The 69,062-nt window shown below is 34.4% G+C and overlaps 2 protein-coding genes and 1 long non-coding RNA gene across 8 annotated transcripts; 2 read left to right on the forward strand and 1 right to left on the reverse strand.

Moving 5' to 3' along the window:
• Positions 1 to 16,967: 16,967 nt before the first annotated feature.
• LOC115994664 lies at positions 16,968 to 28,866 on the reverse strand. Its single transcript, XR_004093248.1, has 3 exons — positions 28,558 to 28,866; positions 27,373 to 27,435; positions 16,968 to 17,184 (listed from the first exon to the last, which is right to left on the reverse strand). It is a non-coding gene; the product is annotated as an uncharacterized LOC115994664 (long non-coding RNA).
• Positions 28,867 to 54,797: 25,931 nt separating this feature from the next.
• On the forward strand, positions 54,798 to 56,886 carry LOC115986547 (E3 ubiquitin-protein ligase RDUF2-like). Its single transcript, XM_031109679.1, has 2 exons — positions 54,798 to 55,253; positions 55,344 to 56,886. Exons 1-2 carry the CDS (start codon positions 54,884 to 54,886, stop codon positions 56,132 to 56,134), a joined length of 1,161 nt encoding a protein of 386 aa, XP_030965539.1. The 5' UTR covers positions 54,798 to 54,883; the 3' UTR covers positions 56,135 to 56,886.
• A 4,762-nt stretch (positions 56,887 to 61,648) lies between these two features.
• Positions 61,649 to 67,823, forward strand: LOC115986562 (E3 ubiquitin-protein ligase SDIR1-like). 6 transcript variants are annotated; one of them, XM_031109723.1, is made up of 9 exons: positions 61,649 to 61,972; positions 63,508 to 63,699; positions 63,851 to 63,905; positions 63,994 to 64,049; positions 64,163 to 64,391; positions 64,542 to 64,656; positions 65,216 to 65,258; positions 65,726 to 65,851; positions 67,506 to 67,823. In XM_031109723.1, exons 2-9 carry the CDS (start codon positions 63,622 to 63,624, stop codon positions 67,629 to 67,631), a joined length of 828 nt encoding a protein of 275 aa, XP_030965583.1. In that variant the 5' UTR covers positions 61,649 to 61,972; positions 63,508 to 63,621; the 3' UTR covers positions 67,632 to 67,823. The 6 variants fall into 6 exon arrangements, with proteins under 6 accessions (XP_030965583.1, XP_030965591.1, XP_030965566.1 ...); XM_031109731.1 differs by having other exon boundaries at positions 61,650 to 61,972; positions 63,997 to 64,049; XM_031109706.1 differs by having other exon boundaries at positions 61,651 to 61,972; positions 63,590 to 63,699; positions 65,210 to 65,258.
• Positions 67,824 to 69,062: the final 1,239 nt, after the last annotated feature.

Raw genomic sequence — 69,062 nt, forward strand, 5'->3', positions numbered from 1 at the left:
TTAAGAACAAAGTCTCTGTGCCAACAGACATATCATGTCATCTATGTAACACCTTTGTAACAAGTAACATCACATGAGTGAGTGTAATTTAATGTAATTCAATCCCACATGATATTTATTTATTAGATTTTTACAAGGCATGTTTGTGACAAGAGGTAGGTATTTTTTTAAGGACAAAATTTAAATACAGTACTTAAATGTTGTTTCTTAAATTTTCCTTCTAAAATTCGGCTATGTGGCTTTTTTTCCTCATAGAATGGAAGTGTATTTTAGTTAAGTACAAACACATGACTGAATCTTAAGAGAGGAAACTTAAGGAACAACATATAAATACTGTACCTAAGTTTTGCCATTTTTTATATATACATCATCAATAGATTGGGTGTGAGATTTGATCTTTGAATGTTTCCGTTGAAAATATTAAGAGATGTCAATTAAGATACAAGTCTTGACACAAGAGATAATTTTATAAGTTCCGTTTGTTTTAAAATAAAATACTTTCTTACTTTCAAACGTTTGTTTACATGTATGTTAAAAGCTAGGGAAGTGATCACAACGGACATGCTTTGGTGTGTGGGTGATGGTAAGAGTATCAAGATCTATGCAGATAGGTGGCTACCTAGTACTAGTCCTTCAAAAATTATTTCTCCACAAGTGGACATGGCCGGAGAATGGATAGTTTCTCAGCTGTTGGATTCAAGTACAGGTGGCTGGAATCACCATCTAGTTGAGTCCTTATTTCTTCCCTTTGAGGCACAGTAGATTATGGGCATTCCATTATGCATGTTACGGCAAGAGGATTGTATTATTTGGCCAAGATGTAGCTCACGGATATATTTAGTGAAAACGGGTTATCAAATGCTATGTGAGATGGAAAACAATGAGGGGGCATCGGCTTCTTTGGTGGAAACATCTAGAAATTTTTGGGGGAGTATTTGGAAAATTAAGGGCCTGTTTGGTCATAGTTTTCAAAATTTGTTGTTTAAAAAGATGTGAAAACTGTGGTTTAAAAAGTGTTGTTGAAAAACGTGTTTTTAGTGTGAATAAAACAAACAAAAATGTGTTTGGTATCATGGTTTAAACAACATTTTTCAATTTTCAAAAAATATAAAATATGTGTTTGGTATGTGTGTTTTGAATGATAAAAAAAAGCTGACCAAAGTATGAAATAACATTTTTTTAATCAGGAGAAAGAACATCCATATATTCCCGTTGCTCCTCTCTTTCCTTCTTTATCCCTTCTCTTCCCTGAGAGCAGAAAACCAAACCCATGCATAGTCCTCATCTCCATCAACGCTAAAGAAGATCCACGGCTAGGCTTCACGTTCCTCGGATCTCATCTCCATTGTCAGCACTCCAAGACCCAACAACTAATCGAGCTTCTGTCGTTGTCGAGTCGCCAACCCATCACTCCAAGATCCAGGTTCGAATCTCACTTTCACCTTGCTTATCAATGGGTTTTTTTCTAAAGACCAAACCGTTCCTTCTTCACTCACAGATTTCTCACTTTTTTGGGTTTTTTTTTTTTTTCCTCACCAATCGAGAAAACCCCCAATTTTTCTGTTCTTTGTTTGCTGTTGAAACAATATTTGATTTACCATCCAAACATACATGCCCTACATTCTCGAAATCTTTTAGGTACATTCTCTAAATCTTTGGCTGTTGAAACAATGTTTGATTTACAACCCATTCGATTTTTCATTTTTCTTAACACTCTGTTTGGTTGCTGAGAAAGCTGATTATTAGTTTCATTTTACTGTTAGTTTTAGTTGATTGGGTTTAGTTTAATTATTCATGAATTTAAGCTTGGTGAATTTGATGATTTTGTGGTCGGTTTGACTGAATTTCGTTAGTGAATTTTTACTATTAGTTTTAGTTGATTGGGTTTAGTTAATTATTCATGAATCACACCTGGTGAATTTGATAATTTTGTGGTCGATTTGACTGAATTTCGTTTGTGAATTTTTACTATTAGTTTTAGTTGATTGGGTTTAGTTTAATTATTCATGAATTTAAGCTTGGTGAATTTGATGATTTTGTGGTTGGTTTGACTGAATTTCATTAGTGAATTTTCACTATTAGTTTTAGTTGATTAGGTTTAGTTTAATTATTCATGAATTTAAGCTTGGTGAATTTGATGATTTTTGTGGTCGGTTTCACTGAATTTCGTTGAATTCAATTTGGATATGATGGATATAATGTGGTGCTGTTTAGGCCAATTCCTCAATTATAGTGATGAACAGAAAGGTTTTGTGAGGTTTACTTTTGGTTTTCTCTGTTCTGGTTCTGTGAATGATGGTTTTCTAATTCAAAAATTTGAAAGTTTGGATTAATCTTGCACCGAAAATTGAAAACAGTTATAGGAAATTGCATAGCCATAGGGTCTGCTTGGATATGTTGCTATATTTTTTGTTGCACGAATTAATAGCATGTTCAAATGGCTGTTTAATAGTGTTGATTACGTTCTGTAATGTGTAAGTGAGTAGGTTTATGGTTTCTTCTCGCAAATGTCGAACGCAATGCATGAGGATATTGACGATGGCCTTCGGTTCCGAAATTCCAACTGTTTCTGTGGCTTGAGAGCAAGCGTGAGGATTTCGGATAAACGAAATGAGAACCGATACAGACTATTTCAATGTTGCCTAAAGGATGCATGTGGGTTTTTTCAATGGTGTATTCCTTTGAAGACGCCATTGTCATTTGCGGAGGATTTCCAGTTACTACAAGAAGAGTTGTGTGTATTGCAAGAGGAATTGAGGGTCATGCATGACAAGGTCCACCCCTTAGATCAGACCAAAAAAATGGTCAAGATAATGTTCATTGGATGGTGTTTGTTATGCATTGCACTTGTACTACTGCTAACTATGACAATGGTTTAAACCAAACTGTTATGATGATATCTTGTAACCATATTATCTTATTATGTACTACCGACTCCTCATGAACTTGATGCACTGTGTACTATTTTTGAACAATCTTGAGTCATCCATTTTGCTAGTGCTAGGTATATGTATGGGGCTGACTCTTGACTCTTACAACTGTATGTTATTGACTTAATAGTACTTTTACAATAGTATGTTATTGTCGCATTCCTCTAGCTTTCCTTTTTCCTACATATATATTGTACCAACACAATAGTGAATGCTTAAAATTTAATTTTGTCAAGAAATTGTTAAGTTGTTAAGTTGGAAGCTTCTGTTTAACCAATTGTTGGAATTAATGTTTTAAACAATTGACCAAATTTACTATCTTTTACCAACAATTTCAATCCAAAAAACAGTCTCAAGTTAATTGCCACAGTACCTATAAATAAAAGAAAACCAACAATGTCAACAACAGTTACAGCTTGCGTTATAGACTTTCCAAGAAATACAAATGGTTCATAATTTTTGCATCTCAACTGCTTCATTATATATTGAATTGCCTTCACACAACCTAGAAACTATATTACTAACCTTCATTCAGCACTTTTACTGTATCCCTGAATATAATAATTTCATCACAGTACCTGATAGGGTCTTACACCCTTCTTTCCTTTCAATAGGAATAGAACCATATCAAACCTCAAATAGAGTACTTAGGTGCCTTGATAAGGGAATAATATCTTATAGGACAATCACATAAGATATGACCTCCCTAACAAGAGTGGTCCAATCTCAAGAGATCTTACTAACCACTTGAGAAGCACAAAAGGAACAAACCAAAAGGAAAGAAAAAGCAAAATCCAGTTAAAAATGCAAACATAGCATGATGTCATTGCCTAATGCCTCCATAACTACCATCTATTTTTGTCACAACATATTCTTCAACAAAAACAAGGTTAAAACTTAAAACAGAGTTTGAATACTGTAATATCCATATTTTTTACAGTCTATTCCCAAAAAGCTCAATCACGGTTGCCTATGTAACCTGCCCACATAGCAGCAGTTATCACATCACGATACTCCGACATCGCTCGTTGTGCCCGAGCATTAAAAGCTTCTTCAGTGCCCCCACTGCCTACGCGTGCAGCTCTCGCTACGGTTGCGTCGCTGTTACGCACAAATGATCCTTCCCACATATGGAACATTTCATCCGCCCGGTTATACATGCGGATAAAGTTTTGAAGTGCACAGCAAGCGGTCACAATCAGCCGTTGTCTAGAGAGGGAGAAGGAGTGCATTTCATTCAGAATCGGGAACCTCGCCTTCAACACGCCAAAGCATCGTTCAATCACCATCCGTAATGACAAATGCCTATAATTGAACAACTCTTGTGGGGTAGTAGGCTGCCGGTTCACACCCCGAAACTCTTGGGCATGGTAGCGTGCGGACTTGTGTGGGGAGAGGAATGCACTGCCTATTGCGTACCTCGAGTTAACGAGGTAGTACGATCCTGCAATAAGAGTAATAACCATTGGCAGTTAATGTTACCCAACACAACTATTTTTAAGTGACAATAAAGGAAAAATTGCAAAAGGATCACCATACATAGAAACATAGTTACCATTTATAGAAGTAATGATGCCTATTAGCTGAAGTTTACAGGAAAATTATTTCATAGGATGGGATAAAGGAATGCAACATGAAAAAATAGAAATTTTCTTCTTTAATTTCTCATTCTCTGTCATTCTCTTCTTAGCTGTCTAGTAAGATTATGGCTCACTGTAATTGGAGGTACCTACCCTACTTTCAATTGGAGAGTTTTTAGCTAGCAGCTGAAGTTTACAGGAAAATTATTACATAGGATGGAATAAAGGAATGTAACATGAAAAGACAAATTTTCTGCATTTATTTCTTATTCTATGTCATTCATTGTATTGTCTAATTATTGATATATGCATCTTTATGTATCCTATTCATTGGATGCATCTGCATTTTGATATTGACTAATGGGGTGTCTAAGGAAATGAAACTAAGAGCAGAACTAACAAGCCATCTTGATGCAAGAAGAAGGGTAGCGGCTTCTAGTAACTATAAAAGCCAATTTCTATCGAACATGAGGTCAGTAATTTCAAGTGTTAGATTTTGTAGATATTTGTCTTATGAGGTTATGGTTCAATAATAAAACCTGATGCATTGCAGTCATGAACTGAGGACACCTATGGCTGCAGTAATTGGTTTGTTGGACATTCTCATATGTGATGATTGCCTCATAAATGAACAATATTCAACTGTTACACATATTAGAAAATGCTCAATAGCTCTACTCCGACTTCTTAACAACATATTGGATTTGAGCAAGGTGAGCTATAAAACAAGCCAACTACTGATTTCTATATATTGTGTATCAAAACAAGCTAGAGTATATGTTCATACAGTTACTAAGTGGAGAGAATTAGTTGATCACCTTCTAGTAACTATCGACTGGACAATTGGAAGGAAAAACACCTAGATTTTTATCAGAAGTTAAGAACCACACTTAATCAGATGACAACATGCTTAGTATAATGTTTGTTGAGCGGATTTACCACAATAATTACTTCTTCACTTTCAACTATCGCAACAATATTTTGAATTTATAAGAAACAACTCAAAATCACAAGAGTGACAGAATTTTATTCTACATACTGTAAGTGCAAATTTTTGCAAATCTAATCAGCAATTCTATCAAGTTCATGACATGTAAGTGCAACTCATATATCGAAATTTTGCCAGCCTTAGTTCTGCAGTGCTGCAGCTACAATTATGAAAGCTATCATACTGATGCAGATGCCCAAAGAACAAATCCAAAACCAAATGCACCAAAATTTTTTTTTTACCTCTAGGCGGCCAAGGGAACTCATACTCGGCATGTCCAAGTGCATCCTGCATGACTCGTGAATCATTCGCACTCCCTTCCCATCCAGAATGCACATACGTAAACCGCATGTCGAAGTTGCATGCACACATCACATTTTGGGTGATGTCATTTCATCTATCTATGAATGTGGTGGTCCTACCAGATGGGGCAGAAGCACTTATGTGCGTCCCATCGATGGCCCCCACACATTTCTATTAAAAAAATAGCTAGCTCTAATTATGTAAGAGCAGAATTGATGTGCAATCAGATCTCTATTCTCTATTACAGATTTTTCAGATTTTAATGAATCAAAGCGATAATTTATCTAAGAACTAAAAAAAGAAAAATCAAAGCATACCTCAAACCATGGGTAATATTTCTCATTCCCTTAAAGTGAATGAGGAAGCTCAGCTGCATCAGCGTCGGGTCGGATGATGAGACATCCCAAAGCATGGATAGCACTCAAGGCACGCCAAAATCGCCTTTGAATGGTATCGAGAGAATGTTGGAAGTGGTTGGCAGTTAGCCGGTAGTCAGTGTTGTATCCGACAATAAATAGCACTGTCCTAACGGCCTCCTCAACTGAAACAATACCAGTGTCCTCCTCTAATAGGTGCAGCCGCTTCAACTCATTACACAAGTGCCTAAAAATGGTCTTGTCCATGTAGAATATGTCATAACACACTTGGGGATTCTCTTCTAGTACTTCAATCACATATGACCTCCCACTCAAGATACTATTGCACATAGGTCGCTTCAAGTAGTACTTTTGCACGTACTCTATGCATAGCTGAACGTAGGCTGTGGCAATCTCAAGTTCTACCTCACTATCGTACTCATCTGAATCGGGGTCAGTCATGACTGAATCACGATCTGAATCGGTATCAGCCATAACTGAATCACACATGTGGGCAGCCAAAAGGTTCACATCAGCCACTATAAAGAAGTACATATATATATATGTTGCTATATGTATATATATCTATATTGCTGTATGTATGTATATATATATATATATATATAAGTCAGTATATATATAAATGAGTATATATGGCTGTATGTATATATAAGTGAGTATATATATTTCTGCATAAGTGAGAAAATATAATTCTGCATAGCAAATTTTTTTTTTTTTGAGAAGTGATTCTACATAAGTGAGTATGTATAAATGAGTATGTATATATAAGTAAGTCTATATGTTGCTGGAAGCATTACATACATATATATAGATGTTATTGTGTGTAACAAAGAAATGTTATAAATATATATATATATATATATAGATGTTACTGTGTGTACCATAGAAATTCCATAAAAAACATATCAGATTTTCTAATATATATATATATATATATGTCACCAAACAAAGCAATCCATATAAGAGACGACAACCACAAAACATATTTCTTACATAACTAGCATAGATGTCCAAAGCATTATATAGTAATAATAAAGGAAGGCAGCATACAAACATTGTCCAAAATATTAACATAATACAGTCTTTGCCTATTCACATTAAAGCAAAATAACTAAACTAATTAACTTCCTAGTAGCTCTCTAAACGACACACATTCTCAACCACCCCCACAACTACTGCAATCCACCCCCAATGAACTCAATCCAAGCCCTTCTCCTATCGACCGTCATAGCAAAAAAAGCGACTTTACTCTTGAATTTATAAAGCTCCTACACGACCTTGCAATATCTGACATGATCCACATTGGTGTACTGGTTGAGCAGTGTTACAGCTTGTGTAACTGACTCAGTGTCACCCCCCACACCAGAGTCTCTGGTGTCAATGGACATTTTCCCCCTCCGGTTCCTCATGTCAGTAAACCCCCAAATAGCCTCAGTCATGCTTTCAAGGGAGTGTCATTTCTTCCTTTTTCCACTTGAATGAGATGGTTCAGCTAGCCGCTTTTCAGCTTGCCTCCAGTTTTGGGCTTTACTTGGTGTGGGCAGCTCCTCCACATCATCCACACTATCGGTGTTAACATTGACATAAACCCCTGATGATAGGAAGGCTGCATCTAGCTCTCTCTCTTCGTCACTGTTGGGAGCTAGTTAGGCAGATGAAATTTGGAGGAAACCCATGGCTATGTTTGAATTGAAAAGCCTGCCCAACAGGTTGTAATGTTTCAACCCCTTTTTCTTGAAGTCCTTGAATTTATGATTAACCTATTAACAACCATATATATTGGGTTAGATGACTTATTCATATGAAACCCAATACAAATTAGATGGGTAATTATAATAACCCTATAATAATCATCCACTCTTAGATACCAAAAACAAAAAGAGTAACAGCATTTCCTCAAAATTTAACTTTATATCAAAATCACATTTTTGTTTTCTACAGTAATAAGCCCCTTAGATCAGATTCTATTTCATTCCTAAAAGCATCATCATGAGAAAATGCTACAAAAAAACTATGTCAGCACACTATTTATTAATACACCATTTAATAAACCTCATATTCTTGATATGCAGGGAAAGGTAAACAAAGATACGTATACACTTACAACATAGTGCTGGTCCATATAAACATTTTTGTTTTTGCCTTATCACTATCTTTTTTAGTTGTGAATACATTCAGTGTTTAAAAGATGGGTCATGCTATTATGAACACAAGGTAGATTTCAGCATCATTTTAATTACAACCATAAACTATGCATATAGCTAATTGTAACAAATTTTGTTTGGAGTATGTTAAAGGACTTACCGCAAATGCAGCAGCCCATGCTTCCTCACTGGCCTTCACCGTATTTAAAATGGGGTCCCATCCCATTCCTGTATGTGCGATGAGCTAGGAGAATGTGTGGTATCGACCTTTCATTCGTTGATATTTTTGTGTAAGTTGTGCCTTCTTGTAATTTTTATTCGCGCATTTGTTAAACTCATTCATAACGATTGTCCAAGTTCCAGTCTTGAACTGGCCTTGGGGTATATTCCCTTTAGCGTCCTCTTCTAACAATACATCAATGAAATGTTTCTCGACTACTTCAGGCCACAACTTCCTATCCTTGGCATCAGCTGTTCTCTCTTCCATCTAAATAAATTTTGGTATACTTACATAGACTAGTCATTTGAAATTGTATGATATGGATTAAAAAACATTAACTTCCTACTCACTAAAAGACCCAAGTAGCAGGCATATAAGAGAAACTAAGGTCTAAATTTGGAAATTTTAACATAGATTTTCTGAATTTTAATATAATATAAGCAAGGCCAAGGACCATAAATGGTCATATATGATATGAGAACCCAATAATTGAAAAGCCTGGTATTGAGAGCATCTTTATCCATACATCTACTTACTTTTTGTTGGGATAATGGCCAGCCTTACTGTTTATTTTTTCAAGAAAAAAGAAGGGGGAGGGGGAAGGTAACAAGGGTAAAAATGATCTAATTAGATTATTATACAGCAAGAGAGCCAAAGAACAGTAATCAGCTGCATGTGGACATTCCTATTTGGGCATGGAAACAAGCAGTACTGAACACATTATATGGTTTATGTGTTTGCAACTGCAAAAATATAATTGTTCCTCATTTTATTTTACAAGAAAATTTAATAAAACTAAAGGAAAAATACATAGGTATGCATTGTATACACATCAGCTTATCATACACTTGCAATGGCATTGTATATTTATATAATTGTAAGTGATTATCCCTAAAAAAAAATTATAGTGATGTCAATTTAATTATATCATGGACCCTTTTATTTTTTACCAACTAAAATGATAGTAGAACTAATTCAATCAAAACCTTTGTACAAAAGGCAAGAGGAAATTAGGACAATCTCTATCCATATTATGTACTATATTTGACACTAGCCTCTTATTTTGTCAACACAACGTACATAGAGACTATAATAAATACATATGATATAAGTAGAATTAATTTTTAAAATATTGTATTCCATCAAAACTTAAAATTTTGTCAAATGAAACTTAACATATGTTTACAGTTTACAGTTATACTTACACCTACTGATCTCAAGTTCACATCAGCAACAACACAGAGGCCACAAAATGAAGAGAAAATGCATGACCTAGGTACAAAATTATAACAGAACAAGCAAAAATGATTCACTACCTATGAAATTATAACAATTTACATTTAGGCAGACCTACCAGTAAGGGAACACGGTGAGAGGAGGAAGTAGATGCTCTATATAGCACGAGAGAGGTGGATGAGGATGAGAACGAGGCTTCCATCTGAATGAAGATGTGGGATTAAATAAGCCCTAAGCTGGATTAATGTCAACTGATCTGAGTTAGATTTGGATGTGAAAGAAAGTTGCAACAAGTAATTAAGAAAATTACAAATCTTTACCTAACAAAGCCCTTCAGACTGTGTGAGTTTGGCTTTTTGTTAGCACTAGAGCTTCGTAGGTGAGGAATTATGATTCTGAGAAAGGGGTTAATGTGATTGACTGAGGTTGGTGATGCGGTGTAAACTGAGTGTGTAGAAGACGCGTTTATGATGGGTCGGTGAGGATTTAATGGCGTTGGGTCAGTGAGGGGAGTTATGGAGGTGGAATGGTGCTAGGTCGGTGAGGGGAGTTATGGAGGTAGGTGAGAGTTCTGGGTTGCTCTGACTGACTGTGTGATCTTCGTACCAGGTAGAGAGGATTCGGGCGTGAAGAGATAAGAGTAAAGAAAGGAGACAAACTTGAAAAAAGCTGACCAGGTGGACCCCATAAGAGTGTTCAATTTAATTACCGAAGTGCCACTGAAACTAGTGTTTGTTGTTTAAAATCAGCTCCGAGGTGATTCCAAAAAACTCTGTTCAAACATGGGTTTTTGAACAATATTTTTCAAACAACCCTGAACAGAAATGGTCCACCAAACACGTTTTTTAAATTTTGGACACTAGTGTTCAGTGTTTAAACACTGAACACTATGTTTTGAAATGGGTGACCAAACGGCCCCTAGAGTTCCAAATAAGGCAAAAATTTTCCTGTAGCGTGCTTGTTTTGATGCCCTACCCACAAAAGTAAGCTTGCAGAAAAGAAAAGTGTTGGATAATACATTATGCAGTGAATGTCAGATTGCCCCTGAGGATTCTTTCCATGCCCTTTGGAGTTGCAAAGCCCTTCATCCCGTGTGGTTACCAAACTTTTCTTGGCTTCGAGGTCAATATTCTCAACTAAGATCAGTTTCTGACTTGATGAGTGTTGTCCTTAAGGAATCGGCTAGACTAGATGTGTTTGCAATGGTAGCTTGGTCTGTGTGGTTTCGAAGAAATAAATTCAGATGTAATGAGCAAAGTTTGCCCATTCATAAGGTCTTTGAATCAGCTTCTACATTACTGTCCAAGTTCCAGCAAAAACTCCCTATTCGTGGTCCAAAACCGAAGCTAGCCCTTGCTAGATGGAAGCCCCCAGCCCCAGGTGAGATGAAAGCAAACTTTGCTGGCGTAGTTTTTGTAGATTTAGGAGAAGCAAGAGTCGGTTTTGTTATCTGAAATGAAAATGGAGAAGTCATGGCAGCATTATCCGAGAAAATTGCTCTCCCTTCATCAGTGTAAGTACTGGAAACGGTGGCAACAAGAAGAGCTACTGTGTTTGTAGTGGAGCTTGGTTTTCAACATGTTATTTTTGAAGGCAATGCTGCAGGTGTGATATAAGCTTTGTTTATGAGGGATTTAGTTCTTGCACCAGCTGGTCACTTAGTTAAAGACTTTAGGTCTATAGTGGGTTCCTTAAGAACCTTCTCTCTCTCCCATACTAGAAGGCAAGGTAACAAGGTTGCACATGCCTTAGTAAGGGGAGCTAGATTTTCTTTTCCTTTGCAAGTTGGGATGGAGGATGTTCCACCAAACATTTTACATTATGGGTCTATTTGGATATCGCTTATTTTGCTGAAAACTGAAAATACTGTAGCAAAATAATTTTAAAACGTGAACAGTAGCAAAACACTGTAACAAATAATCTGTCGTGGGTCTTCATTTGTTGGCTGAAACTGCTACAGTACCATGGGTCCCAATTTTAAAATGCAAAATGCTGCAAACGTGCTAGGCAAATGCACGCTATGTTGTTGAAGATTTTCCAACTAAATAAATAAGTCCACTGGGTGTTGACTCTAAAAAAAAAAAAAAAATGGTCAAACTTGTAAAATATTTTCCCTTAATCATAAAATTCTTTATAAAAAGTTGTATAACGTTTTACCTTTAAAATTTGGTAAAATTTTTTTCCAAAAACCCACAAGGTCTCCCCTTATGGTGACTAGGTCGTCAATTCGATGGCTGGGAAGGCAGTCTAGTGGCCCAAGCCGCCATTCTAGAAGTCATCAAGCTATCTTTCTAGTGGTAGTCATTAGCAATCTAGTGGCTGGAGCTGTCGTTTTGACAACTGGTGTGGCAATCCGATCACTAGAGACGCCGTTTTGACGGCTATCATGGGAACCACCATTTTGGCAATTCGGCACTAGCGGCTTTGGTGATTGAGCCACTAGTTTCGGCAATTTACTTGAAAATTTTTATATATCACACAAAAACATTTGAAAATGTTTTACATGTAAAATATTTTACTTTAAAAAAAAAATGGAGCAAAGGGAGCCTTAATGTTCTAGAATTGTGTGTTGTTTTTTTCTTCTTCTAGGGGTAGAATTATTATTATTATTATTATTGTTATTGTAAGGGCAGGTTTTGGATCCTAAACCTAAAAGGTAAAAGGATTAAGGCCCAAAGAGCCCAATATAAAAAATTTGTAGAGAATGGGCTAAAAACTAGGCTTTAATAAATTAGATAACGTTCACAATGGACTAAAGATGGTAAGAAAGCAAGGAAAAGACAAAGAAAAACAAGTTTTTGCAAAGAAATTCTTCCTCAGCAAAGTCCAAGAAGAGTAGTTCTTAAATATATTGCTCTTTGACTTGATTACAACTACAACTCTTAACGCTACCGTCTTTTTTACTATCAATTCTCCGATCCCTTCTACAACGGGATTTTTCTTCTTTATATTACCATTCTTCACTCCATCTCAATCATCCACATGTTGATCAGATGACTAACTTTTATCCTTGTTCAGCACCTTCTTGAAGTTTTTAGAGGTAGCTGTAAGGCTGAGTATCACTGTTCATGTATCACCTCCACATTAATGCGGTCAGATAGTTAGCTACAGAGCATTCAATGCGGTGGCAGCAGCTTTCCCCTAGATATTTCTTACTTTCTCATTGCCTTATCCCTTCCTGATGCTTATCTTTACCAGTAGAACCGCCCAAAACGTTGTTCTTGATGGCAGGTCCACCCTTCTGACCTCTGCTCTGTTAAGTCGAGGTGGCATTCGTCCTCAAACCTCTTCCTGAACTCTCTTGACTAGACCCCTTTCTTTATTCACTAATGTGCACTTCCACAATAACATTTACCAATCTTCGGACTATTAAGTGTTCTTAGATAGGGCCCACGGCCCAATATACACATCTGGGCCAGTCATCCCTACAATTATTATTATTATTACTGTAGGATTAAGGGCCCAAATTATATATTGGGCCTTGGGCCTTGTCTGAGAGCGTGGGTGGTTCGAGGAGGAACGAATGGTAATAAACAGTTCAGACTCAGGATATAATGAGCAAGATACAAATGGGAAGGTTGTCCGAGGAGGAATATCTCCTTGGATACGATAAGTACAGCTCAAATATGTATTCCAATGATCAGAGTGACCTTTTATGAAGCTTCAGTGATAGGGATGTGCATCATAAACATACGAGAAGGAGGGGAACCCAAAAATATATAAGAAAAAGCTGCTACCACCGCATTGAATGCATTGCAGTTACTTTTCTGACAGCATTTATATGGAGGAGACCTCTGAACAGTGTTGCCTTAACTACCACAACTCACAGAAAGCCAAAGAATGTGTCTGATGGGACAGGTACTCAAATAAGGGTTTAGATGACCAACAAGTGTAGGATCAAGATGGTCCAAAAGGAACTATATAACGTATGAGACCCTCCATGAGGAAGGGGATCAGAAAAGTAGAAAGAGAACACTGTAACTATCAAAATTATACTTGTATTCAGTCTAGTTGATTTATATAAAAACTTACCTCCTCGGACAGTGAATTGATTCAGATCAGTGCTTCTTGTTCTTGTTTGATCATCATTTAAATCTATAATAGCCGTTGTCCAATTCATTAGGGCCTAGTTCTTTGACCCACTCTCTACAAATTTATTGTACTGGGCTCACTAGACCAAGATCCTATACATCTTGGGCTTGGACTGAAAAACGTGTCCTTACAATTATTATTATTATTATTACACAAAGTTTGAATCGGATTACATCATTTTTCTGTTAATTTTTCGCTAGTATAATGATTTCAACTTGTAATAAAGTATTTTTTAAAACCATTTTTATTAAAAAAAAAATTAGAAAGAAGATTATTTGTCTATTGCTTTACTCACATGTGATATGTTTTTAATCCTGTTAAGAATATTTTTTTTTTTGTTTCATATGACTTTTATTTATTTATTTATGTATGACATATTATGCAATGATGATATTAAGCTTAAGAATGTAAATATTTTGATTTTGATTTGCACAAATTAATATAGTATCATATAAGTATTTATTAAATTTGAAGTATAATTAGAGTAAAAATTAATTTCTACATGGATTGTGCCCTAGTTCTATTTATCATTGGATTGCTTTGAATTAGGCCTAGCCGAGAAGGCTCCATAACAAGCGAGCTCCCTGTTAGAGGTCTGAGCAAGACCATAGTAATCCCCAAATTGTGTTCTCAATTTCTCTCATGTATCTTTGCCCTAAATTTTGTTCCAACCCCTGATCTTTGCCCTTCCCCTCCAATTTATACCCTCGTTTCCATGGGACATTCATGATGAGGGAATATCTGGTCTATCGGTGAGTCCCTCCACCTAGAGGTGTCCACGGGTTAGGCCGGGTCGGGTTTGTGCCCAACCTGGACTCGACCCGACATTATTGGGTGGGGGAGATTTCGACCCACAACCGACCCGCCTGAAGTTTCAAATCAAGCGGGTCGAGTCGTATCGGTTTTCGGGTGTGAATCGGTCGGTTTCAAGTTTTCCAATTCACTGGTTTTTGGTTGAAATTTGGCCAGATCTTGTTAGATCTGGTTGGATCTAACGAGAGTTGGGTGAGATTCCTTTAGATCTATGAAAATTTGGCCAAGATTTAGCCGAGTCGGAGTAGTGCTTGAGTAGATCTGGGTTGGATTCGCCGGAATTAAGCATATCTGAGTAAGGAAGAGACTAGATCTTGGCCGGTTTTGAGCTAATCTGAGTGAAGGACGCCCAAATGTGGCCGGATCGGAGTTGAAAAGAGCTAGATCGTCACCGGATCAACGTGATTTTCGTCGTTCTTTGAGTTTTTGTCGGGCGGGTCGGGTGGCTCGGGTTTTTGAGGACAAAACCCGCCACTCGACCCGCCAGAGTTGGTTTTAACAGTTTAAGACCCATCACCGACCTGTCAAAGGTGTCAGCCCAACCTTGACGGGTTGGTTCCGGTCTGGTTGGTCAGTTCCGGCGGGTCTTCAGTTTGCATGGACACCCCTACCTCCACCCATGAGGTTTGGGTGGTTTCTTAAGTCTTGTCCACTATTCCATTATGCCATGTCATGTATCAGAGAAAGTGCCTACTATTTGCTATCGAAGTGACACTCTAATAACTTATGGTCGACGCCAAATCCCATGTTCGATGGGCGAATTCTCCCAAGGCACTGCCTTATATCTTTGACTCATATGGGCTCTCATAGGGAAGTTTGCCAAGACGAGGTCCCTTACCTAGAATGCTTCATTATACTCTCGGCTAGCATAGGTCTATTGAGGGCTGAGACCACCCCGAAAATGGGCCTAAGTTGTTCTAGGTATGGGCCCACTCTTTTTGGCCCACCCATAACTTTCATTCCATTCCATTATTTTAAAGCATTCAAACAAGATAACTTAATACTATTTCATTCATTTATTTTTCCTTACTTAAATGTATTCTATTTTTTTCCGTTTCTTTAAAGTTTATTCATTCCATTTCTTCTCAAAAAAAAACAAATACTCATTCCATTTATTTATGAAGTCTCAAACGAAGTATTCTATTCTATTTATATATATATATATATATATATATATATATATATTATATTATATTGAATATTTTCATGCATGAATACTGGTAACACTATAAGATAAAGACTTAAAATATATTTATTTTGTGTAATAAATTTACACACACACACACATATATATATATATATATATATATTAATATTAGCCATAAATCCAAAACGATACATCAAAATAAACCGAATAGAAATATTTTGTTACAAACCGGTACCGTCATTAGAACGAAATTAACTGTGATTTCAACCAGTTTGGAGGGGGTGTTTAATTTTAGGACCCCAGCAATAAATTTCTCAAACATTAGGTTTCTAGAGTCTAAAAAAAAAAAGAGTTTCTAGAGGTATGCCACATGACGAATGGGTAATTAATAGAAATGACAATTTGATTTTGTCCTCTTTCTTTCTTTTTCTTTTAAACGTAAAATAATTCTACAATTCTACTCTCACTCTTTTTTTCTTCTCTATTTGTCGAAGATAATTCTTCTTGGATCCGTTTGTCAAAGATAGGTAGATACGGTTGGGGGTACCTCTCACCACATTGTGTGGATCTCTACCACCTCTAAATCATACACATTGTTCGTAATTAAGAGGACCACATATATGTTTAGCGAAAAAAGAGAGGATCACATATATCACATTTATGCCTAAGTAAGGAGTTGGTTTGAGGCTAGCGTGGTCAAACTTGAGAAAGTTTAAAATCCATTGACAAATAGTAAGCATATAAATAACACCTTCAAGGCTGATTTACTCTCAACTTTATTTAAAACTAGTTAGCAATTCATGTCATGCGTAGGAATGTTCAATAAAATGTTATTTTATCTTAAAAAATGATTTCTCTCTTCTTCTTTTATTTTGTATATAAATATGAAATTTGATCATTATTAAGAAACACTTGTTTGTATAAGAAATTTGATAATTATTATCACACCCCAAACCCGATACCCGGATTTGTGATTATGACCGGCATGCTAATATCAAGCTTAAGCCTGATATTAACAAGAACCAACTTAACTTTTTCCAAAACTTTTACAAAAGCTTCCCTCTTTTTTTTCATTCTTGTTTCTTTACTTAAATGATATAACTTTCCACTTGACATTCAGAGCATATACATTGTACCTCAAAGAATAACACAATCCACTGATTATTCAAATTCTAAATTTCACATAATACATCTCTTAATACTTTAAGGTACACACTTTCATTATATTCTAAAATACACCATACTACAAATCTAAACATCAAATTGCTAATTTAGGATCTATACATATAAAACTAAAACCAGCTCCTTCCAAACTTGACTAAGGCTCCATCTGCTCCAACTTAAAACCTGCTAACTGAAAGAGTGGAAGGGGTGAGCTACACAGCTCAGTAAAGGTAAGATATATCAGAATTTAATAAGGATGCATGTAAATCAAATCATTTCATTCTATGAATATTCGAATAGGAGAACAGCTTTTCATGCATAGTATTTTATACTATTCATAATAATAACTTATACGCTTTTCATAGGAAAATAATTGTTCTCCATTTTCTTATCTGAATAATATTACCAAAACCTTTCGGATCTAATTTCTTTCATTTCTTACAAAGTCACCAAATGTAATATTGATTGTTTAAAATCAATATATATGCATATTTTCATTACAAAATAATCATTTTAACTTAAATCAGATAATTAGTAAATTTGTCTTAAGCTAGAAGCATCTTAAAGAATAACAAAACCTTTCTTCCTAAACTTCTTCTCAGAAAATATTATAATTTTCATAGTCATAAAATTTAACGTTTCATAAAGAATAAATATCTTATAACCTTTTAACATAAACTTGTACTTTCATCAAAAGCATTATCTTTAAAGCGTAACAAAACTTCATAAACTCTTACCTTTAAAGAACAGCTTTTCTTTTCATCATAAACTTCTTTTCATGAGAGTTTTTAACTTTTCATAATGCATTTAAACAAAATCATTCTCTCATAATTAATAACATAAATAGCTGTTCATAAATAACTTATTGGTTAGTCCATATCTGATAAGTCTATACTTATTTGGGAGGCTTCTAGCACCACGGTACTAGGCATCCAGCATTCCCCACAATGCCAGGTATTCCCGGGATCACATCATAATACATATCTTTCAACCATGGGGGAATGTTGACTTCCTCCATGAGTTGGCCGTAACCAACAAGGGCAAGTACAGCTGAGCCAGTCCCACTTAATGGCCAATCATATAACATTTTCCATGGAAAGCCAGTAATTAACCCCTACTAACAGAGTTCAGATCACCAGAGGACATAACCCGAAAACCTTTCATACTTATACATCATATTGAAATTTCTTATTTTGCATAACATTTCATAATAATAGCATTTCTATTATTTTCTTTAAACATCATATTCGTGGAAATTAGTAATAGTGTTGACTGTATTTAACCGCACATGAAGGGTAAAAGGGTAATTTCACATTGGAAATATGCATCTTGATTCTGGTCATTAGATCCTTAATCTCATTTCACCAAAATGATCTTGATGTTGTAACGATCAAATCGACTGGTCATGAGCCCTAATCGGACCATTAGATTGAAAGTTATCATCAAATCAAGTTTTAATGGCTGAGATGCACTATTACAAATTGAGTCTGACTATATGTGATTATGAACAATTGATTTCAATTGGTTATAAATATAATCAATTTGAGATCGATAATGTGTCATAATTTGATTGGTTAGGACTACATTTTATGGTAGAGTTGCATACACCTAATTAACTAGATAGTTAAACATTAATTATTCAATGAGTAATTTGTGCAATTATCTTTTAATTAGAGTAAATTTAGAGCCAATTAAGTCTGAAATGGGAGTGATTGGAGCCATTTAATGTTAATTGGGAGCTAATTTGGGGACCTATTAATGTTAATTGTGCTGAAACCATTTTCTAACAAATGACCTCTGCTTACCATTTCATTGATATCTCTCATAATATTTTGAATCTGTGAATGAGGTTATTTCCCTCTCCTTCATTCCAAGGACAAAAAAAAAAATCCCCCTCTCCTCTCTTCTCTTCTCTTGAGTTCTAGTGAAGTTGAGTAGTCTTATCATATCTTGGTCTTCCTGAGACTCAAGGTATTGAGTGAGACTCACTCTCCCTCTCCTAGCTTTTCTTTTCCTCCACCCTTAGGACCTCCATAAAGAATCCCCTCCTCCATCATATGGATCTTGCATAAAGGTATAATCCCCTTCCTTAACTGTTTGCTTATATTGTCATGATGAGAATTTAAGATTAAAGCATGATAATTCTCTTGAATATGTTTAAATGTTCTTAATTGTTCTTTGTGTTCTTCACATGTTCTTAGTTGTTCATCACATGTTCATGCATATCACTAGATTTAATCTTAAATCCACATCAAAAATATGAAAAACATGTTTGTTTAGTAATTCTTTCAAATCCTTAAATCTAGGTTTATCACTATCCACACACATTCACTAGAGTTCATTTTTTAATCCAAACGTCATGCTTAATAAATTGAATTAGGGTTTATCACATGCACACACATTAAATTCAACATACAAATTGATTGACATATTGGATGATGTGATATGAATGTTGGCCACCATAGTCTAGAAGACCGGTTTCACCGGGCAAGGTGGGTGCCTAACACCTTCCCATCTTGTAACATAGCCTCCGAGCTTAGATCAAGGGTTAGTAGATCAAATACTTATCCATGTAATTTTTGATTTTTAGATTGTAACTAGGAAATAAAGCCATGTACTTTATCTTAGATTGTATCTAGGACCAAAGCCATGTAATTTTCCTATGATCAATGTAAATTCAATTTCAAATTAATAAAATGAGGAATTTTTCATTCATGGTTTTCTTATTTTTCCAATAATTAAATAAGTGGCGACTCCATTGTAAAACCCTTAATCTAAAGGGAAAAATATAACTAGTCGAATCTCCATTTTGAGAGGCAATAACACGACTCCACCCATTCACGTGGGTTTGACCTAACACATCCCATAAAAACGGGCCGGGGGCGCGGTCTCTCACAGTGGCGACTCCACTGGGGATATTGAGGGCTAAGCTTCAATTAGGTTATGGTGGCCAACCATGTCATTGTTTGTTTATTGCTTTTTGTATATAATATGTCTAATATGTCATTATTTTGCATGTCATGCATCATTTGCTTGAATGAAATTTATTTTATTTGTGTGCTAGCCCGGAAGCCCGGTAGTATTAGCCGTGGATTGTGGTCTTCCTGAGACTCACATACCCAGCGGTGAACCTACCACCCACCGCGACAAGGATCATCATGGTTATGCCATGGTGGTTCATAGGGACAAACTGTACCGTTCGGACCAACGCGGCGCTCCTGGCGTCACAAGTTGGGAGGTACGACGTCCTAGCTTGTGGGGACCTTTAACCTACCTTCTACCCATGTTGTAATGACCCATAGAACCTACCTTTAGGTCGGTCCATGTAAATTGCATTTCATTACGCATTTGTTTGGCCGTTGTTTGAACCATGATGACTCAAGTCCAACGCTTGAGCCCATCATGATTGTTTGAACATTGTATGTTGTGAATGAACTCAAACCCAAAAGCCTAAGATTGAACTCTACTTGAAATGGAAGCCCAATTTGTTTCTTGAATGAGTCTAAGCCCAACACTTGAGCCCATCAAAGGTGTATACTCATGATCAACATCAAAGGCCAAAAGCTCACAAGATGCATGCCTTCCAAGTGTAAGCCCAAGCCATTTCAAGCAGATACCAAGAGATCATAATCAATGTTCAAGCCTTCCAAGTGAAAGCCCAAGCCATTTCATCATAATCAAGGTTCAAGCACACCAAGCCTCAAGCATCCTAAATGGACCAAGAGGAAGCAAGTGGCCCAACTTTGCCTCACTCTACATTTGGTTTGCAACATCATGGTTAAGCTTAAAGTTTGATTGTTTATTCCATGTTTCTATGTTTCTTTGAATTCAAATTCTTCATGTAGCATTTAATGAGCTTTGTTTGTGTATATATATAATAAAAAAAAAAAACAATTCAAGATTTCCAAATTTCCCAAAAAAAAGAGAAAAATTTTCAAATGAAAAAAGCCTTTGGACAAGGGGCATTGAGCCCTTAAGTCATTTTAAAAAAAAAAATTCCTTGAACTAGGGGCATTGAACTTCCTAGTGACTTTTTTAAAAAAAGACCCAATTTTTTTTCTTTCTTTCAAGATTAAAAAAGAAAAAAAAAAAAAAAAAGTCTCCTTTTCAAAATGGTACATGAGGATCCCTTGGACAAAACATTTTTAGAATCTTGATGTTTAAAAGCTTGAGCAATCAACTTGTACCAAGGAATGATTAATTTCATTTGATCCATGTAAAGACTTTTGCTACTTGACTTAGAATATAAGAAGAAATGGTCTTAAAAGGCAATCAAAAAATCCATCCATTGAAAAATCTCGAGAATCCATGCACTTGATCCAATTTTCAAAAGTCTTTTGTTTCACATCATTAGAGCATTCATACTTTTTCTTTTAAGATGAATTTATTAAAAGAGCTTGAATCACTGTGCCTACAAGCAAGCATTACTAGGGATAGGAGGCCATCTTTGGTTAAACCAAATTATTTCCTATGACCTAGAATGTTCATCATCCATTGCTAGCCCATTTGAGCCTTTAAACACTTAGCCTCTTTTTTGCATAAACCCACTAAAATCTAAACCTAGGGTGGGAAAATTCAAAGTATGCATGCTTAAATCTCATGTTAAGGAGGAGTTGACCTTGTAGTTTTGAAACTAATTGATAAAGCGCTCCTAGAAGACATGAAAGACAAGTAGAGAATTCATTTAGTTAAAGATAAGAGATCATCAAAGTAAAAGGATTTTTCACTCAATCAAGGATAGAGAAATGAAATTCCATCAATGTGAGAGAAAACAAAATGTGCATCAAGTTTGAAGAACCTGAAATTCATCATGCCAAGAAGAGTAGAAGGTTCATCCAAAAGAAGGTTCGTCCAAAAGAAAGTTCATCAAAAAAGGAAAAGATTCATCAAGCACAGAAAGGTGCAAGTGCATTGAGGCAATAAAGAAGTCTAAAGAGTGCATCAAAATGACCAAAAATCATTAAGCTGAGAAATACAAGTAGGGCAAAAGGTCCCCAAAAGTTCATTCAATCAAGAGATGAAAGACAAAAAAAAAAAAAGGAGCCTGCTAGGCTGAAAACCCAAAAGGGCGGTCTAGGCAAAAGTTAGGGCCAAAAGGGAAAGAAAAGAAAAGAAAGCCCGTTAGGCTGAAAACCCAAAAGGGCGGCCTAGGCAAAAGCTAGGGCCAAAGAAAAGAAAAAAAAAAAGGTAAAATCCTAGCAAATTGGAAACTTGAAAATGTAATCTAAAAAGAAAAGGATTTTACAAGATAAAAGTCTAGAGGTATGATTCAAGATGAATGAGCATAAAAACAAATGTTGATACAAGTGACCAATGAAGACTAGTGAGAAGATGACAAAGAAGAAATGTGACAACTCCTCCAATACTTGATTTTTGAGTAATGCATACTTGGGGGAACATCATAGGGAATTTTGAGCCTTTTTATATCCTTCATTTCATAACCAAACCTCGGCCTACATTACAACCCATGAGTAAAGACCTCCTTGAAGTCTTGCTAGTTGTAGGCGCATCTTAAACTCTAATAATATTTTCTCTTGAATTAAAAAGGAAAAATGCTTAAAATTGTCAAATCCCACAGGATGATATGTCCGAAGACAAAATTTCTCAAATTCTCAAATCCTCAAAAGAACTTCCAAACCTGGAGCACTCTCCTTGTTTGCACCCAACAATGTGATTCATAAATATTATCACATTTCATTTCTTGATTGCCTTTGGAGACTTAATCTGACGATGTTCAAAAGGATGAGGCAAATTTGATTACATGAGTTTAATGATCTTGATCCTTCCTAATCAAAGAGATTTGTTTGGTTCTTAAACACTTTGATTTGCCAAAATGGTTGTTCAAAGGATCACCTCTTGTTCAAAAAAAAAATAATTTCAAAAAAAAAAATCAATCTTTTTCAAAATCCAGTTCTCTTGAACTACGTCTTGACCTGATCCTCTGTGACAGAGGTACGTAGGCAGCCTTGCAGAGGCTCGGTCCCATTCACCCAAACAACCTTGGAGAACAAAGTCAAAATAATGTGACAAAATTGTTTGGGTGCATGTTAGGCTAAGCCTCATTTGTTTTGCATTAAGCATGTTTAAACTTAGAGCATTGGCCTATTTATATTGTATGCAAGTTTTCATGATAATTGGTTTCTAACAAGCTAGAGAAAGAAAGCCTTTTTGCAGGAACCAATGATGACGGACCGTGATCTTCTTTCATGTTCCCCAATTGTCGCAACATCAAATGAACTCAACTTCAATTTAAGCATGGAATATGCCTCAAACTAGGGGCATTGGGTAAATACTTCCAATTCATTTCAATGAATAAATCCATTGCTAATTGAAATTATCTTTTTGCAGGAATTAAGCAAGGACTTATCCAGCAATCTGCATCAACTCCCAACCAAAGTTGTTCTCATTCAAAGGATAGGTTTTTCAAAAAACATCATCATGAATAAATCTTCATCACTTTTACTCCATCTTCATCTTCTTCACTTTTTGATAATGAACAAATCTTCATATTTCAAAAAAAAAAAAAAAAAAAGAGAGAGAGAGAGAGAAGAAAAAAAAAAGAGAAGGAAATTTTCAAAAAGGGCCTTGGGACTAGGGGCATTAGGCTCGTACTTCTTAGGTTGCTTTCAAAAAAAAAAAATCATCAATTCCTTGAAAAAATTCAAAATTTCCAAATTTTGCAAAAAAAAAAAAAATTCAATTCTTTCTAATTCTTTCAAAAAAAAAAAAAAATCATCAATCAAATTTTCAATTCCTTGAAAAAAATTCAAAATTTCCAAATTTTTTCCCAAAAAAAAAAAAAAAATCTTTATTAAATTCTTCTTCAAGAACAGAAAGCTATGATCCTCTTCCATATTTTCCAATGATGCAACATCAAGTCAACTGTCCACCCTTAGCATTCATCGAAGCGTGGAATATGTCCGAAACTAGGGGCATTCGCCAGGTATGCCAACTTCTTTTCAATGAATAACTCTGTTACTAATTGAAAACGTTTATTTTGTAGGTACTAGTATAAAAGGCCACACACATCGGCATGAGCCAGGATCCGGAACCTTTGGTCTTCTGAAAACATGAGCCAAAGCCCAAAAAACCCTTGGTCCTCTGAAAACATGAGCCAAGTTCCAAAAATCCTAGGTCTCTGAAAACATGAGCCAGGATCCAGAACCTTTGGTCCTCTGAAAACATGAGCCAAAGCCCAAAAAACCCTTAGTTCTCTGAAAACATGAGCCAAAGCCCAAAAAACCCTTGGTCCTCTGAAAACAAAAGCCAAGATCCAAAAATCCTAGGTCTCTGAAAACATGAGCCAGGATCCAGAACCTTTGGTCCTCTGAAAACATGAGTCAAAGCCCAAAAACCCTTGGTCCTCTGAAAACATGAGCCAAGATCCAAAAATCCTAGGTCTCTGAAAACATGAACCAGGATCTGGAACCTTTGGTCCTTTGAAAGCATGAGTCAAAGCCCAAAAACCCTTGGTCCTCTGAAAACATGAGCCAAGATCCAAAAATCCTAGGCCTCTGAAAACATGAGCCAGGATCCAGAACCTTTGGTCCTCTGAAAACATGAGCCAAAAGCCCAAAAACCCTTGGTCCTCTGAAACATGAGCCAAGATCCAAAAATCCTAGGTCTCTGAAAACATGAACCAGGAACCTTTGGTCCTTGAAAGCATGAGCCAAAGCCCAAAAACCCTTGGTCCTCTGAAAACATGAGCCAAGATCCAAAAATCCTAGGCCTCTGAAAACATGAGCCAGGATCCAGAACCTTTGGTCCTCTGAAAACATGAGCCAAAGCCCAAAAACCCTTGGTCCTCTGAAAACATGAGCCAAGATCCAAAAATCCTAGGTCTCTGAAAACATGAACCAGGATCTGGAACCTTTGGTCCTCTGAAAGCATGAGCCAAAGCCCAAAAACCCTTGGTCCTCTGAAAACATGAGCCAAGATCCAAAAATCCTAGGCCTCTGAAAACATGAGCCAGGATCCAGAACCTTTGGTCCTCTGAAAGCATGAGCCAAAGCCCAAATCCGTCGTCCTCCAGGTAAGCATATCTTCTACTCATACAAAAAAAAAAAAAAAACTGCATGCATGAACTACGTTTAGACTTAATCCTCCCACTAAGAGGTACGTAGGTAATCTCCCTCGAGATTCGGTCCACATTTTGATCCAGAACATTACCGTCTACATTTTTATTTACATGCATCATACATTCACCACGGTTAAATACTGATTGCAGAGTTAGGTGTCTCTTTCATACATTGGCATTCGCTTTTCAAGCTCTTCCAATGAGGGGCATTTTGTTGACACCCTATTTTGCAACCCGTATTTAACCGCACATGAAGGGTAAAAGGGTAATTTCACATTGGAAATATGCATCTTGATTCTGGTCATTAGATCCTTAATCTCATTTCACCAAAATGATCTTGATGTTATAACGATCAAATCGACTGGTCATGAGCCCTAATCGGACCATTAGATTGAAAGTTATCATCAAATCAAGTTTTAATGACTGAGATGCACTATTACAAATTGAGTCTGACTATATGTGATTATGAACAATTGATTTCAATTGGTTATAAATATAATCAATTTGAGATCGATGATGTATCATAATTTGATTGGTTAGGACTACATTTTATGGTAGAGTTGCATACACCTAATTAACTAGATAGTTAAACATTAATTATTCAATGAGTAATTTGTGCAATTATCTTTTAATTAGAGTAAATTTAGAGCCAATTAAGTCTGAAATGGGAGTGATTGGAGCCATTTAATGTTAATTGGGAGCTAATTTGGGGACCTATTAATGTTAATTGTGCTGAAACAATTTTCTAACAAATGACCTCTGCTTACCATTTCATTGATATCTCTCATAATATTTTGAATCTGTGAATGAGGTTATTTTCTCCAGAAACTAGACATCCGGGGCTTCAATTTGAGCACAAGAATGAGACAATTTCGATCAGAATTGAGGCAGATATGATTTTTCAAATTTGGCTCTATAGGCTGTGACAGCAACTACGGAAAAACCGAATTTTGGCTTATTCCTCACTCCCACCAATCTTTCCATTTAATGCACCAGATTTTCCCAAAGGCTAAAATGAGGTCTAGGTTCATGATTCCTTGTCAACTCTCATTAAATGGCCTTCTATTCATATTTCCTCCACCACTACTATATAAATCCCCCTCTCCTTCATTCCAAGGACAAAAAAAAATCCCCCTCTCTTCTCTTCTCTTGAGTTCTAGTGAAGTTGAGTAGTCTTGTCATATCTTGATCTTCCTGAGACTCAAGGTATTGAGTGAGACTCACTCTCCCTCTCCTAGCTCTTCTTTTCCTCCACCCTTAGGACCTCCATCAAGAATCCCCTCCTCCATCATATGGATCTTGCATGAAGGTATAATCTCCTTCCCTAACTGTTTGCTTATATTGTCATGATGAGAATTTAAGATTAAAGTATGATAATTCTCTTGAATATGTTTGAATGTTCTTAATTGTTCTTTATGTTCTTCACATGTTCTTAGTTATTCATCACATGTTCATGCATATCACTAGATTTAATCTTAAATCCACATCAAAAATATGAAAAACATGTTTGTTTAGAAATTCTTTCAAATCCTTGAATCTAGGTTTATCACTATCCACACACATTCACTAGAGTTCATTTTTTAATCCAAACGTCATGCTTAATAAATTGAATTAGCGTTTATCACATGCACACACATTAAATTCAACATACAAATTGATTGACATATTGGATAATGTGATATGAATGTTGGCTAACATAATCTAGAAGACCGGTTTCACCGGGCAAGGTGGGTGCCTAACACCTTCCCATCTTGTAACATAGCCTCCGAGTTTAGATCAAGGGTTAGTAGATCAAATACTTATCCATGTAATTTTTGATTTTTAGATTGTAACTAGGAAATAAAGCCATGTACTTTATCTTAGATTGTATCTAGGACCAAAGCCATGTAATTTTCCTATGATCAATGTAAATTCAATTTCAAATTAATAAAATGAGGAATTTTTCATTCATGGTTTTCTTATTTTTCCAATAATTAAATAAGTGGCGACTCCATTGTAAAACCCTTAATTTAAAGGGAAAAATATAACTAGTCGAATCTCCATTTTGAGAGACAATAACACGACTCCACCCATTCACGTGGGTTTGGCCCAACACATCCATGAAAACGGGCCGGGGGCGCGGTCTCTCACAAATAGCATTAATATACTTAAATCATATACATAAGGTTTCGAAAGCTCACAAACATATCTTTGTCAGAATAATGATTATATGTCATATCTCTAATCAAACACCTTTTAATGCATGATATACTTTAAAATAACCTCATAACTTACCAAATATCCATATAATTTATCCCTTACCTCAAAGCAGAGGAACCGAGAGCCTACAGTCGAATGAGCTTAGACTTGGGAAACTGGTAGCACCTAAACCAAATATCAAAGCTTATCACTATCCATTACTCCTTATCATAAACTTACACATTCATCTCAAAACCTATCTCTTATAATCAAGGAAATCCTATTCCCACCTCAACGAGGTTCCCACAAACATATTATGCACACATCAACAAATAATGTACCAAACTAAAGAAAACCATCATTCTCATATTTATATCATATCTCCAGAGGTGCCAAATTCATTTCAAAATGTGCTTGAGATTAAGGCAATAATGCATGCATAAACATAAACTATTTTAAGCACGGTCATGTAACCATATACACTCTTAAAGCAACATGCAACATGTTGAACAAAACAGCTTCATAAATACAACCGTTGCATGGTTTAGAACCCCTCCTTTAAAACCTAAACCTCAAACCAAGTTACACAAAATTTATCTATGATCCAGACATACCAAATGGTAAGCATAATAAATTATAGCTCAAATCATTCACCCTAACTTTAAAATTAAATCCTCAAAGTTAGGCATTTCCCTTACTGTTCACTGTTTTATTCCAGCAGCATATACTTCACTTATAAAATACAAATGGGCTATCAATTCACATCCCAATGTCATGAAATTTTACAAAACTACTCTCCTGTATGTCCAGTATATATCATAAAAATTTCGGAGTCAAAGCATAAACCCATGATTTACTAAAAATCACGCAAGACAGCATACTCAAATCTATCCTGACAGAATTTCTTGCAACTTACAAATTAAACCATTACTTTTATGTTCATCCAAATGTTGTGAGACCTCTTCCATAACAACCATATGTATCTTAGAATTCATAAAAACTACTCTTAGCATCCTAATTCACAACATATGATTTAATACATATTTTTCTTGTTATAAACATCAAATTTGTCACAGAGACAGTTTCAGTACATATTCTTACAAAATCATCAACAAATAGCCATAGGCCTTAATTTCATTTGGGTATTTTTATACTCATACTATACATATTAAAATATGTTAATAAGCATTCAATTGATCACAATATCTTCAAACTCTCAAATCACTAAAACAGAATCATAGTTCAACCTCTAAAATCAGGATAGAGGATAAAGAAATAGAATAAACAAATGAAGTTTTGATTACTTACCCACAAACTTTGAAGACGAAACCTTAGGGTTAGACTCTTAATTTCTTCTTAGAGAGAAGTCTATGATTTTCGGTGAGAATGTAAGGGAGAGAAGTTGCCGTGTAAGAGCAAAGAGAGAAGAAACGAACAAGAACAAAGAAAAAGAGTAGAGAAAGAGGGGCTGGACTTTCTGGTTTGGTGCAGCCAAGAAGATACGATAAATGAAAAGACTTTTGGGGCAGCAACAGAAGATAAGGAGAGTGGACTTGAGAGAAAGACTCAAGGGAGCTTCCTAACTCTTTCCTTAAGAGAAAAGAGAGTAAAGTTAGAGGTGAGAATTCTGATTTTGCATGGACCGGTGGAAATGGAGAGGCTTCATGGATGTTTGTCTTGAGAAAAGTCAAGGAAGAAGTAAGGTGGAGCTTGGTGATTGCATGGCCAACCAAGTCTTGGTCTTTGGGTTTGTCAACATGCATGAGACTTTGGCATTATGTGTTGAATTCCCAGTGGTTGCATGTGGGTAAAATTTCTACTATACTATCTCATGCATCATGCTTAATTAAAACACCAATTATGTATGTAATAACTTAACCCACTTAATATAGTTTTGTACATATTTGGTATATATACATAATACAAATAGCCATTCAATTATTTATAATCTTTACAATTCTTATTGTGGGGGAGGATTTTGTTCCACGCTTGGCAAGCTGTTTGTCCTCTTTGGGAAGCCAAGCCCGCAAAGGTTTGTTCTCAGTACCGAGGGTGAGGTTTGGGATTTTTGGGGTGCTTTGACCCTGTGACACCCTAGTCCCACATCGGCAAGAGATGCGCCCTACTCATGATCGCTCCAAGGGCTTATAAACCATGAGTGGGGCGCATCTCTTGCTGATGTGGGACTAGGGTGTCACAGGGTCAAAGCACCCCAAAAATCCCAAACCCCACCCTCAGTACTGAGAACAAAACCTTGCGGGTTTGGCTCCCCAAAGAGGACAAACAGCTTGTGGGGCGTGGAACAAAATCCTCCCCTACACTTATTTAATGGTATTATAAAATAATATGTTTATTAAATACTCTTCTATTAATTATAAAAAAGAAAGTGGCTTAAAATAGTAATTAACCACTTAAACACATAGTTTAATTATAAAATTGGGTCAGGGTGTTACAATTATGGTAGCTACTAATATATATTTTTAATTATTTTTTTTATATTAAACTATTAAATATATAATTATGATAATTATTAATAGGTATTTATTGTGATAGTATTTGTATATGGAACTATTTATTCTATCATTTAAAGAAAATGTGACATAGTAAAATTCTAATTAAGGGTTAAATATAGAATAAATTTTAAATTCAATTAAAAATATAAAATATTGACATATAAAATTGTGAGAACTAAAAAGTTTATATGTCAAAATAGTATGACATCAACCAAAAATAAACATTTTCAATTTTTATATACTAGTTGGTAACCCATGCAATGCACTGAAAAGTTTAATAACATATTTTTGTTTTTATATTTTATTTTTTTACTAAATATAAAATTAAATAATTATGGTAATTATTAATAGGCCTTTATTGTATTTATATATAGAACTATATATTCTACTATTTAGAGCATTCACATCAGTCTTCTCAAATTTTTAGTTAAACTAACCCAAAAAACCTTCCTTTTCTAGTTTAGCTATCTATCTTTTTCATATGCATACATCAGCCTCAATACTTTATTGATATAGAAATTAAATATAATTTCCTCTGTTTCACATTTTTAATCTCAAATTCTACCACCACCTACATCCACCGATTACAACCCAACGGGGTTGCATACCCACAACTAGTTTCTTAGCAGATAAAGAGAATAAAGAAGAAATGATTCTTCAGTGCAAGTCTAGAATGAACAAAAGGAGAAAGGTGGAGAGAGATAAAAAGAACAAAGATGAATTTTTTTTTTTTTTTTTTTTTATTACTGAAGAAAGAATAAACTTCATTGTTCATGATATTGATGGCAAAGAAAATATTGAAGGGAGCTAGCTAAACTTGTTTTTGGCTCTCAAAGCAACTTTGTTTCCATTCCTTGAGTAGTTTCTCTTCAACTAGGGTTGATTCAAGTGAAGAATCCAAACATAAAAGGACAAGAGATGAACTTGTTGCAACTATCTTGAAAAAACCCAAATCACAAAACCAATAAAATCAAAAAAAAAAAAAAAAATCAAACAAGAAGAAGAAAAGTCAAATTAAACGTCAAGTGGAACCATTGGATCACACCACCATAACAATACTAGAAATGCACCACCACCAGACCATATCTCATCACCACAAAAAACCCAAATATGATGAAGAGAGAGGAGAAGAGAGACTCCATATTGCACCACCATCAATCCACTGCGGTGCCCGCCAAAAACACTGCTAAACTAAATCGCACCACCGCCTCACCCATCAGAAACTCCGCCTATTTGGTGGTGATTGTTGTATTACAAAGAAAGAGAGGAGAAGAGAGATATACGAAGACAATGAGAGAGAGAGAGATTCAGGCGAAGAAAGTTAGACAAGGAAGGGAGAAGAAAGTCAGACAGGGAGACAGAGTGTTTGAATTGAATAGAAAATAATTATTTTTAATATAGTGATGCTCAGTGCCTCACTACAAGTAGCAAGAACATTGGGCATGACAAAATTTTTTGTTAACTTAGCGAGACTGTATGGTTGTTTTGGTTGGGTTTAGACAAATTTTTGCTAAAATATTAAATTGGTGAGACTGATGTAAATGCTCTTAAAAAGAATATGATTTAGTTAGATTTAATGAAGGGTTTAAACTTTAAATATAAAATAGAATTTAAAATTAGTTAAAAATATATAATTTTTTTTATAAACAAGGGTATTCATACCTCTTTGAGTATCTAATTATTCCTTTGAGCGTATGCAATTCCCCATTTCATACACACCAGGTTATTCTAGGGAGAAATCCCATAAGGGTGGCCCTAAGATGCTGACAAGAAATATTAAATCTAGAATCTCATGGATATCATGAGACCTTAGGAATGGTAACATATAAAATTTTGAGGCCTTAAAACAAATATTATAACAAACTATCATAAAATCAATAATAATAAAAAATTTCTTCAGTTTTATATATGTTATTATTATATAAAGATTGTAGATGTTAATGTTAGTGTAATCGCAATGCTCTACACACAATTTTAACCCTTTATTCTTTGCTCTGCACAATTTTAACCTTGTTCCAAGGGTCCATAGTGTTGCTTTGGTTAAGTGTCAAATAATGTGTGATGCTAAATGATATATATTATACAAAGTAATAATGGAAAAACAGGGTTAACACAATAGACAAATAGAAAATAGATAACTTGAAGGCACAATATTATTTTCCTTAGACAATATTTGCCCCCACATTATTGTTGCTAAAGGGTTATCGCAAATTTGTCCTCAAGATACAATCAAGATGTTGGGTTCTACAAATAGCAATTTTGGAAAATGGCCACATGATTTCTTGTGTTTCTCTCTAACTTATTATTTTGTGGAGTTAGTTATTTTCAAGTGAACATAAGCCTCTATTTATATCCATAGGGTGATGTTTCATCAAAAGGCACGTACAGAGAGTTAAAATGTTTCATAAAACCGTTCACAAGGCTTGAAACCTCTTCAACTTTTCCGAATAGTCACCAGAAAAATTCTGCAGAAAATTTAACTTTCGAGTTTCGATTGATCGAGAGGTTCTTTCAATTGATCGAATGCTCTTTTCGATCGATCGAACAGGAATTGAATAGCAATCGAGCCAAGTAGAAGCTCTAGGATTTTTTCTTTACCATTTCGATCGATCGAGCCAAAGCTTCAACTAATCGAAAATGCTTAATACAGAATTTTCACTTAAAAAATTTCAGAACCTGAATTTTCACTTTATGAAACAATATTCTCTAAACTCAAACAACATTATTACAACATATCCTTATATATACCTATATATACAACATGATATGTTAACACCTCATAACAATATCTAAAATATAACTTTTTTATATTCTTAGCAAAAAAAAAAAAAAAACTTTTTTATAAATACAATAAAATTTTGAAAATTGATAACGTCCACTAAATTATAATTGCTATTTATAATCAATTCAATATATTAATAAAGGTTTTTTTTAGGTAGGATTTGAATCTACAATATCTAATATAATATATATATATATATATATAATATTTTTTTTTGTTGTTGAGAAAATATAATATAATCTTAATTTGAATTATTACCTTCTTCTAAATAATAATAATGATCATAGTTATAAATAAAATACTGAAAAATCTTTTGTTTTGATGGACTGGGAAATGTTTTATGATACCCATGATCATGAGTGTAATTTGAACTAATTGAAAATAAGAAAAAAGATGTTGGAATTGGAAGTAAATAGTGTTTATATTAAATAAGGAAATATTTATGACTACATGCTTTATTTGGGTGTTCAATTGGTGAGAATAATAAATTTATTTGGGTGTTCAATTGGTGAGAACATAAATTGGAAGGAGAGTACCGGTCATTTAGTCCAATATAATATATAACGCCCATAAATCTCTGATCTCTCTGTCTCTGAGTCTCTCTCTCTCTCTTACTTTACGGTTTTTTATTCATGGCTAGTAGCCCCCCATTGAAGTAAATTGAAATGGCAAATGTAAGTTGTAACTCATTCATTAGTCAATGACTTTGCAAACTTCTGTCTTTTTCTTTTATAATGGGCTACAGTTTTAGCTTTTATCAGTTTTTTAGTCTGATCCCTCCAAGTTTGTAACTTTGTAGCATGTTTAAGAGGCATTTAAAATCTGGTGATTTCGCAAACCTATTGCTTGAAGAGTTCATAATATAGATACAGCCTTCTAAATAGTAATTATATTAACAAGAAATAGGAATTCATCGTCATCTTCATCTTGAATCTAATGATCCTACAAACCTACACATCGAAGTCCAAGCAACTACATAATGAGCTAAAACATTTGCATCAGAGGCAGATCAAAAGGAGAAAGATTAATAGAGGAAGGAACTTAATGTCATCCATAATAGAGGTAATGGTATGGTCTGGTAAGAATGAAGATAACTGAAAGAGATATATTGATGAATGATGATAGTCAGTGCATCTCCCTCCAGAATGAAATAGCAAAGACTGAAAGACCCAATTTAACAGCCTCTGAAACATCAACGAGGGCTGCCTTAGCCTCAGCCTACAAAGGCTCAACACATCTTGCTTGATCAAACCAAGCACTAATTATACTCTCCCATGATGATCTCGAGTCACAACTGCAATAAAGCTGTGATTCCAATCTTGCAGCACTAGGAGGGTAGAGACTAGTGACTTAATTTTATATTAATTTTGTTGTTTTTGGTAACTTATTTGTTAATTGCAAGACAAAAAGAGTAACAGTTTATTTCCAAAAAAATTAATTTTGTTGCTCATGTGGTAAAAGATGAGACAAAAAGTAAAAAGCGAGAATGGACACTCATCAAATTAGAGAGAAAACAATTTATTTTTTAACTATCTTTAGCCAAAACCAAAGGATCATCAGATGCTTGCCTTTTTAAGACTTGGTTCTGTATACACCATATATAGTAATTCGTTTTTTATTTATTTATTTATTTATTTTTAAATGTGATAGTTACAACAATAGAATAGGGGAATTTGAAACCCAACATTTCCGTTGTAAACACTTAGAGTATTAGTATCTGAGAATGCAAAAAAAAACTATTTTATATTCTCAAACACTATTTTATCTATTTTACTAACTCATTTTACAACTCACCCTATATCCTAGTTTTTTATTTTTACATACAACTCAATAAAATAATATAAACTACTTAATAAAATAATATAAAGTATTATTCTCTCTTTTTCCTCCCACTTACTTTTTCTCTTTACACATAATCACAAAATTAAATTAATATATTTTTTTTTTAAACCTATGAATAGTAAGGTTGCATACATAGGTTGCAAATTTTTTTAATTTTACAAATCCGGATGGAGTGGATTTTGGGTGGCTTGGGTTGTAAAATAGCAACTGAGGGTGTTTACACCCCTCAATGCTAGTGCTCTTAGAGGTATCAGTTAAACTATAAGACTCTTGACAATCATCAATCACAGTTGATTCAAAGTATTGATGTAACAACAACAAAATCATCTACTACATTTTGAAGAATGTCCCAGAATTGTGAAAAATTGAGCATGTCTTTGACCCATACCCGAGCAGTCGCAACTCATGCTCTCTCAGCCAAGCGTAGAGACCATGGAGAGTACAGCCAGATTAGCTTTTATTAATGGGGCCAAATTTGATTTTTTATTAAAAATAAAAAAAAATAAAAAAAAATAAATAAATAAAAAAGAAGAAGAAGAAGAAAGTATCACTTCCCCTTTACACAACGGACTGCACAAATCCTCCATAGGAATTCAAGTATTGAGGAAACGTGAGAAGGAAAACATTAGCATCCAACGCAATCTTCCAAATGAGAATTGTTTATTCTCTCGATCTCTCATATAGCCTTGACTTCGCAGTTATGTATTGTTGGTTTAGCACACCAGTAACAATATAATCAACCTGATATCACCTTGGTTAGCCCAAAAAGACGAACCTAGATTAACTAATCATCAAAAAAGTTCAAAGGTATATGAACCTCCAAGACTCACCTCACAGTCACTGAGGTACGATGAAATGTCTCAAAGATCTTTCTACTATCCTAGTTCCCAACTATCAGACTCATCTAAACCTTATCAACTTATCTAAACTTACCGAAAGAAAATAGGTTTGTTATCTAATTTTTATTGGCAGATATTAAATTATTAATTACAACTTGGTTGTAATCAATGACTACAACTTAATTCACTTGATATTTTTTTATTAGATGTAAATTTTGACAAATTAATTCACTATATAATTATATTTTCGTTTTATATTCTCAATGTTTGGAAATTTTAGAGGATCAAATATCAATAGTTATATTATCAATTAAATGTTAAATTTCAAGTTTTTATAGTTTAAAATTATGCATAAAAATAAGTTTATGGGTTGAATAATAAATAATATTTGATTGGTACATAATTTGACGTACATATTAAGAACACAATTAACATGCAATTCAACAATTAAATTTTCAAAATATGTAGTCATATTAATTTTTTAAGTGAAAGTTGTAACCAAAATTTGTCCATAACATTTTATCAATGTCATCAGTGATACTCTCTATGTACCTCTTTTGGCCACGTCCATGGCTTAGTATTACAATAAAAAAATAAAAAAATTGAAAATAAGTTTGGATTATAAACCATAGTAGATTCTATATTAATTTTCGAAACCCTCTCTCTCTCTCTCTCTAAAATCAACATTCTTATGTTTTTTTCAATGTTAATTATTAATATTTTCTTTATCTTGAGTTTCTCCATTTTTAAATATCCCATACCAATTAAATGGTATAGTTTCTATAGTGAAATTTTTATTTTTAATATAGATTACCAAATTCTCTACCAACGTTAAAAAGGAAAATTCCAAGGAAACCAAAGAAATCTTTAAAGTCAAGAATAATTACAAAATTTTAGTAGATATAAGAGCATATTTTATAATTAAAAAAATGAAAATGATTAAAAAAATTTAGAATCATTTATAAAGAAGAACAAAAACAAAAGAAAAAGGAAAAAAAAATTATTATCTCTATAATCATTGAACCTATGACCAATTTTTTTTTTTAAAGGAACATTGGGAAATTCAACTTTTTTTTGGGGCCAAATGGCGAATATGTCCACGACCACCATTGTTGCCTCTAAGCAACTAGCAAATGGTGTAAGATCATTAATCACAAAATGCTCAGTTTGTTTAATATTGACATTTTCTAAAAATTGAATTATTTTTCAAAAAACTTTTTATAGAAAATTATCTCATTTTCTTATATTTGATAGTGACCTTTGAGCACTATCAATGGGGATGTAAAAAAATACATATTTTAGGTCCTCACACACTACTTTATTTATTTTACCAATCCATCTAATAATATACCTAACATCCTGGTTTTTATTTTTACATAAAACCTAATAAAATAATATAAACTGACTAATTAAAAAATAAAAACTAAGAAAAGAGAGAGTGTAAGATTAAAAAATATTTTTTTCTTTACAACTCCATGAACAGCAAGGTTAAATATATGCAATGCACCAGTCCTTGCATAATAGAAAAAATGTGAAATTGACACACTTAAGCCTCAAAACTACTCACATCAATCATTCTAAAATTGTGCATATTTATGCATTTGTTACAATAATTGTGTAACTGTGTATTCTATTATTTTATTAATTTCATAATTTCGCAAATTTTTTTCTTTGTTCTTCCTATGCAAAACGAACACTCCTCTTCTCTCTTATCTTCTTTTTCCTTTGTTACACACAAACACACACCCACATGGATGAACCAACACAGAGACACACAAACACACCCACATGGAAAAACCAACACAAAGAGATATAACACTATTGTGAACTCGACATGCTAACATATAGATCGGCGCTAGTGGCTTGCGAATCGTAAATCAACACTGGTGGCAGAGATCGGCGCTGGTGGCTTGTGGATCGACAGAAATGGGCCTAGATGCTTGTGGATCGGTGCTGGTTGTGGAGATCGATGTTTGTGGGTCAACGGGAATGGGTTTTGATGTTTGTGATCGGTGTTAGGGGAGATTGGTGATCTGTCCGAGAGAGAGAGAGAGGAAGGAGAAGACACGTTTGATCTAATATGAGCGACTAAAGAGATAAAAGCACAAAAATAAAAATATAAAGAGATATGTACAAAATAAATAGATAAAATAATAATAAAAAATTAAAGAAAAATTATTATTTAAATATAATGGAGTGTAAAATAGACATTCTAATGTTGGTGTTTTTAAAAAAGTGGTTGTGTAAAATAGAAAAAGTAGGTTCTTGTACTAAACTAGATAGAAAATTTTAGACAGACTGATGCAATTGCATTTGTTGTAACTAGGATAGAAAATTTGTTGGGTTTACATACTTGAATGGAGTATGATTTTAAGGGTCTAATTGCTAAAATAACAACTAGGGGGTTTTTACACCCCAATGCTAATACTCTTATAATGAGTTGAAAAACTATCTCTTGACGTCCTTTATTTAGTTTTGCATGAGATAAAATTGATTTTAAAATTTTTTTAGAGGAAAACAACTCTATCTAATGCCAAGCTAAATAAGAAAAGTTAAGAGATATTTTTCTTTTGACCAATTTTTTTGATACTACCAAATATAGGAAAATGCAAAAAACTATCCGTACATAAAGTTTTCCATTGATATAATATATTAAGAATTAAGAAAGATGAAGTCCTGCAGAAAACAATCAGTACTCTAGGGAATGAAAGAGTACAATCGGTTACATGCGTATAAATTTCTTTGCCAAAATTAATGGGGCTTTTTAGAGTTGTTTGTTTGCATTCAAATCAATTACATGCGTATAAATTGCTTCGCCAAAATTAATGGGACTTTTTAGATTTGATGTTTAATTTGTTTGCATTCAAATAGTGACATGAAAATTTTTAGTAGTTTTTTTTATTAAAATGATACATCTTAGGGTCCGTTTGTTTTGGCTTCAAACCATTTCAGGAAATCATTTTCCATAAAACCGTGTGTTTGGTTGCACATGGAAAATAGAATTTCCGGAAATGTATTTCATTTGACCGTAAAAATAAAGGCTTTGACCCGGAAATCATTTTACGTTTCTATTTTCACTTCAAACCATTTCCAGACTCAAACGCACAAAGAGAGAGAGAGAGAGAGAAAGAAGAGAGAGTAGAGAGAAACAGCAAGAATACAACGCAACAGAAGCTGAAGCGTCGATCGCACCACCTGCGAGATCGTCGCACCCCAGCACAGCCGAGATCGTCACCACCCAAGATCGATCCACCCAAAACCGATATTGTTCTCGACCCAAAGCTCATCGGCACCGCCGTTCTCACCATCGTTCTCGTTCTCGACCGCCAGTCACCAATCCGATCTACCCATGAGTAACGCAGTCACCGATCTACCCGTGAGTAACCCAGTCACCGATCTACCCTTTTTCTCTCTACCCATGTCGAACCCAGTCACCGATCTACTCATGACGAACCTAGTCACCTCCCTCTCTCTTCCTTCTTCTCTCCATTTGACCGGATTTGATGAATTTTTTTTGTTTGGGTTTTGTTTCTTGTGTTTATCTATTGAGAAATGATATTATATATTTGTTTGGAAGCTGAGAAAATGTGAGCAACAAGTAGAAAATGTGTTTGATATAGTATTTTCAAGTATATAACCAAATACCAAAAAATATTTTTCAAATCATTTTTTGAAATGTAACCAAACACTTGAAAATATTTTACACCCGGAAAATATTTTACACTGAACCAAACGCAGCCTTAGTTAGATTCTAGCTAAGTGTGTGTTTAGATATGTAGCTCTTTTATGAAAGCTGATTTGTTGAAAGTTGATCGGGGTTTTCAAAAGCATACATAAGAATTTAAAAAGTTAAAATAGTACTAAAAGAAAAAGCTACATACACTAATCTCTATTGTGCATAATGACCTTACCACAATATGATTAATCGATTAATAAGATAACAGGCACATATTCACAACTATTTTGCATTATTTGTTGATGTTATTTTCCGATAACGGTACCTTTTCATGTATCAATTACTAAGACTATTTTTAGACGAGTCTCTATATAGTGATAAGACACCTCAATGAGTGTGAACAATGTCTTTTTTTTTCTTTTTTTTTCTTTACAATAGATGTGAACTGTCTTAATTAAGTTTTTTTTTTTTTTTTTTTGTTTATAAACTTATGGTTGGTTTGATTATCAAAAGGCTCATGTTTAATTTTAAACAATAACATGTATGTTCAATTATTTTGGCCCAACCTATCATTTTAAAAGAAAACCATGATATATAAAGGAAAACGCTACTCTTCTTGGGTTCACTGCCTCTTGAAGGTCTGACAATTTGAGTACTTATGAGTTTTGAGACAAACAAAGATATGATCTATAGTATTTTGTTTTTCCTCTTAAAAGTTTTGGTGTATGGTTGGTAAAATGATTTACGTAATACAAGTGTCAACATCATGGAGATTAGAGAGTAAAACGATCGAAGAGAAACTTTAAGCAAAGCTTCCTGACAATGAGAATTGATTCAATGACCAGAATTGCTTTTAAAGGAATAGTTCCAAATGAGAGCGATTTTTCAGTCTTTTTTTCCTCGATCCGGGTAGGTAGGTATTTGGTTCTAACAGTGGCAAAAAATCTTTCAGTCTTGGAACAGTTTTGTGTCAGCAAAGATCAAGATAGGTAGGTTATATTAGGAATCAGAACATGATGAAAGAGTTTCATCAATAATGAAATGATGTGCCATTCCTCCACCAACCACTCGTGTCATTCTCTGCTTTTCAGTCAATTTTAACGTTAATGAATATTGCTCATGCACGTGGAAATGTTTAATTACATTATCTCTTGTATCTATATATGCTTTGCCTATCTATCATCTCTTTCATCTTGAATTTAAATTTTAGGTTGATCCTTAATTGCATGATCCAAGCTTATTTTTATTATGGTCACAAGTTCACAACACAAAAAAACTTGCCCAAAAACATGTGATATTGGAACTAATAGAGGCTATCGGAAATGCTAGGTAATTTAGCCCACCATCCTCTCATTCTTGATGATATATATATATATATATATATATTTTTTTTTTTTTGATAAACTGATGATAAATTTGTATTTTGGGATCCGAATCAACAGAAGTCTCTATATTCACTTGGGATTAGTCAATAACTAGGTGCTCTATAACCCCTCACATCATGACTCAGTTTAGCCAAATCTAGTTTAAACCACCCCCTTCTTTTTTTTTCTTTTTCTTTTTTTAAACAAACTTATATTCATATAGACCTACATAAAACTCTTCATTTATTTATCTGTTCTATTAATTAAACATTATTATTTTTTTAATAAATATAGGTGCACAATTTTTTTTCACTACTTACTAAAGTGATTGATTATGAGTAGCATTGTTGCAACGTTACCGCACCATCGTCACACAAAACCACAATCCCGAATTTTTCAACAAAACTGTCACACAAAGATTAGATCACTTCTCCGTTGTAAGTCAACGTTTATGACATAATCGCCTATCATCCTTCCTGCCACTCACTGCTCGAAGCTTCAAAAGTTGCATTAGCTCACTGCTTTGGCCTTACCCGTTTTTAAAATTAAAGAAAACCCAATTGATGGAGGTATTGTTCACAGCCACCGTGAAATGCCAAACATAAACCACCATCCTTCGTCCTTTATATTTGATAATCTGTGGGGATTGGTGTATGAGAGAGAGAGAGAGGATATATATACACAATTAGTAAGTGAGAGAGTACGTATGAGAGAAAGAAACTAAAAAAACAAATCATTTTTGGTACTCATCTATTAATGAATAGTGTCTCAATACCTGTATTGAAGTATAATTTCCTATTTAATTTGGTTTACATGTTATTGAGCCTAGTGCTTGTTATTGAGCCCCGTGCAAACCAATTTTAGGGAGTATTGATATATTGGGGCTAAAAGTGTTTAGGGTTTCTATTCAAAAAAAAAAGTGTTAAGAATTCCAAGTAACTCAAATAAAGTTTTTTATTTTTGAATTAGAGATTTAGGTTTTGAATGTTACCTACACAAAAAATTAATTACTATCTTAACTTGATAATAGAGAACAACCATAATAGAATGGACAATTATAAAAAATTAACAAAATTCCCATTTAATTAAATAAAAATAAAAATAAAAGCTCATGAAGATCGAAGAGGGCACCATCAAACATAGCCATCAAACATCAGTCGCGCTATGTTTGATTTTATGTCACTGTACATGTTTGCTATATGTCAGTTGTCACATGAGATGAGACATGCATGCAAGTTATCGAACGCAGTTGAACAGCCTCGTGTGAAGTGGAAAGTGGTCAAACTTTTCAACCTGCTACATAATATTTGCCCTACCTAATAATATATGGTAGAAGTTGAGACAGACTGGACCTTGGAAAATTAGACTGACATCTGTTGGCCTACCCTAAAATCCAAGGTGGGCTTTGTAGTCTGCACAGAGCATATGGGTTGGGAAAGAGTGAGCAGTGTCAGTCAAGGCTTCAGATGGGTCAAGTCCATGTTGATCGGGGCTCAACCAAACCCAAGCCACAGTCTCTCATGATGGGGATGGGCCAATGAATAATTGACTCAGTCCTTCAAGAGAAAAGGTCTTCTTTGGTCCCCACTACAGCACTACGTACTCCCAACTATAACCACACTGAAAGGAATGGGTTTGTGTTCTTAATTAAAGACTTTTAATCAATTAGAACACTTGCTTTTGTCTTAGGCAGGAAATGACACCAAGAAAAAACACCAATTAAGCGTACTACGTATCTCATTCATATCTTAAGGCAACGCGTTTTCCTGTTTGTTGAGAGGTCTTTGTCTCACAAGAATGTTGCTTTTTGTAAGCTTTTATGATGAAAAAGCTAAGTTTTTCTTTTACAAGGAACTTTAACTTGGAAAAGTTAGGGAGAGCGGAAACAATTAGAGGCATCATCAGAAGAAGTAACCTCAAAGACTGTACCTAGAAGGTTTAAGATTCCATTTAGCATCAATTTTAACTTTGAAAGCTTTTTTCTAGCTACTACTCCCTCTTTTAGTTTTACAATAGGATAGACGTGGTTGTATTAATTTGTGCCTTGACTTGCAAAACAAAGTTCCCTTCTTTCTGGGCAATTATGGTAAGGCATCAATGAGAGCGTGGTGTAATCTCTCTTTTCTAAGAAAAAAGGAAAAATGTTTGGTGATTTATACCATTCTTTGGTAAAAAGTAAAAAACTAGGAAATTACATAGCTTTCTATTTCTTTTTTTCACATATGAGGAGAATGATCCTAAAAACGTTATTACAATTAACAATTCTATTTGGCAGAACAATATCTTTTTGAGTGCAACAAATTAATTTGAAATGAGTTTCTTTTAAAAATACATATCATCCAAGATACTCACGAAATATAAATAAATAAAATTTTCTTGATTTTGGTCTCAAAGTTGAGACAAGGATTGTCTTGAGATCGAGACCAAACTAATCTCATCCCCATGTCAATTCAATTGAAAACCAGTTACGTACATGTCATTAGCATGAAGCGTCACAAATGAAATGTAACCTATTTAATTTGACCAGAAAATCAAGGTCGTACTGTGTTTATAAGGCCATCATCGCATGTTGAGATCAATAATTCAAGATACTACATATGGTTTACAGTTTGTGGCCTATTTTAGTTTCATTGACTAGGTGTGGTTATAAGACACGTGTGAGCTCTATTTATTGCGTTAGAAGAAGCAAATGCAAGTGAATTAGGTTGAAAAAGGCAAGAGTTATGTAGTCTTATAACTTAATTGACACAAAAAAATGACACATTTTGATAGATTTAATAGAGAGATTTAAGTGAATTCAAATTAGCTCAACTGGTAAAGATTTTTATGGTTGAATAGGAGATTTGAAGTTCAATCCCCACCTACACCAAAAACTTATTGGTGTTTTAATCTGATGATAAAAAACCATCATTTGTCTTGTCTTGTGGTGAATTATATTCTTCTAAAAAATAATTGAGACATGAAAAAAATTAAGTAAGGTTACTAAGAATTTTTTTTTTTAATAATAAAAATTCTTAGTTTATTGACTAGTTACTATAAATTTTTTATTTTTTATTTTGATAATTTGATAGTTACAATAATAAGAATGAGAGATCTAAACCCTGTATATCTCCATTTGAATCGGTCAATTATATAATAAACTAGTTATTGTATATAGCTTTCGAGGCAATAAATGAAATTATAAATATGACAATGTCACCTTATAATAATTAATAACATATATTTAGTGTTGGGGGGGGGGGGGGTAGAGAGCCCGAAGAGAAGGAACCTTTGACAAGATTAACCCGATGAGTTATTAAGGCCCAGCGGTCTAATAAACCGGGCCCGACCCAATCAAGGCAACCTAAGTACTTGAAGGACTAGAAAAACCGAGGGTTACGGCTTGCCCGAGGAGGCTGAGGAACATTCATTAATGACAGAATGACCCCTGAATAGTGTCTTCACAACTTGTATCCTACTCTACCACCACCAGCAAAGCAATGATAGGACAAGTATCCAAAAAAAGATTAGCAGCCCTCAAAGTGAAAGGCTGAGATGCAATTCAATGGCTATAAGAGGAAAAAAGATCCCATTGAAGAAAGGATCGGAAAAAAGTTCAGAGAGAGAGAGAGAGAGATAAAGAGACTAATGTAATACCGAAAACTGTATTTTCCAAGGATAAGTGATCCTCGACCAACCCGAGAAGAGATTTAAATAAGAATCTTTTTCTTAATAATTAAATTTATGTCAAGTGTTATCTTTGTAGTTAATCCCACTTCTTTAATCATTAAGCCGTATTAATTGTATTGGGTTCTCTTCTTAGCCTATCCTAATTGGGCTAGGCTTGGGATTTAGTTCTGCCCCTACATTTAGTAATTCTTTTCTTATCTTCGAGACAAAGGTCGTTTGGTGTTTATTTTCAAATGCACTTATATGGTATTAAAAAAAAAAAAAAAGTTATAATCCCATAATTTTAAAAAACAAAACTTTGTATTTGGGCTTCCATCATTCATTATCTTTAGAAGAAAAAAACCGTGTAACTTTTCAAGATTTTAGATTTACATGATGACCAAATTGGTAAAGGTATTTGTCCACTATATATTAACATTTTTTTTTTTTTTTGGAAATCATATTAACATTATGAGGACATATTCTTATAATTTAGCTAATGCGTAAAAAAATGCTAAGCGTTGTATAAAAGCTAAATACCCGTATGCAAAAAATATGTGAGCTTAGTGTGTGTATATATTTGAAGTAATCTTTATGTTTAGCATTTAAATTTACAATCTTGTATGTCAGCTTTATTTGGAACAATGTATGAATTTCGGCCGACATTACATTTTATTTTGTCTTCTTCTCAACCATAAAGTTTTACTGATCTCGTTTCTCTTGATAGATATGTTGCATGTAATTTTAGATAACCATAGAGGAAAAGATAAGCTAAAAAGCCTATTTTAGAAAAAGATAAGCTAAAAGCCAAGGTGCATGTCACAATTTTCATAATTGGTTTTGTCTCCTACTGATATTGTCCAACGAAGGAAATTTTGGATTTCAATCTTTCTTGTTGTAAAGAAAAAAAAAAGTTAAAAACCTTATTAACTAATTTTATCCTGTTTCTCCAATATGAAGATTGAAGAATCTAGAATCGAATTATCAAATCCCCCACTTCTAATAAAAGAAAAAACCATAACAAAAAATGATTTTTATTTTTATTTATGAAAAAAATGACTTGTGTATTCCATTATACCACAATATCCATAGCCAAAATCTCAAGTTTCACTATTTTTTTTATATGATTATATATAATCCATTTGTAGAGGCATTATGAAAAAATTATCAAATTTACTTCAATTTTTTCATTAAGGTCAAGCTCATTGTTTTAAGGAAAAAAAAAAGGGTGAAGCTCATTGGCCAAGTACATGGCACGAAGTTAAATAATAATGCATGCCCGCGCATCTTATGGGAGTTGCAATCATAGAGTTTCACGCGTGCACCGGAGTATGGACAAACACTATATGCTCTCTTAGGAATGAATGGAAGGCAGGCAAGAGCCAACAAGAGAGACACAAATGAGTGGGCACTGGCACCTAATATTCGCTTTGCTCTCCCGGCCTAACCAAACTCAGATAAAGAACAATTAGTACAACTAGCAATGCTTAAAAATAAATAATAAAAATACTAAACATAATATAAATTTTATTATATATCCTTTACAAATTGGGTGTTAATATGTGAGCTCCAGTTAGCTCAATTCGTAAAGTCTCTGATAGTAAAATAAGAGATTTTGGGTTCAATTCCTGTTTATACAAAAAACTAATTGGTATATTTAGTATGATAATAAATAGCTATCATCAAAACCATAAGTTGAAACTCTCTATAAAAAGAAAATTAGTGTGTCAAAAAATATAATAGGTAGATTTCAAAAAATATAATAAGTAACAAATGAATGTTTGAATAACTATTTTTGTGTTTAGAACCTCGCCTCCTCTCTATTGCGTGCATGTTTCTAAAAAAAAAAAATACTAATTTTCTTTTTGTGATTAATGACACATTAATTTGAATAACTTTCTTTTTATTTAATTTACAAAGATAACTTTAAACAAGTTTAAAACTAAACTTTCTCCTTTGATTTATAAGAAGCAAAGGAAGAAAAAATAATTGTTTGATAGTCCTACTAATTAAAACCCTTTCTTTTCTCATTTTTCTCTTAAAATTGAGAGAGGAAAGAAATTGGTAGACGAGGAGGAACATAAATCCATTTCTTTTCCTTTCAACCAAACAATAGATTTGCTTTCTTCTCTTGTTGATGATTTCTCAAGTTTCTCAAATAAGGCTCACATTGCATCAGGAAAGTGAATAGTGTGCAGATGCACTATTATGAATTGGAGCAAACCAACATGCTTCTTTTATTTACTATTGATGGGATTGACGAACCTTGGCACGACATAGACGAACACAAGAGAACCATTTATAAAAGCATTCAATGCCATGGACAATTATCAACTAGTGTGCAGATCGTTGGAGCCTCATCAAAACCCATATTCATAAGCCCTGAGACGTTACAAAAAGGGCACTAAAACTACAATTAAGGCCCCAGCGACTAGAAACCATGAAGCTGTATATATACACCCTGATCAGAGGCAAACTAGGTATATATGATCCACTCAAAAATAGTCTGATATTCAGAACTCTCTTATTATTCTCAAAAAGCTTTCATATACTGACTTTGGCATCAGAGATGTTGTAGCAGGCACCACACCAATGACCACCTTAGGAGAGACTGTGTTCTAGGTTTGCAGGAACAACGATGAGGATTCATTTCCATCTGGACGAACCAACAGGACTGACGATCTTACGCATCATCAACTATGATGCTCCCCCTTTAGATATTGTTATTTTTTTTTTTTTAATTTGTGGTTTAGATTTATGACTTATTTGAGAAATGTGGGTTTGGTACTTGATTTTGAGAAGATGTGGTAATGAATTGAATATTTGAATTGATAGTTTTATGTGGTATAAACTAGTAAAACTATGTGATATATATATATATATATATATATAAGTGTAGACACCTCATTTTATATCTGTTAATAAATTTTGGTCCTTGGTCCCAATGATGAGCTTGACATACGTCAACCAAGGGTAATTTAAGAGTTCACAACAGTTTGGAAGTAATCACACTCAAAGGTGCTCAAATCGTTTTGAAAATGATTATGAAAAATGACCTTTGCTCACTATTTTGACCATAACTTTTGATCAAAAAAGAATTTTTGAGTGAGATTTATTTAATTGGAAAGCAAATATCCTGGGCTTCGATTTGAGCAAAAAGTTTGCCTAATTTGGATTTATATTGAGTGAGTTATGACCATTTGAAGTCGGGCTATCAGAGTTGTTAGGATTTAGGGTATACATACGCATGAATCAAGTATGCGTGTGCACACTCGAAAGATGCGTGTGCACACTCGAAAGATGCGTACATACACTCATTTTTCTGAGCGGTGGAACTTCATTTTTATGGGCCAAAAAAATCATTTTTTTATGTGGGCCAACCTCTAGACCCTTGGGAACATCTAAAGACCTTTAAAAAGCCCCGAAAACCCTAATTTTAACTTATAAATACTCATTTTATGTCTCCAATCAAAACCCTAACTAAAGAGAGCTTATTTTTTGCCTCCATCTTCTCTAAAACCCTAGTTCTCTTTTCCAAACTCACATAGCAGCACCTAAGCACGTTTTTGGATCTTTGTAAACCTCTATTTAGTTAGTTTTAAGGCAGAAACTATTTTGCCAATTCGTTTTCTAAAACCTTTTCAATTATAAGTTTGTTCTTGAGTTGTGATTATCCTAAAAATTATTGTGTTCTTCAATTATTCTTGTTCCCTCAATCCAATCTTTGTGTTGTAGGCACTAAGGGGTCAATTAAATAATCTTAAACTCATAATCTCAAACAGGGTGAGTGTTCTTTCCACGAACTCCTCCTTTGTTACATGATTCACATGAGTTCTTGATGTAGTTTCTCTAGTTATTATATTTTATTCACTTGTTGATTTTAATTATGTTTGATATGTTTTAATTTGATTTTAGGTTGTTTATAATTTGTTTTGGTTGTTCTTGTTTTATTATTTTAGTTTTATGTAAGTTTGACATGATTATTTTTTTTAATGTTAGTTTAGTTTGCTATTTGATTTGTTATGTTTATTTATTTATATTGATGCTTTGTGTTATTTGTTTTATGTTAGTTTAGATTTTAGGGTTTCTAACATGCTTGTTTGATTTTTGTTTTAATATCTTTGAATGATTAAATAAATAAAAATGTGATTTTTCAAATCTGTGTTAAAGAATGCGCATGCATCATTGAGTATGCTGGTTTCGACCATGCATGCCCATAGTTGAGTATGCGTACGCACCCTAAACCCAAATTATGACAAAAATCTTGTTTTTATTTATTTAATCATTTTTCTCATGTTCTTTAATTTTGTTTGACTCTATTTAGGTTAATATATTGTGTTTAATTATTTTCCATGTTTATTTTGGTATTTTTGCCATGTTTGATTTATTTGTGATATTTTTCCTTTGTGTTTATTTAATTGTTATTTTTCCATGTTTAATTTATTTTGTTTGATTGTGTTTTATTTGTTTCCTTTCATATTGTGATGTGATCCTTAACATGTGTGTGTTATTTTATTTGAGTGTATGATGTATGTTTAGGTAAGGATTGGGGCTCTTTTAATAACTTTTTTTTATCTAAATATGGCCTAACAACACATAAAGAAGGCCGGCTCACAAGCCGAGTGATCTTGGGTACTTAACACCTCTCCAAGCCGTACCTAAACTCCAGACCCATAATATGGTTTGCAAAACTATGTATCTAAATACGTGGTCCAAAATGTCTAATATAGTTATTAGACTTAATCTTGGTAGCGACTTCATTTTTCACTCTCTGCTACGATCCACTCTAAGGCTAAGACGAATTCCCTTGTGCCGACAATAAATGGTAATTTCAAAATAGTATAAAGATATATACTGAAATATTTTATTCCAATGGACAGACCCGAACAAACACCAAAACAAAGAAATTGAAAGCATTAGTGTTAATGTCTCCACTCTTCAACTTTTTTGACAACGTAGTACTAGGTAGTGGCTAAAATCCAAGTCGCGTCTCCTTTTGCAATGTGGGAAGGGATTGGTAAAGATTTTAGGTTGATTCGTTTAATAGATCCCATGCTTGGGCAATACATTGACTTGTAGAACACACTACCAGAAAAATAGAAGAAGAAGAAGAATTCATGCTTACATGCAAGGTATTATGTTTTTTCAACGGTAGATAAGAAAAAGTTAGCCTATATATAGTCTATTTTAGACGAAATATAATACAAAATATCTTTCTTCATCTTTCACATTGTATATACATCATAATTCCTCTATCATAACCCATCATTTCATATGTCATCGTCCACTAGTATGTTCCATGATAAGTAAAAAGATTTGAACTTAATTAATTCTTTACTTTTTTTTTTTTTTTGATAAAATTAATTCTTTACTTATAGCCTTATAGGTGCTATCTTTGACCCTTAAAGGAGGTTTATGCGTTCACGTACATGTATCAACCATATATATAATATAAAATAAAATCGTACTAGACCTTTAATTGGCAAAAGCAAACAGGAAAAAAAAAAAAAAAGTCTTTTTTATTTCTCTCAATCTCATAATTAAGATTTTATTTCAATATCTTAACACGTGATTATGTACATGATAGTATAATTATACCACATCATTGTAAATTTAAATAATGTTGTATTTAGATATAGTTTTAGATTTAAAATATTTAATCAAAATCAAGAAATATATCCATTTCAAAGGGAGATTATTCTAATACATAAAACAGGGTTTGGGGCACACCCTCACCCCTATGATAGGGGAGTTTGTTGCCCTTATCCCCACCCAATAGGCATCTGTAATTAAGGCCTTGCTCCTGTCAAAAATTAGATCAACAAGAGAGAAACTCAAGTAGCTTAAAAGAGAAACTAGATTGATGGTTGATTTATGAAAGAGTTGTTGTATATATATAGGTATATACAAGGATAGATATATACAATGATAGGCTGTAGTAATGATATAAGGTTAAAGAGTATTTATTTGTAAAATGAATAAAGTGAAAATTCAAGTTCTTGAATTTTCTAAGTGAAATTCGAAATTCAGTATGTTCGATTGGTTAAAACTTTTATTGTTTGATCGATCGAAGTAGTGAAGGAAATTATACTGGAGTCTTTGCCTGTTTCGATTGGTACTCGATTCCTATTCAATCGATCTCTTTTTGATTGATGCTCGATTCCTATCAATCGATCAAGACTTGTGAAACAGAATTTTTGCAAAAATTTTTAATAACTGTTTTGTACATTTGAAAATGTTTCAAGCCTTGTGAACGGTTTTATGAAACTTTTTAACTCTCCACATGTACCTTTTGAAGGGCTATAACCCTATGAGTATAAATAGAGGTTTATGTTCACTTGAAAAATATATTATCTCTCCAAAATAGTAAGTTTAAAACAAACACAAGAAATCCTGTGGATATTCTCCAAAAGTTTTATTTGTAGAACTCAATAACTTGGTTGTATCCTAGGGACAAGTTTGTAGAAGCCTTTAGCAACTTGTGTATGGGGACAAATATTGTCTAAGGATAACATGTAATTATACCTCCAAGTCAATCATTAATTTCTATTTATTTTATGTATTCATTTTATTATTTCATTATTATTCATTGATTTGGTGAAATCCCCAACAAGAGGCATGTTGGTTGTTGAAAGGAAGGCTGGTCCTAAGATGGGTGATGAGTTTGCAATGGAGTACAATATATATATATATATATTAAAAATCAAAATTTAGAAAAAGTCCAATTAAATTTCAATTAGATTATCAATTTTGTGCCACGTGTCTCATTTAATTTTTAATTTTTTGTGCCAAGTGAACTATTGAGTATAAAATTGAAGATTCTAAATCCAATTATACTCTAAATTGGATTTCAATTGAAATTCAATTTTACACCACATGTTCATCTAATTTTTAAATTTTTGTAGCAAATAAATTATTAGATACAAAAACAGAAGAATTTAAATTTAATTAAATTCTAAATCATATATAAAATGTAAATTAATACCATGTATAATTTGAACTATATAATTGTGATTGTTTTTAATTGTACCCCATATATACACAGAGTTGTTACACACTAATGATCATGGGTGACAAATAGATTATGAAATAGGAAGAGGTAAGGGGATCGAGAGTGATTTGAGGGAATATATTGCGTGCTCTTGGGTCAAATTCAGTTTACCGTCCCTACTAATACAATAAATAGCTAGCATTATACATGTCAATGACTTGACATTTTACATGTAATATAACTTTACTTATTAAACCAACTACTTAGTCATTTCCCACCTTTGAATAACAACAACTTGGCAATAAACTAGAGAAGTAGTAAATGATAATTAAAAGGGTGGAAACTCAAGCACGTTTATAATAATAATAATAATAATCCTAACCACACGATGACAGGAGTGGGACCCAAAATCGTCAATTCCTCCACAGTCCACACTAGTAATTTGTAAACGAGTGAGAGCGCCTGGGGGCCCCACATTTAAGACACGCACAGCAAAAGAAAACCACCAAAGACCTTAAAAATAGATTATAGTATTTAGTTTTAGTCTTAATAGAATAGTAACACTAACACGCACGGCATGAGACTTGTTGCCTCGTTAGGAATCTTCTTGGCACAAACAAAATAAAGACAATCAACGACTATTTGAAATTTCAAACTCGGCGTCCCTAACCCAAACCAAACGTAAGTAAAAAGTTAATATTCGATTCGACCGACCGTGGAGTCAACGTTTCCAAACCGCTGGCGCTGAGTCAGCTACGCTCCTCCCCCTTTCCTTTCCTACGCGCCAGGCCCCAACTTCACGTCAACAACGTCAATTATTATTATGTCCTTTTCCTTTTCTTTTTTGGCACATTTTAGGAATCTATTGTGTCAATTTAATGCCTTGAAAATTTGTAAAAATAAATTAATTTTCCTTTTTTTTTTTTTTTTTTACTTCTCATAGAAGTATAATTGTTCAAACTTAAATCATAGCTATATAATTATATACCTTTTTTTAAAAAAAAACTCTTTAGTCTTTTTTTGGATAATTTTAGTCTTGTATTAACTATTAATAAAGATTAAATCTAACAAGAATTTAAATTTCTTTATTTGGTAAAATAAGTTATTTTTTAAAAAAGAATTTAATTTATGAAAAAAAAAAATTAGAAAGCATAAGATTGAGTTTTAAAAAAATAATTGAAAAACTAAATTAATATAATCAGTAATATAAAAAACAAAATTAAACTTTTACATGACCAAAATTATAGTTTGCTACGGATAGAATTTTTCGGTTCAAATTATTTGTGTATTTTTAATTATATGATTTATTATTTAAACAAAAATTACATGATATATCAAATAATCATTTTACTTATTTAAATGATTTAACAAACATGGTGTTTACTATTAAATACAAATCATGTGATTAAAATACAAGTGTAAGGTCTTATTAACTACTATCCATTGATTTCATTTAAGGAATTTTTTTTTTTTTTTTTTTTTTTACCTTATAGTTTATTACAATTCAAACCAAATGATATAGTTTTATATCTCATAAATTATTTATCTATAATCTATATAAAACTGAAGATTTTGAATTTTAATTGATCTCATAATATTGTGCTACATAAAATTTTAAGATCTCACAATTCTACACATCATTGTTCTAATATATATTTCCTAAAAAAAAAATTCTAATATATGTATATGTGGGGTACAAAATTTTAATAAGGTAATAATACCACGTGTCATACTCATAACCGAAGAGGCCATTACTGTGCCAAGAAGTTCATGCACTCAGACGGTAAAACCAGAGGGGGGCCATATTGTGGAGGAAGAGCTTCAAAAAGGGGGTTAGCCCTGACGTGACTGGAGGGATGGTAGCTACACCACGTTTATTGCACCTCATCAAACCCTCTGGCCGCATTTATGTGGAGAAGACCCCTGAACAATACTGTCTTAGTTGCTGCAACTCAGAGAAGACTGAGGAGAGCGTCTGATGAGACAAACACTCGAGTAGTGGCTTGCATAATCAACAAATGGAAGGCTAAAATTAGCCAAAAGAGGATATATAATGTGAGAGATCCTCTAAGGATAGGGGGATCGGGGGGAATTTGTAGAAAAAACATCGTAGTAACAAGAACTGAAATTGTATCCAAGTCTAAAAGAAATATATTTAAGGACTACTCTCCTCAAATTTTGCCAAGGAATGATTTCTTTGCATAGAGTTTGTTTTTCTTTACTTTTTTACTATCTTTAATCTACTGTGCGTGTTGTTCGATCCATTGAAACCTAGTTTTTAAGTCTACTCTCTACAAATTCATTGTGTTCGACTATTTGGGCTCTAATTCAGCTACTTCTTGGGCTTAGGATCCAAGTCATGCCCTTACAGTATATATATTAATTGAATTTAAATTTCATTCTATATTTAAACTTAATCTTAATAAATGCATAATAGTAGAATTTATAATTTCATATATAAATACTGATGGTGTTACAAAAAAGCACCAACTCCTGAACTCGTCCATATGACTCGTCCAATGAAAGACCGACTAGGGGGAACCAGGCACATGAGGTGATCGTCCCAAGCGTCTTGGATAACCTCGTTCGTCTTTGGATGGACGAGGTCCCGTGAAAAGATCATCCATCCCTAGAAACGTTTGGACTGATGAGCTCTACACGGAATTAAGAAAAAATGAATGCACAAGGAAAAGTCATCCCTAATAGTCTCGTCCGTCCTTAATAAAGGATGGACGAGTTCATTGGGTTGAACATGTTAGGCTATAGACGACTTTGATCTCCACCAAGTGTAAGGGACGAGTTGACCTACTATGTGCCAAGTTCTCCATTAACTATTACGGAACATAAGTCTAAATAAGGTAACTTCCATGGCGGTTATGGAAGTTACCTCCGAATCCTCTGGACTCCTCGACAATAGGAACAGTTATTTAACAGATAACCGTTCTGCGTATGCTATATAAGCATTCATCGATGAGAAGGTAAGAGAGACTTAGAGACTTTTCTCAGAAATTACTTCCTTTTTATTGGGAATTGCAAATCCACTAACTTTACCATCGGAGGACTTTTGGCTGGTCCCCACCGGTCCCATCTGACTTAGTATTTGTTTTTAGGATCAAGCTTGAGGATCATTAGCGCCCGAGACTTTCAACCTACTGATTTCCAAGGAATCATCAAATACAATTATATTAATGCCTATTAATAAATACCATAATTATCAATTTATATTTAGACAAAAGTAAAAAAAATAGAAAAAGAAAATCATATTATGTTATTGCAAGTGCTATTAACCTTGGTTGACCTGATTATATTGCACTGCATAAGCTTTTGAGATTTTACCATTTTACATGTCACATATATATTTTAATTGAATTTAAATTATATTTTATACAATATTTGCTTTATATTTTTAAGGAAAAAAAATTAACGGATACCCTAAGGGATTTAGGAACTATTTTTAGAAACATTTTATGAAAAAATAATAGAGCAATTATTTTTTTTTCACAATTTTTTTAATATATTTTCCATGAAAGGGAGTTATCAAGTTAACATGTTTAATAGTACTAGAATACATAAAGTATAAACACAATCAAAATAAATGTTTATTATTAATAATAATTATCATAATTACCAAATTTTATATTTAGGTCAAAAAATATTAAGTTAAACTTTTAAATTGAATTATGAACTTTTAATTAATTTTGTTAATTTCCTCTCCTCTCAATTTCCAAGACTTTTCTTTCTTTCCCACGTGACGGAGGCAGTAACAGCGTGAACCTTTTGAACGCAAGCCGCGTGGATTTATAGTTTAAACTTTAAACACGTATAGGGGAATCCACTGACGCCGTTAAAAAGGTACCTCCTCGCGTTGCCTTAAATATAAAGCCTTTCTTCACCTTCTTTTTCTCATTCATCAAAAAAACACTTCCATTTTTTATCTCTCTCTCTCTCCTAAGTTTTTTTCTTCTCAAAACCACCGAAGATGTCTTCGTCTCCGACGACGTCGTATTGGTGTTACAGATGCTCTCGCTTTGTCCGTATGTGGGTACATGACAACAACATAACCTGTCCACACTGTCACGGCGGATTCGTCGAGGAAATCGACACCGTTCCTTCCCCTCCTCCTCAATCGGAAACTCTCCACCGTCGATTTCCTCCCTCCGCCATGTACTTATTCGGATCCACCGCACAGGACCCGAATCCGACCCGACGATCTCGTCGCAACCCGGGTAACCGCTCACCCTTCAACCCTGTCATCGTCTTGCGTGGCGGAGTTGCTTCGACTTCCGATTCGGAACCCGCCGCCGCCGACGCCGACGCAATCGGAGTAGAGAGGATCGATAACCTTAACGGTAACGGGTTTGAGTTGTACTATGATGATGGAGCCGGGTCGGGTCTTCGCCCACTTCCACCAACCATGTCTGATTTCTTGATGGGTTCAGGTTTTGACAGGTTACTGGACCAGTTGACCCAGATCGAAGTAACCGGGTTCGGGCGACCCGAGAACCCGCCGGCGTCAAAAGCAGCGATAGAGTCTCTCCCCACCATCGAAATCGTCGAGACCCACGTCTCGGCCGAGTCGCACTGCGCCGTCTGCAAGGAACAGTTCGAACTCGGATCCGAGGCTTGCGAAATGCCTTGCAAGCACATATACCACTCCGATTGTATCCTCCCATGGCTCTCTCTCCGAAACTCTTGCCCGGTTTGCCGGCACGAGTTGCCGAGCGAGCGAGAGCGAAGCCGAAACGAGAGCGAGGCCGAGATTGCGGTCGAGGCGGAGGAGACGGTGGGATTGACGATTTGGAGGTTGCCGGGAGGTGGGTTTGCGGTGGGGAGGTTCGCCGGAGGAGGAAGAAGAGCCGGAGATAGAGAATTACCGGTTGTGTACACGGAAATGGATGGCGGGTTTGGCGGGTCGGGTTCCGGGGCTCCGAGAAGGGTTTCTAGAGTCAGACGGAGTGGCGGTAGTATTAGTAGAATTGGTGGAGGAGAGAGTGGTGGGTTTCGGAGGGTTTTTCGTAATTTGCTCTCGTTCTTGAGGTTAAGAAGGTCTAGTTCTAGTTCTAGTTCGAATTTCAGTTATTCTTATTCTTCATCGTCTTCGCAATCTGGGTCTGAATCTGGGACTATGAGAACAAGTCAGAATCATTCTGGTTCGGTGTTTAGTAGGTACGTGCGAAGGCGGAGCAGAGCTTGGGCTGTGGAGGATCAAAGTGAAAATGGGAGGTATTGAATGTTGTCATTTTTGGTTTAAAATGACAAAATTTTTGGTTAAAAAAGAAAAATCTTTTGGTTTTATAATGATGGCCAAGAATACATGTAGCTGACCTGATTGACCATTCTGAGCTTTTGTTTATGGTTGGTTTAATTGGGGAAGTATATGAGGAAGAAAGGCATGGGTGGATTTAGCTGTAAATATAGCATTTTGATTTGGATCTTTCCTATCTAGAACTGTCAAGTCTAAGGTAAAAAGAAAAAAAGCTTTGTTTTTGGGAAGTTTGGCATGAAATTGGGAATGAGTACAGAATTGGGCCAGTTTCTTGTTTGTAAGGCAGGCTTCTTTTGTTGTAGTACTGAAGAGGAAGTCAAGTTTTGCTGGTCCTGAAGATATTGGATGGTATATTTCGAGCTGGAGAGAGTATTTTGGATACTCAGAAGGATGTTTTTTTTTGGTTTTTGGAAGTACGGAGATGAAGAATTCTTTATTTCTTTTGTTCTATTTGTTGTAAACTTTAGCTTCAGTTATATATGTCAAATTATTTTCCTTGGCGAATCAATATTTGTTAAATTGTTGCTAGGCTCAACTCTCGAGCAACGCTATTATGGGATGTGTTATTTTGATTTGCTGCTAATGGCAGTGGGATTAATATTCAAATGCTCAAAAGGATAGCAGATTTGAGCAATTATTAGCTAGTTTGAAGTGCTGTCTTGTGTCTGAAGAATACAAATATTCCCTGTCTAATTTTAAGTCAAAATTTGTATGCTGCCAAAGAGCTTGATTGCACTACACACCTGTCTCGAGAGCTGCTGGCTCATAATTTGTGCCTAGTCTATTGGTATCTGCGTAGCATAGGGATGTCTGATCTGCCTTTTGGCAAGATGGTGCATGGCCTTTTCTGGCTCCAAAGCAAAGCACTAAACTAAACTTTACAACTTTAGCATGTGCTTGGCTTTTTGAGAGGGGCTCCCTTTGCCTTTTCCCTCATGAAATCCACTACTAGGTGGTCTTGGAACATATAAAGTAGAAGCTAAAACGTACCAATTTGACAATACCCTGTAAAAGATTTTGTATTCTTCTTGCTTTTGGGCAAGATAAAGAATGAAGAATCTTACACATCCCCAATTGCTGTAATTTTTGTAACTCAGCGAACGTTCCCAATGCTATCAAACATGCTTCGCATTAGCAGAGGAATTCAGATATAATCTAGTACCGGATAACTTTTTCCACTACATCTGCCACTCTCTCACAAAAGAGAGATTTACCATTATGTGAGAGGAGAGGGTTTGCTAAGAATTCTGTACATGGTAAACAAGCTTACATAAGCCCCAAAATAAAGGTTGATGAATCTGGCGAACAGGGCTGACATAGAAAAAGACAATGGTTCATTGAACTTGATTAAACTCTTGGACCAATCTACTAACTTGATCAAACTGTTCTTATCCAACTTCTTATACAAAATTCGACTGGCAATACTTTTGTTTTTACTATTTTGGGCCATTGAAAATATTTCTAATCATGAATTACAGAAAAAATCACATAAATAAAACGTGGATATCTTGGAATCTCCCCATTATCCAATTGTTTGTGAGCAATTGAATAATGGATACCCTATCCTTGGACACAAATTTTGTAATTTAATGTGACACATACTAATATATAATATAATAACATATATAATATAATAAAGGGCAGCCAACTCAGTCACACACAGCTTTTAGAACTTGGCATCATTATCTAGTGGTTGAACCGTAGAGAGTCCTACCTTGCTTTTGCTTACTTCCCCAAATATCCCAACCTGCTGAAAAAGTCATCATATTTTCGATGGCATAATATTGCCATTACCTAACATCTCAGTCAGTAGGTTGACACTTCTTCAGGATATAAAAAAATTATAAATACATTTGTATAGCACCAAATTTAGCAATCTTTCCCGCAAATGCAGTAAAATGTTTACAAACTGCTGACACTTCTGTTTGGAAAATAATATGCCAACGGGCCAGCTGTGTTTTGCACTCTGAACCAGCTTTCAGTGACGTGTTCAAGGCTAAAGCATGGAAAAACTATTTTTTAAGTAATAAAAGCTTAGGATAAGGGGGTTAGTGAGTTTGTCCCATCTGTGGACCGACACAAAGGGTACTGTGCTAGTGACCAAATTGACAAGAAACACACAGATTGACCCAGTTCGCTAGCCTTTTGCTTTGTTTTAAGAAAATGAAATTGACTCCTCCTGTTCTGGTAGATGGGATCATTTTAGCCATTAAAAAAAAAGACTACAGGTTATATTTCATAGTCTATTCGGTGCAAATTTTACTTCCCTAGTGACCTTTTACCTGTTCTCACAATTATATTTTTTTTAATTATTTTTTTTGGTTTAAATAAAATGAATTGCAGTAATTGGCAAAACCCCTTAGATATCAATGATAATTTTTTTTTTTTTTTGGAAAAATGTTTAGTCCATTAGTTTATACTGAAAAAAACTATTACACGCTCACAAAGCTTGCTTCACATTAAGATTTTGTGTATATACCTGCTCTTCTACATGGAAATGAGAGTGTTTTTAATCGGTGATTATGTATTCTCTAAAGTATATTTGGAACAAACGGAGATAAATGGCAAGAATAAAAGAGCAGAGAGAAAGGTGGCTAGAATATATAATATATTAAAACTTAGTATATTCAGTTCTCCTTCGTTTATTCTCACTTCTCATTCCATCCCAACATAAAGTAAGTTTTAGAAAGCATTTAATAAATGGCATCACGCTTTATTTGTTTTGATGTTGATGTTTTCTAGAAAATATGTTATTTTTCAAAAAATATTTTTCATAAAACAATATCATTTTTCTATATTTGGTATCAACTTTAAATAAGTTAGAAAATGATCGTATAACTTCCTTTATTTAGTTTACTCTAAGATTTATATATATATATATATATATATATTTTTTTTTCAAAAAAATTTAGTGAAAAATAATCTCTAAAAATAAGTCATACTTTTTATAGGGTCACAATTCGGGGCCCAAGCCCAAAAGTTATGAGGTCTTGGTCTAAGGAGCTCAGAAACAATGAATTTGTAGAGAATGAGCTGTAGAACTAGGTCTTAGCGAATTGGACAGTGGTTAATATTGGGCTATACAACAGTTGAACACAAGTAAAACACGTTAGTATCCATAGATCCTCAGTCTGAGGAGATAAGATGAATATATGCCGGTCCCTGTTCGAAGGTACGGTTGTTTGTACTGTTACTCTATTCTCTCTTCTTCCTTCTGTCCCTTTTCCTCATGGGGACTCCCTTTCTTATATAGTCTTTTTGAAGCCATCGTGGCCTTACACTTGTTGATCATCTGGATCCTTACTTGAGTGCTTGTCCCATCGGACACCCCCTTTCAGCCTTCTGTGAGTTGTGGTGGCCAAGACAGCACTGTTTACAGGTCCTCTTCACATTAATGCGGCAAAAAAAGTAGTTGCAACGCATTTAATGCGGCAGCAGCAGCCTCTCCTTAGATATCTTATGTTTCCTTCCTTCCTACGGGTTTGTGGGACGCATCCCTACTGCTAATGTCTGTCAGGGTGGGTCCTTTTGGTAGACAGAGTGCATATTTGAGCCATACTCATCACTTCCGAGGAGGCATTCCTCCTTGGACCGTCCTTTAAACGCCCCCTATCCACGAGATCTAGATTGGAAATCCTTTTGGCATCCACTTCCTCTCCTCGGACATTGCTAATTGTCCCGGATGGGGCCTAATTAAGGCCCATTACATAATTTTGGGCCTTTGCCCCTACACTTTCTATATTGACCAAATATAGTTTTACTTTAACTCACTTTTTCTGATATTACTAAATACTAAAAAAATGTGAAAAACTATATTTTTATATAATTTTTCATTGAAACAAACAGAGGGTTATGCAAATTATTTAGTAATTTCTCTAGTACCAATTTTTTGTTTTCCAATTCATAGCCTTATTCAATGGAACCCTTTCACAAAATCATCTTCTCATATATGTGGGATCAACACATTAATACAATAATTCTGAGATCTTAAAATATTATTTAAATCACAACTCTTCTAACTATAGAATTATTTTTTTAAAAGACTTATTTCTAATTGTGGGAGGATGAGAAGCCGAGGACAGGAATGAATAAGAAAAGACCAACACCAGAATAGCACACCTCAGGAAGTACTATCAAAGAATTCTCGAGCAAATAAGACAACTCAAACACAAACCCAAGAAGATTAGAATGCCCAAGGACCCTAAGGATATTGATACTTCCTCGGAAGGGCTGAAGTCCATTTTTGAAGACCATTAGGCACGTACCGAGGAAAAAAAGGAAAGTTTGTCATCAAGCAAGAGAAAGAAAAGTACAAATAAAGCATTCATCACCTTCACATTCAATACTTTGTACTCACTTAGTTAGCCACATTAATGAAGGAATGACCCCTAAACAATGTCATCACAACTCACAGTCTAGTAGAGAAACTTTCTCGTAAGGCCCTGATAGGACAAGTATCAAGGGAAATCAACCTTAGCCCTCCAAGTGGAATGCCAAGATACAACTTGGATGACTATATAAGATAGAGAGATCCCTATGAGAAGGGGGATGAAACCTTGAGAAAGAAGGAGAAAGAGAGAAATATCATTGTAACCCAAGAACAAGTGTAATCCTATATCCTCAGACCAAACCTAAGGATCTTAACTTAATGAATTCTAGACCAATATCATTCCGTTTCCTTGTCTCACATATATTTCAAGCACTTATTCAATTATCATTTGATTAATTCACATTATAAGGGTAACTAAGGTTGATTGGCACTCTATCTTTATAAATTAATTGTGTGAGGTTAGAGTTGATCCTAGCCAATTTTAACCTGCCACACTAATAATAATAATAATAATAATATATTAGGAGGATTCAAAATGTTAGTTATGATTTCAAATAATGTCAAAATGCCCTTAATCTAATTAGATTATCCTTATTCTTAAAATATAATAGAGTTAAAATTGTAATTTAACAAAATTAAAAAAAAAAACCCTACCAGAGAAACTTTTTTCTTAAAAATTAGCATACTTTCTATCTAAACATATCTCACGTATATTTGATACATTTTTTCCCTTAAAAACTAGCATATACTAAACCCAACAGTTTACTCTATTTAAAATCTTCAATTTTAATTTTATAAAAATCATTTATTGTGTAACCTCACTAACAATAGATAAATTCAAATTAAAAAATTATATTAAACTTAAAATAAAAAAGAGCCTCATCACATATACAGGGCGCATGTGATGAAGTTAGTAATAGTTATTGTTGGCGTTATACAAATCATTGTGGAAATAATAAAGTAAGTTATATAATTTGGATAGCTAATTTGGGACATCCGAACTCAAAATAAAAAATATTTATCTTATCAAAAAAAAAAAAAAAATTTACTTATTACATGCAAGTTTGTTCGTTGGCTTGGCAATTTTTATGTCCAACGTTTAAGGAGCGTTTTATCTAGAATCTGATTCTCCCAGATTAACCAACCCCATGTGGCCCACTTTTGCCCCAAAGGCAAAAAATCCAAGGTAAAATCTGCTGACATGAGATCGATTTTGAGGACCCATGAATCCAATCCAACGGCGTAGGTACCAACTTGCATGTTCTAGAAGTCGTGTCAGCGGTTTGATCCCAAAGCTAGTCCACGTGTCAAAGCCTCTACACCCTTGAAGTCGAGAACTTTCGTGTTTCGATCTCTCCAACATTAAAAAGTCTCAAAATTTCTCTCTTTCCGTCCAACAATAAACAAAAGCTGATCCGAATCCTATGAACGACTCATCTTTTGATTCATTTTTCGCGTCTGTGACTGTAACTGTAAGTGTTTTTTTTTTTGTTTTTTTTTCCTCCTTTGCCATTGCACAGTTGCACTCACACACACTGAATGTGTTTGGCTGCCGACAAAATCTCCGGGAAAATTGGACCAAAACAAATTTTTTTTTTCTTCTTATTTTTACTATATTGGGAATTTGGACAATGACACAATTAATGTGGGTCTTTTGTGAAGTAAAATGTTAATGCATGGGTGTAGAGAAATTCAAAGACTTGTATTGGGTTTTTCTTAATTGTTCATTGTATGAGCAAAGCTTTGTTCTTTTCTAATAAATTTGATGGCTTTATTTTGTGTTTATTGCTTTGCATGATTATATATTTGCAGTATGTATTAGATCTATGTTATTTTGGTTCATATATGGTTTACATTAATGAAAGTGGGACTAAAAGGAGCTTTGGTCAAGAGCATGAAATGAAAATGATACTAGGGAATAAAAGGAGTCAATGAGTTCTTTTTTGCTTTTTAGGCTAATTTCAGTGCTCCCCATTTGTTGGTTAAGAGAATGCTTTGGTTATTTTATAGATTTGGAATTGGGGTGTGGATCTCATTAGGCAATATTAAAATCATTGTCTTTTGACTGCTTCACCATTTTGGAATCTAAAAAGAACAATTGGGAGGGTTTGTTAGGAGAAGATAAATTGGTTTTCTCTTTAGTTTCAAAAGCTTTTTATGCTGCACGTATCCTTTTGAACATCAAGCAGTCACCACTAGCTGAATGCTAATTATGTTCTTTTGATTGTGTTGATATGCTTGAATTTGCAAATATAGTGCTTCTGTGCAATCAGTCTCTTGAGTTATAACCTGTGAACAATAATTTTCTTGTAAAGTGATTCTGTGACAAGCCCAATCCATACTTGATCTGTATTACTATGTTTTAACATTGTTGTGCTTGCTTTGGGCCAGTGATAAATGTGAATTCTGCTTTTCCATACTCTATGCCCATGTGCCACTCAAGCTTTTGCTGTTTATTTGGACAAGTAACAACTAACATGGCACCACCATGTTTACTAGTCTAATTTTCTTCAGGTTGTTCTTGGGAAGTTTGTGACAAATACTAATCACCCACAGAAAGTGTTGGAATAAGATTTCTAACTTCATGTGTATAAACTACAGGCAAACACTTGCTTGCATCTGTGTGAATCTGTCATATAAAGTGAATTTGTATCGGGCAATTTTAATAGACTTTAAGATTTTAGAATGTATGTTTGTGTTTAATCTTTGTGAAGAGTAGAAGCTAAACTTGTTGCTTCTTGCACTTCTATTCTCTAAGTGGAATGTGTTTGCAGGATCATTGTGTATTCTGGTCATTTATTCATTTGGTATTTTGTAGACTGAACTTTTATAGATTCATTATTGTACTTGACATGTATTTGATGAGTATACTAAGCTCAGTGTTAGACATGATTGATTCTTGTATTTGTTTTAAACTTTATTAAATATGCTAAATCCTTACTATATGGTAGGAGGTGCACTAGAATTTAGCTCCTATTAGTAATACATATATCTTGGAACATTTCAGGTTTTATAGGTTTGCAAGACATACTGTACAACTTGCTGTATTTGAGTGTGTTCTCATACTATCTAATACTTTTTGGAGGTAGAAGAATTCTTGAAACCTTTGAAACCATCAACCATGAGTTTTGTTTTCCGAGGGAGTAGAGCAGATATTGAAAGTGGATTTCCAGGATTTGCTCCTGAACCACCAGCAATGGTATGTTAACATGTGCCAGTGCACATTTCTGCAATATTTATTTATTTTTGTTTACTTTTTACCTGTATCTCAATCAGATAATATTATTAGATTATGTGATTGTAAGCTTGTCACTGTGTTGATTCTTTATCCTTTGACCTCTTCCTATCAGCGCATGCACACAGTGCGGCCGGTTAATACCAACTCACTTGCTTTTCTTGTCACAGGTAATGTATTTGATTTCAGCTTTTTCATTCCATCGCTTGATGTTTTGTAAATGTATTTTTTAATCCATACCATTACCTCTTTGTTCAGCAGTTCTTTTGCTTTTCATGATTTTGAACTCTAATCAGATGTCACCAAACTTTTTGGTATGTTGTCACCAAGCATTACTTGTGGGCATACTTCTAATTCTGTTAAGTGATTCCCAAGTATAAAACTTACACAGCAATTAAGCTTGGACACTTTGCGTCTATATGTGCAGATCTGGCTAGTCGTGGGTGTCTTTTTGATGGCCACAATCCTGAGGATGTATGCAACTTGTCAACAACTTCAAGCTCAGGCCCGCGCTCATGCTGCGGCAGCCAGTGGCTTGCTAGGTCATACTGAACTGCGACTACACATGCCACCATCAATAGCTTTTGCAACAAGAGGACGATTACAAGGACTAAGACTCCAGCTTGCACTTCTTGACCGAGAGTTTGATGATCTAGGTATTGTAGTTTTTGTTAAATAATTTTTTGGTTTTGTATGAGTATGACTGGGTCACCTCTTGAAAATTGATGGTGCACATGCAGATGCCCAAAGAAATGCTTGGTTTTTGATTTTTCTGTGGATGAATTATTTTGCTTATTCTGCTGCAGATTATGATACTCTCAGAGCATTGGACTCTGTTAATACTTCCACCACTCCTTCAATGAGTGAGGAAGAGATAAATACTTTACCTGTTCACAAGTACAGAGTTCCTGGCTCAGAGAAGTAAGTTTGAAAGAGAGTGGGTGAGAATGTGTTTGTCTTTAATTATATTGCAACTTTTTTTAGTAGCTAGTTATCAGTATATGGATGTCTCTATAGATTATGTCATCATCAATTGAGTATTGAACCTTGTCTTAGTCTTAGTATTTTGTACTAACTGCTCATTACAATGATGATATACATGGTCAAGAGTGGAATGAACCTCTGATGTCATTAAGTAGTGGATGAAATGGTAGTGATTTGGAGAAGTAGTTTAACTAATTTAACTGCTAGTCGGCTATGACTTTGATTTGTTCAGTTTACTACCAACTTCTAATTAATTTTAAGAAGATCCTTAGAAAGTTTCCTCTTTTCTTTGCAACATTTGTATCGGAGTTTGACTAAGCTGGATGAAAATGAATGCATTCTTCCTGAAATGCTTGGACAAAATGCTTCCTCCCCCCTCCCTCTCTCCTCTAAAATGCTGTATATAGAAATTTATTTTGAGACAGTGTAGAAATTTATTTTGTTTTCACAACTCAATGGCAATAATTTAAAATGATTTATTTATTTATAGTCACAGTTCATCACGGCAACAGGCATCATCTTCTTCAGGCCCAGCTGAGGTAATTTCTTTTCCTTTTACAATTTGATTGCATAATCACTACAAAAATGCCTGGGATAATTTCTTTTCCTTTTACATTTAAAAGATTCTTCCTTTTGAAATGTGAATCATCTGATACTACTTTCCAGTTATAATAGTCACAGTATCTGTCCATAATTAAACTGGTTGGAATCCCTGTGAGCTTTGTCAAATCAGCTTGTGGAATTAAGTGCTCTTTCATGATTATTAGGTGTAATTATTTAGCACTTCGAGAGAAATGCTCCCTCATCTCACATAATAGTGAGTTCTACTAATTAAATTCAAGGTGAGACCCATTCTTCATGAGAGGAGGGAAAATTGCACCTGGAATATTGAATAGTTTTTCAATTATTAGGTACTCTCATTTTTGTGTTGTCTTTAGTTTTTCAATTATTAGGAACTCTCATTTTTGTGTCATCTTTAGTTTGTTATTTTCTCTTCTGCAAGCAGACTAAGCAAGACTTTAGAAAGGCGAATGGGAGCATCAGGGGCCCAGATGATGAACTGACATGCAGCATTTGCTTGGAGCAAGTTAATATGGGGGAGCTAGTTCGTAGCTTGCCATGTTTGCATCAGGTTCTTCCACTGTCCATATTGAATCTGGTCCACTTTATTAGCTAATGAGTGGCACACGTTTCCAAAATCTAAGAATAAAGGCTATATATTTTTTTTTTTGGTAAAAGAGGATATATACTTCTTAAAGCTAAACAGAAAAGATAGGTTCAGGGCATAGCCTGTTAGAGTACAAATGGCGGCAATCAGCCTCATAAACAGAGATTAAGTCCTAAGGAGGACTGGAATTCAACACAAAATCCACATCTAGAGAAAATCCTTATCTTTTTTTATTTTTTTTGAGAGAGAGTTTCAACCTATGGCGTTTGCTCCTGATGATAGCTCTTTATCATCAGACTAAGACACCAATTAGTTTTTGGTCTAGGCAGGGATCGAATCTCAGATATCTTATACAACTATCAGAAACTTTACTAGTTGAGCTAACTGGAACCCACAGAGAAAATCCTAATCTAGCTAGGCAGTTAGCACTCTTATTTGCTTCTCTGTAGACATGGCTAAAATGCAACTGCAAAATCCGGGTAACCAATTGCCTGCAATCGTCCATAAGAGAGGAGACAACAGTGTTAAGAGTTTGCATGGTTAGCAAAGCATCAACTATAGCTTTCTTACATCTTAGTTTTTCATTAATTATACACAAAGAATATACAAAGAGTCATTGAGATACTCATACCTAAAAATAATTATTAATCTATATTTTTACAATAATCTCCTGATTTAGGAATTATGCTCACATATACTAATAATTGCACCTTGAATCTTGATGTTTAGCATTTTTAATTTCACCATACCTTTTCCCCTCATATTTCAAGATCTTGAATTATTATGGATGCTATGCTGCTCAGGGATGGCAATTTTGCCCTGCCTTACTTAACCCGCCCCTCCTTGCTTTGTTCCACACAGGTTTTTCCTGACTCGCAAAGGTGGTGGGACGGGGATGGGGCAAAATTTTAGCCTCGTATCACAGGGTGGGGTGGGGATAGGTTTAGACTTTTTAAACCCACTCTGCCCCGCCCCTCCCTGTCTCCGCCCCGCCCCGCCCTGCGTTGCTGAGGGTTATAATTGTAAAATTTTCATACCCTAAAACTCTACTATTTAAACAAATATATCAATAGTAGCTTATTTTATTCTACCCAATGTGGTTTTCTGCCTTTATTTTGTTATGCGTTATACTATGAGATTTTTATTTATTTATTTATTTTTTGTGATCATCTTGTTAAACGCTTGGATATATTATTCAATTTTTTTTTTTTTTAAATTGATTTGATTTGATAGGATAAATTTAGTTGTGATTTCAAGTATATTTTTATTAATGAAATAGGTTTCATTAAAAAAATTATACTAGCTGTGGGGTAAATTAACAAAAAGTAGAGTTTTATAGGGTGGGGCAGGGCTTCGCGGGGCCCCAAGGGGGTGGGGTTAGAAAGTTTTTTTCATTATGCGGGGCGGGGCGGAGATGGGACAAGATAAAACTGTGCGGGGTAGGGATGAAGACCTCATCCTTTGGTCCCATCTTGCCCCATTTCCATCCCTAAGATTGCTATTGCTGCTGCATAAACAATAGATTCTAAAATCCACAAAACAGTATAGTATAGTATATCTAATTGATTTGTATGATAATCATTATTTTTTGATCTTTTTTTTTTTTTTTTTTTGGCAGTTTCATGCCAATTGCATTGATCCGTGGCTGCGGCAACAAGGCACATGCCCTGTTTGTAAATTTAGTGTGGGATCGGGATGGCAGGATAGAAGGGAGAGTGAATCAGATGGTTCAGACATGGTTTAATGACTCAGTCAAGGATATATATATATATATATATATTTATAGCTTTCCATATTGTCTTTTGCATAAAAATAATATACTCTTGAGTTACATATGTATGTAAGTTTCAGTCTCGGCATTTTCTTAACTCGGGCATGAAGCATGCCTCTTTTTTTCCCTTGATAAATAAAAGAGATACTTAATATTCTATTCTTAGATCAATGTTGTTGAGCTACACATTTCTTTCTTATAGTTCATTTTTTAATATTTTGACCTTGTGTGTAAAACTCTGGTTATGGACTGGAAGACATCCTGTGATCCTGTCACACTTGTCACATGTATGCCCGACTTTTTATTTTTATTTTATTTATTTGAGATGAAAGTATGGGTGGCTTATTGAAATGCTGAATTGGTCACATGCTACTAGGGGTGTCAAATGGGTGGGTTTGGGGTAGGCATAATTAAGTTGGGTATATAAAACTTATTTACCCATTAAAACCCATTTAACTAATTGCTTCTAACTCAAATCTAACCCAACCCAATTATTATAGGTAAACCTCAACCCACCCAATTTCCCAATGATCAAAATTATCAAAATGCCATTAAAGTGAAAATGATTAAAGTACTCTAAAATCTTAAAAAATGATCAAAATACCTTAAATCTAAAAATGACCAAAATACCTCTGAAACCTAAAAAATGACCAAAATATCCATGAAACCCCAAAAAATGACCAAAATACCCATGGACCCCATAAAATGACCAAAATATCCCCTAACCCCAAAAAATGACTAAACTATCCTAGAAACCCAAAAAATGACAAAAATACCCTTAAAGCCCAAAAATAACCAAAATACCATCGAAACCAAAAATAACCAAAATACCTTCGAAACCCAAAAATGACCAAAATACCCCCCGAACCCCAAAAAATGACCAAAATACTATCGAAACCCAAAAATTACCAAAATACCTCCGAACCCCAAAAAATGACCAATACACCTCCTAAACCCAAAAATTTACCAAAATATCATTGAAATCCTTAAAATAACCAAAATACCCCTGAACCTAAAAAATGACCAAAATACCCTCGAAACCCAGAAAATGACCAAAATACCTCTAAAACCCAAAAAATGACCAATACACCTCCTAAACCTAAAAATTTACCAAAATATCATTGAAACCCAGCAAATGACCAAAATACTCCCGAATCCAAAAAATGACCAAAATACCCCTAAACCCAAAAAATGACCAAAATACAATTGTGGTTCTTGCATTCAGTTGTGGTTCTCGAGCTTATATGATAGATTTTTGGGTAGTTGTGACCATCTACCCAAAACTATGAGGTTGTGTTCCAGAACTTTTCCTTACATGTTTGAATGTGGTTCTTGCATTCAAATGTGGCTCTCAAGGAAGGAGTAGTCAATTAGGGTGCATTTGTTTTGGCTGAAAAAAGTTTC

This window comes from Quercus lobata, chromosome 1, assembly GCF_001633185.2.
Source record: "Quercus lobata isolate SW786 chromosome 1, ValleyOak3.0 Primary Assembly, whole genome shotgun sequence".
Classification (NCBI taxonomy): Eukaryota; Viridiplantae; Streptophyta; class Magnoliopsida; order Fagales; family Fagaceae; genus Quercus; species Quercus lobata.

Excerpts from the sequence above, each read along its gene's own strand:
- LOC115986547 (XM_031109679.1), top strand. The coding sequence starts at position 54,884 with ATGTCTTCGTCTCCGACGACGTCGTATTGGTGTTACAGATGCTCTCGC. Across the intron at positions 55,254-55,343 it reads GAGGATCGATAACCTTAACG|GTTTTGACAGGTTACTGGAC; the intron begins GTAACGGGTTTG and ends TGATGGGTTCAG.
- LOC115986562 (XM_031109706.1), top strand. The coding sequence starts at position 63,622 with ATGAGTTTTGTTTTCCGAGGGAGTAGAGCAGATATTGAAAGTGGATTT. Across the intron at positions 64,657-65,209 it reads AGAGTTCCTGGCTCAGAGAA|TCACAGTTCATCACGGCAAC; the intron begins GTAAGTTTGAAA and ends ATTTATTTATAG. Across the intron at positions 65,852-67,505 it reads GCTTGCCATGTTTGCATCAG|TTTCATGCCAATTGCATTGA; the intron begins GTTCTTCCACTG and ends TTTTTTTGGCAG.